General features: G+C 35.7%; 1 protein-coding gene and 1 long non-coding RNA gene across 2 annotated transcripts; both read right to left on the bottom strand.

Moving 5' to 3' along the window:
• Positions 1-17,909: 17,909 nt before the first annotated feature.
• Positions 17,910-21,589, bottom strand: LOC120162859 (probable serine/threonine-protein kinase PIX7). Its single transcript, XM_039172924.1, has 6 exons — positions 21,354-21,589; positions 19,900-20,267; positions 19,654-19,789; positions 18,951-19,087; positions 18,742-18,865; positions 17,910-18,546 (listed from the first exon to the last, which is right to left on the bottom strand). Exons 1-6 carry the CDS (start codon positions 21,535-21,537, stop codon positions 18,023-18,025), a joined length of 1,473 nt encoding a protein of 490 aa, XP_039028855.1. The 5' UTR covers positions 21,538-21,589; the 3' UTR covers positions 17,910-18,022.
• Positions 21,590-41,822: 20,233 nt separating this feature from the next.
• LOC120162889 lies at positions 41,823-43,544 on the bottom strand. Its single transcript, XR_005519584.1, has 3 exons — positions 43,427-43,544; positions 43,124-43,215; positions 41,823-41,990 (listed from the first exon to the last, which is right to left on the bottom strand). It is a non-coding gene; the product is annotated as an uncharacterized LOC120162889 (long non-coding RNA).
• Positions 43,545-72,089: the final 28,545 nt, after the last annotated feature.

Raw genomic sequence — 72,089 nt, 5'->3', positions numbered from 1 at the left:
TGTAACCAAAGGAAGGATTTGAGTTGAAAACCTGAAAAGGCGGCTCAAATACAGGTTGATATTAGGCATCTGGCAATTGAACTCTCTTAAGATTTTGACAGTTTGGGAGAAACTTCACATCTACAAGCATTTTGACAACGTTTGAGATCTTACAGACAAAAGCTTACATCATTACTCTAAATTGTGACAACTTGATTAATTTAGAAATATTTATGCTAATAATTTGTTGAGACATTTGAATTTTTATCATTCTTATGCTTGTCATAACTTTGAATACAATTCTATATATTTCAAGTTCAATTTATTTGAGATTCAATTTATTTTCAAAAATTCAATTTATTCTTCTATGAATTAACATAATTTTGAAATGAGTTAAAGATTTCTGAATATCACTTTATGATAATACTTTTAAATACATGGAATACAAAGTAAGCAAATCATCACCATCTTAAAGCCATGAACAATAAGGTTGTTATGCTGAATACAACCAGCAACAAGGTCGAATTCGACAAATCTACTCATCAATTGCTCCAATCGATCATCATTCAGTTCTTGCATATCTGCTTTCAAAAGTATGCCAAGACAGTAAAAGGCAACTTCTGCATCATTGATCCCAGAGAAAAGAGACAGGACATTGATACCACCATGGAACATGTCTCTATACAGATTATTGTGCATGGTTTTTAGAGAAACCTATAAGCATTTCCACCTCATTAGGTTCAAGTGGAGCAACTTTATTCTTTCCAACCCATACTAGATTCCATTTTCAGCACTCATCAAGAACATATTTCTGGACACTCGAAAGTGGCTCTTTGTCATAAGCTTCAAGAGCCTTACAGATCCTTTCTGTCAATTTGGCACTTCTTGTACATGTTTATAAACAGTTCAATTTTGTTCTTGGATTCCAAGAAGGCCATCATTTCTTTGTCAATGGAAAAGCATCAGCACATGGAGGAAACAGAATAAGAGAAAATCTGTTCTTAATTGGCAGAATTATGAATATAGCCCTTTTCAGTGTAGTAGCATGAAAATGCTTCGAATCTACAAATTCTAGCTTTACATCGAATAAATACTGTGATATCCCAGTCCAAACATTAAATGGAACAAATGCCATGTGCTCATAGCATCTCCTGGAAGTGTTCTTTGAGTTATCTGATCTGGTTTGGTAAAATCAATCATTGAATTTGGAAGAATAATGTGCTCATAGCATCTCCTGGAAGTGTTCTTTGAGTTATCTGATCTGGTTTGGTAAAATCAATCATTGAATTTGGAAGAATAATGTGCTCATAGCATCTTCTGGAAGTGTTCTTTGAGTTATCTGATCTGATTTGGAAAAATCAATCATTGAATTTGGAAGAGGAATGTGCTCATAGCATCTTCTGGAAGTGTTCTTTGAGTTATCTGATCTGGTTTGGTAAAATCAATCATTGAATTTGGAAGAATAATGTGCTCATAGCATCTTCTGGAAGTGTTCTTTGAGTTATCTGATCTGATTTGGTAAAATCAATCATTGAATTTGGAAGAGGAATGTGCTCATAGCATCTTCTGGAAGTGTTCTTTGAGTTATCTGATCTGATTTGGTAAAATCAATCATTGAATTTGGAAGAATAATGTGCTCATAGCATCTTCTGAAAGTGTTCTTTGAGTTATCTGATCTGGTTTGGTAAAACCAATCATTGAATTTGGAAGAATAATGTCCTCATAGCATCTTCTGGAAGTGTTCTTTGAGTTATCTGATTTGGTTTAGTATGAACCACAGAATCAATCATTGGAATTAAAAGATGAACTGCATGATCGTCTTCATTAAGAAGTTTCTTTTAAAGCTTCTTTTGCTTATTTCCTTTCCAAAAAAAAAACATAGCCCAAGTTTCGCCTTTTCTTGTAATTGGGATCATTGCATAATGGCTTCCTACCTTTTACCGGAAGAAATGCGTCAGCAGCCTTAACCATTTGAGCAGCACATATAAAATTTTTCAATTTTGCAATTGATGAATCTGAACCACATCTCTCCATGGTTATTGAAGTTTCAGCCTCTGAGAATCCCATTTTTGTCAAGTATAACAGTTTATTCTCATCATAAGAATCAGAATTCAAGATTTCTCGGTATTAAAAGAACTATCGATATCTGTGAAATCATCTTGAAAGATCACTTCATAATCAGATGAGTTGTTATCATAATGTGAAATCATCTTGAAAGATCACTTCATAATCAGATGAGTTGTTATCAGAATTAACATGTTGCATGAATGCAAGCTTTTCAAGAGCCTATACTATTGAGTTTTATTCTCAAGAGGTTTTGTGACATTATATCTACATCTACATTTGTCAAAGATGATAGATTATCTGATTTGAAGAAGAAAGATTTATTGGGTTTCTACAACTGAAGAAATATTCAGTTCACCAATCTGAAATCAAATAACTTAACATTCATGCATCATATTTAGGTGTTTGTAAAAATAGGTGCATTTTCATTCATTTTCATCCATGCTGAATTTTTAACAGGAATTTCAAAGATTTTAGCAAAGACTCAAATCCATCACTTGATGGATCAACTTTTCCAGTTCGAGTTCATAACGAGAAAAACTCATCTGAAGAAGGAAGAAGAAGTTCATAATGAGAAGAATTTGTTCAACCTTTTGCTCAAATCCATCACTTGATGGATCAACTTTTCCAGTTCGAGTTCATAATGAGAAGAACTCATCTGAAGAAGGAAGAAGAAGTTCATAATGAGAAGAATTTGTTCAACCTTTTGCTCAAATCCATCACTTGATGGATCAACTTTTCCAGTTCGAGTTCATAACGAGAAAAACTCATCTGAAGAAGGAAGAAGAAGTTCATAATGAGAAGAATTTGTTCAACCTTTTGCTCAAATCCATCACTTGATGGATCAACTTTTCCAGTTCGAGTTCATAACGAGAAAAACTCATCTGAAAAAGGAAGAAGAAGTTCATAATGAGAAGAATTTGTTCAACCTTTTGCTCAAATCCATCACTTGATGGATCAACTTTTCCAGTTCGAGTTCATAACGAGAAAAACTCATCTGAAGAAGGAAGAAGAAGTTCATAATGAGAAGAATTTGTTCAACCTTTTGCTCAAACCCATCACTTGATGGATCAGCTTTTCCAGTTCGAGTTCATAATGAGAAGAATTCATTTGAAGAAAGAAGAAGAAGTTCATAATGAGAAGAATTTGTTCAACCTTTTGCTCAAATTCATCACTTGATGGATTAGCTTTTCCAGTTAGAGTTCATAATAAGAAGAACTCATCTGAAGAAGGAAGAAGAAGTTCATAATAAGAAGAACTTGTTCAACTTTTGCTTAAATTCAACATTTGATGGATTAGCTCTTCCAGAAAGAGTTCATAATGAGAAGAATTCATCTGAAGAAGAGAAAGTTCATAATAAGAAGAGCTTATTCAACCTTTTGAATGACTCTATCACAGAAGGAAAGAGGTCAACATCATCCCCAGCGGAAAGTTCATAATGGGAAGAACTCATCTGAAGAAAGAGAAGAATTTATTCAACATCTCCATACTAATCAAGTGAAGTCAAATGAAAAAAAACTCATTATCTTTTCGTCTTTGCTCTATTCTTATTAAGAATAAGCAAAGAGGGGCAGCTGAAGATATTCATTTTTTTCATTTTAATGTTATTTATATAATAATTATTATTATTATAATAATTATTATTATTATTATTATTATTATATTATTTAATATTATAAAACCCAAAATTGAGGCCCAATTACAAATGGTGGCCCAAATTCAGAAGCCCAATAAAAACCCTAAACTAGATTAGGGTTTCCCTCTTCCCCAGCCGCCTCAGCCTGCTACCGTTGGATCTGGCAAGATCCAACGGTCCAGATGGTTCCAGCAGGAAACCCTAGGGTTATGATACCCTAGGGCCACGACGCCGGCCGCCTCTCTGACCCGTCCATCCACTGCTGCCACGCTTCAACAGAAACATCCAGAGGAAGCAAGGAACGCCGTCCACGTTCCAACCATGGGGTGAGTCACCACCTACGGTCCGGTGACTCACTGAACTTTACCCTTCGGACCGGTCCGAAACGAACACCGGTGATGGCTATAAAGCCATTACCCAACCTGCAAAAAAAAAAAGGAGGAAGAACGGAGAGACAGCAACCAATAACCAGCAAAAACAAAGAAAACCCGAGAGCAAAGATACAAAAATAGCAACCAACAACCAGCAAACACAAAACCCAAAAATAAGCAAGGAGAAGACGGAGAAATACTTACCGAAGCCCTCATACATCATCGGAAACCTTCGAAAACCGAAGGTATTTTTGTAGATTTGCTCTGATAGGGATTGTTTTAAAGGAAACGGTCATCGGAACCATCAATAGGATGGTCCGATCTACGTTTAGGTGTAAAAAAAAAATTTCTGGCCACCGGATGCGGTGGCCGGCGGCGTAAAATGCGGCGGTAGACGACTGCCGGCCGACGACCGGCTTCCCTCAGCTAGAGAGAAGCCAGAGAGAAATTTGTCTCTCTCTGTTAGAGAGAGAACAGAAAGGAAGAAATGAGAGGCTGGCCCTACGGGCCAGCCGGTTTCGGGTATTAATACCCTCTCCCAAACGACGTCGTTTTGGGGAGGGTATTTCTATAATTTCATAAAGGGTAAACCCCGTCCGAAGCCATTCCAACTTGTAACTCTTATAATTTAGTCACTAAATCGAATTTATAAACCTTTTAATTTGATCTCTAAATTTTAGTTTTATTTATTTTAGTCCTTTTTATTAAAATAATATATTTAGGATAAATAATAGATTTAGTCCTATAATTTTAATAATTAATATTTTAATCTGAATAGTATGTTTTAATTTATTTTATTCTAATATCCGAATTTTATACAGTTTTATTTTAGTCATTAAATTAATAAAATAAGAAAATAGCATGTTTAATCCCTATAATTTTGATTAATTATGAATTAGGTTTTTAATTTTAATTTTACTATAATTTAGTCACTAATTTTAAATGTTTTCATTTATTTTACTGCTTTTAAATATATCGTTCTAATTGTATTTTTATTATTTTATCTGTTTATATATTTAAATACTTTTATTATTATTATATAGTCATAAATATATATAATAAATAATAATTTATATATTTTTTTAATAAATTGTTTTAATATTTATTTTTCAATATCGAAGAAAATGGCAGTCTTAATACAACTGGATGTCCTATTCTGGTATTTTAAAATTAAATATTATAAAAAATATTATTTAATATTTATTAATATCAAAGAAAAGAACTGTCTTAAGGCACCTAGAAGTTCTTTTCCGATATTTTTAAATAAATATTTTTATAATTTTGAAATAATAGGATTATAAATTAAATATATTTTAAAATTTTAAATTCTTAATAATAGAGACAATTTATAATTAAAAAGTACCAATTTTGGGCGTTGTAGGTGTGTTAATCCTTCCCTAAACGTAACTGACCACGAATCCCTTTTTATTATTAAAAAGAACAAATTTTTTGTTATAAACGCAGATCAGTTCATTTTTTAATTGATGTTTTCTTTAAACTCTTTTAAAAAATAATTTTTAGGTATTGACCTACCTGACCCAAAAGGCCGATGGCGACTCCCAAATTATTTTCAAAACCATTTACTCACATCAATTTTCCCGCCAAGTATAATATTTTGTGCCCGGACGAAAACCGGTTACGACAGGTTCTGAAGAACCTACTCTTCAAACGGTGTAAGATGTATGGGTGCATTACATTTGCATATTTATTCATACCATGAATATTATGGCTCGGATTGTGATTATGTTTGTTATTTTTTCTGAATATTTTGTTTATTTACACTTTTTGACCGCACTGACCTCTATAGCTCACCCCCTTTATTTATCCCTTTGAGATATTTAAGGATATTAGGATCATATCGACATCTCGAAGATCAGAGTCTTGGATTTAAATTATATTTTGATAAATTATTTTTCGATAAAGTGATAATAACTATATAAATTATTTGTAATGATATTTAATATCTGATAAATTGTTTTGAATTAAATTCTAGATCACTTTGGCATTGACCTCTACACCCTCAAATCCATAATCATAACTTCAAAACCACAACCATAGCCCCAAAACACCCATTGTAAACCTTAAAGTCAATACCCGTGGTCGAGAAACCTTTGGCATTCAATGTTTATGATATCGAAAGTGAGTTGGAACGACGATATCATAGAAAAATTGAGAAAAGGGGACAATCAACGGAAGAAACAAACTGCAATATGGAGAAAAATAATGAACTTTACCTTCTAGTTCCCGATGGTAGTGACTCCGGTGGTCGGACGACGAATTCCAACGGTGAGGAGACACGCACGTGTGAGGAGACAAACATATCTCCATTTGGGTTTCATTCGACGGTGGATGACGGAGATCGGGAGAAGAGAAGTCAAAAGGTCTATGACTAGATGTGGGGACATTTAGGCTCTTCCCGTCGATGCTATCAACACTTCTGACTATTTTTGAAAGGTTGATGAGGTGTGGCTACTGGCATGGCTAGCCCTCATTGGAAGGTTGCTGGATATGGCTGGTGGACCTTTGGTCATGGGGTTGGGTAGTTTTCTAACCAGGGGGATTGGATTTTTAATTGTTTTCTTTTTTTACCAGCCTTTTAACAACTAAAAAATATTTATTTAATCTATGACATAAAACCGTTAAAAAATTATTACTAAAATAGTACTAAAATAATATTTATTTAGTAAAGTTGATTTTACATGACGCACCTTATATCGACGTGACAAGTTTTTTTAGATGATTTTAATATTATTCAGGATTAAAATGAAAGAAATGAGAATAGTATATCAGAAACTTAAAAATTATACGAATATTATTAAAAAAAAGAAATAGCACGCATAATATATGTCAGATACATATTTACATGAGCACAAACTAGCCGAGCAACAACACACGTGTATAGATATTAACTTGAATCACTCAATGAGTAACATATATGTTTGGAAGACTATTTAAACAATTTTAAAAAATCATAAATAAACAATGTGAGATTTAGAAATATCATGACAAAAACTTGTTGATTTTGAAATGTACTTGAATAAACTCGTATCAATACGATGGTTAAAGAATGTTTTGAATATTAAGACTCGTATCAATGTGTTACTTGATCAGAATCGTATCAGACTTATATTGATACAAATTTGATCGAGTTTAAAAAATTATCTTTAACAATTCAAAATCAACAATTTTTTATCATGATATTCTCAAATAACATATTGTTTATATATGTATTTTTTTAAATTGTTCACATATAGTCTTCTATATATGGACTCATTAAATTATCTTACAAGGGTGTATCGAGGACTGGGCCTACCTACGCTACGACCCACACCATGTCTCAAAAATAAAAAAATTGAATATAATTTGAATAAAAAAATTTATAAGTTATGTTAAAAAAATTATATTGGTCTAATTGATATATTTTTCTAGATTTAGTTTAAATAAATATAGTTGTTATTGTATTTTTTAAATTAAAAAATAAATATAAATTGCGTAAGATAATTTTTTTATTATATATTAATCCACTCAATAAATTTATTTTCTATTCATCACGGTTATTGAAGACAAAATATATACACGTGTGTTGTCTTTTGGTTGGTTTATGCTTGTGCAACACGTATTATATGTATTATTTCTTTTCGAATAAAATTAATATAATCTTTTTTGAAAATTTAACTCATTATTTTTATTTTTTATTTTTGTCTTAGATGACATCAACTAAGAAGAGATCACCTAAAAAATTTGTCGCATGTGGTATATCTTTTTGAAAGGTGTTTTCCATGTGGTATATCTTTACAAAAAAAAATATCACTTTAATCAAAAATATTATTTAGGTTCCACAAGTAAAAAGAAAAAAATTAAAATTTCATAAATTAACCTTCTTCCAGTTTTTGCACCGAAGAAAAAAAATTATTTGGTAGCGCTCGAGTTTAATCATATTTAAAAAATGAGAAAATAACTTCAGTGGCCGAAAATTCCTTAAATATACGATTTTGACCAACTTTTTTTCTATTTACCAAAATGACCAACAAAATTGCAATACGATCTCTAAATCGCAACGCGATCTCCAGTATCGCAAATCAGTTTCCAGATCCGCATCGCGATTTTGACTATCGCAATGCGAATATGTAAATCGCAACGCGGTTCTGACTGTCGCAACGCTGATTTCAAATTCGCAACAGGTTTTAGTTTCGCAACACAAATGTTTTGGGTATATAACTACGCAGAAGCAGCAACTCATAACCTAAATCCCTAAATAGCAACTCATTCCATCTCCATCTATCACTCTCTCCGACGACATCCGTTCTTATATCTAACGACATCCTTCCCCATCCGGCAACAGGTTTTAGTTTTGCAGCTCGTTTGTTTAGTAAATTAATTTACAATAATGAAATCATCTAATGTTGATCATGTTTGGATAGATTTGTGTTTTGGAGGGTCATGGGAGAATGTTCATGGTGTTTTACAATATATGCCTTTACCCAAGAATCTTCAACTAAAATTGTCATTAAAATAGTTAACATATGAAACTCTAATGTTACGTGTTGCAAATAAATTAAATTTAGAGCTCGTAAGTGAATTTAGGCTATCTTATCAGAGAAAAGGTAAAGTTTATTTGTTAACCGACAATGAAGATGTTGAACGATTCATTGCTTACATTAGTGTTTCGCAAGATGATGTTACATTGTATGTTGTTGAACCTAGAAGTAGTGAAGTTGGGTCAGTAGCGGGTAGTAATCAACTAAGTTTTTCAACCCCAGTTTATGGTGCTCAAAATTTAATGGTTCCACCACAATTTCATCACCAAGTAAATTTTGTTTCACCACATTTCCAATACCAAACACAATCTCAAAACCCACAACCTTTCCCTAATCCAAATCCCAATCAACTTTCAGCACCAAATTCCGGTTTTCGTATTGACCAGTTAGACAATGATGAGCCAACAGAAAAAATTGTGAGTACTAGTCAGTATTCGAAATTTGATCTTGGTCAATACCCGGACTTTGATCTTGGTCAATACTCAGATTTTGATGATGTTTCAGAAGAAGAAACAGACCCTGCGTGTAATGATTTTGATATTGGTCAATACCCAAATTTTGATGATGAAACAGCCACTGCCGTGGAAGATGTTGTTGATGATAATGAGGAGGAAGTTACGACTGTGAATGAACATGTTGAACATCCATTCTGTAATTCATATAACCCTGCAGAAGAAGAAAAAAAAGAAGATATCCCCGAAGAAAAGTCCCCGAAGAAAATGCCACGGGAGTATAACTGGAATATGCCAGAATTACTTCAGATACCGGAAGAAGAGTTGGTAAAGATAGCAGTTGATTGTTACACAAAAATTATTCGTATCAAGAAAAATGATTGTTTTGATACAAAGGAAGACTTGAAGATAGCTTTGTATACGAAATGTGTGGAAGATGGCTTCAACTAAAAGTTAACAAATCAAGCAAAGATCGTTTCGAAACAAGGTGTATGATTGACAAAAACTATACGTGGCGTATGATTGCAAAGAGGATAAAAGATTGTGAAATGTTTCAAGTTAGGACTTTTATTGATAAACATACATGTTCAATAACCTAAGTTTTTCCTCACCATAGACAGGCAAACAAAAAGGTGTTGGGTGGTTTTCTGGCTGAGTTAATGTTTTTGAATGGCAGGGTATATCGGGGACATGAAATTATGATTGACATGAATGCTCGGTTCAAGATTAGTATCTCATATTCTCAAGCTTGGAAAGCCAAATGTTATGCCTTGGAATTGTTGAGGGGGTCGCCAGAAGCATCGTTTTCCCAACTATCGGCTTATTGTCACAATTTAAAGCTAAAAAATCCTAGGTCGGTAACTCATATCAAAACAGATAGAGATGGACGCTTTGAGTTGCTGTTTATTGCCATTGGTGCTGCGGTTAGTAAATCAATATAATTTTGTTGACTCACTTTTGTTAGTTACATGCATTTCACAGTTAAATGATTATATTTCTTGTGTATATGATTTTGTAGATTTGTTCGTTTATTACTTGCATGCGCCCAGTTATTATAGTTGACGGAGCACATTTAAAAGGTCGATACCTTGGAGTAAACTTATTAGTAGTAGCCATGAATGCTAACAATGGGATACTGCCAATAGCTTACAGGGTTGGCAAATCTAAAACCTCTGATTCATGGACATGGTTTATGGGGCATCTTAGGGATTGCATAGGTCCTATTAGCAATCTGACAATCATATCCGATAGAGCAAACTCAATTGACAACGCTGTTAGAAGGTGTTTCCCAGATGCTTTTCATGGACTTTGTGGTGTTCATTTGTATAGAAATCTAAAATCAAGGTCTGTTGGTATAAAAAATCACAAATGGACATATTGGAAGGCTGTAAAAGCTTATCGGGAAGTGGATTTTAATAAGCATATAAATTGTTTAAGACATGTTTTGCCTTAGTGTGCTCAAACACTAGAAGATGTCGGGTTTGAAAGATGGTCAAGAGTACATCAACTTGGAGCAAGATATGGTTTCATGACGTCTAATAGTGCAGAATCAATCAACGCTCTAAGTCGTCATTCCTGGAAATTACCCATTACTATGTTAATGGAGTTTTTTCGAGCCTCTATTCAACAGTGGTACTACAAGAAAAGAAACCATGCAGGTATTATTTCTTTAAATGCGTAACTTATCATATATTTTACTAAGTATTATTTATTTAAATTTACATGAACATTGGAACATCGTGTTACACCATGGACTGAAAAAAAGATAACGAAACGTGTTGTGAAGTCAACGTCATGGAGAGTTGAACCATGTTCAAACACTTTGTTTGAAGTACTGGATAATAAATTAAATGGGCTTGTCGATCTAAATGCAAAGACGTGTAGTTATATGAAATGGCAAACATCTGGTTATCCGCGTGGCCATGTTATAAAAGTTGTTCTTCATTTAAACCAAGATGATTCAAGCGCATACGCTATGGATTGCTACACTACAGAAGTATATCGACAGACTTATGCCGAGATTATCTACCATATTCCACATCCTTCTGAGTGGGACATATCAGATGACTTACAAACAGTTTTGCCACCAGCCATGGATAGAAGGCTACCTGGCCGACCAAAAAGTCAAGATCGTATATCGTCTAAGGGTGAAGAGAATAAGAGATCGACATGTAGTCGGTGCAAGGAAAGTGGTCATACAAGGTTGACATGTGGATCACCAGTGCCATCACAATCATCTTTTCCTCTACCAAAATATGGATCCTCATCAAAATCCAAAGCTCATATGGTGTCAAGAAAAAGGCAATCAAAATCAAAATCCCAATCACAACCGGCTTCACCTTTTGGGACTATTAACTTAGGTGATTTTTAAATGCAAACGTTGTATTATGTGTATTTTATGTGTAAACTTTTAACATTTTCAGTTAGGCATGTATTAGTAACTTGAGTTTGAACATTGCTATGATATGTTCAGTTGTTATCACTTATTACACATTCATTTGAATATCGCAACGCAAATTTGACTATCGCAATGCAAAAATCGCAACGCGAATATGACTATCGCAACGCGAATTTGACTATCGCAACGCGAATTTGACTATCGCAACGCGAATTTGACTATCGCAACATGAATTTGATTATCGCAACGGAAATTTGACTATCACAATGAGAAAATCGCAAAGCGTATTAGACTATCGCAACGCGAATTGACTTTTGCGTTGCCATTTTGGCTTTCGCATTGCGATTTTGACTTTCGCATTGCGATTTTGAGTTTAGCATTGCGAAAGTGTACCTTCAACAGGTTTTTTGCCTTCAATATGATGCAGATTGAAATCAACAAATCAACTTTTACATTTCAATCAATTAAACAAGCACAAATAAGAATTATTTACACATCAATTAAACAAATCAACTTTTACAAATCAACTTTTACAAATCAATTAAACAAGCAAAAAATGCTAATAATTCTTATTTTCCTCAGCAATTAAACAAATCAGACTTTTAAGAATCAATTAAACAATCAAAAAAAGTATACCCCAGACAGTTGTTTATGCACCCATACTTCAATTTCACGCAGCTCACTTCAGTATTAACCAGCATAAACCAAACATTTGCTCAAACATCACTTTCTACACATCTAAAACCAACAAACAACAAATTATTATTGAATTCTAGGTACTTAACAACACTTGCATTTGACTTACAAATTGTTTATGGACACTTTGATAATGCGGATGCAGGTAGGCAGCGTCTCGCATATATCGCTCTAGCCATAAAATGCCGAAACCACAAGCCTACTGCACCTCTATCTCTATCGGTGAGAGGTAGAAACTGTGTACTTCTTGTCGTCAAACGCTCCAAGCACATGCATACGAGAGGACCACAATCCCCTCTGGCTTCCTGTGTTTGTTGTGGCGCTGTCTCGTCTCTGATAACTGTAACATTGAACTTCTTTGGCTTCTTGTTTCCAGAATAAGTCCAATAATTAATCGCATCCAATAATTTAGCCAAATGAGAGCTCATCCCTTAATAATATCTCTCAAATCAAACAATGATATGTAATTTATCATGTTGTCATATACTATTGTCTTCAGGGATGGGAGCTGAAGCTCGACGAGAAGCCAATGAGTACGTTCCAAAACAAGGATAAACACATGCAATCATAAGTAATAATTCAAATTGCGCACTTATTTATGAACACCTTTAAAATATTTAAAAAATAAACACTAACCTTATCGACCTCCCACCATGCAGGATAAAGTTTAGCTTGTCCATTAGCTAACACATATGATTCATGTCGTTGATTCTTCAAGTGAACTACGTGAAAAGACGTCGACATAATTGTATATCGCGTATTTTTTTTATTTTTCCTCAATTTCCTTACTATTAGAAGACGTGACACCCATGCATCAATATGCTGTTTTACAAAAAAAAAGACATATATTAGTGAATTACATAAATTTAAAAAAAATTAATCAAAATGAAATATAAGAAGAAATATAAAACTTACCCCCCATCGAAATAGCCTTTGTCTTCAACCCCTAATAACACACCCCCACCAAGACCGATCAATCAATAAATGCATATCATCGTTGAGTTTGTATATGTCAGCGTAACACCCCTGGCTCCGCTCATGTAGATAAAAATCAACTGCGGTCTTAGCCCAAAGAGTATTATCCAGAATTGTTTCCGGTAGTTGCTCCTCTCCACTTCATCTGTCGGAATGGTACTGGCCGGTAACTCATACGAAATCCAACATTCATCCATCATGTCCGGCACGTGAGGGGGTTTCTCAATAATTCGACATATTACGCCGTATGAATCGGGCTCTTGAATGGTGAGAGGGACCTCTTCAACGATGACAGGGGCCTCTTGAACGGTGGGAGGGGACTCTTGAGGGATGATAGAGGCCTCTTGAACGATAGGAGAGGCCTCTTGAACGATGACAGGTGAGTCAGGCTTCTTCTTACGGAGTCTTCGCATTATTGGGGTGAACGGAGACGTAATGGCACGTGCACGCCGTTTGATGCGTGAACCCCGTCGTGCAAGAAAAACCCGACGTAAAGTATCCACCTTATTGGGCCGCTAAAAATAAATTAATATATAAATCAGTAAATAAACAGACATGATATTAAACAGTGAAAACAAATACAAATATGTTTCAAACTTGCACGGTATTCACCCAAGTCATTATTCTATCATAGTTCACAAAATGCATCAGATAACATTCCGGAAGTAAGCACTTATATAAACATTTAAATTTAAAAGGATAGCATATAGGTTTAGTGCATGTTCAAGGACAACATAAAGAGTAGTAGTTTATTCTTGAAACTTAAATTTGCAACACTGTGAAGTTAGTATTTGTCTGTCTTTTGGTTGAAGTAATGTAATCCAATGAAGTTTCAATTTGCAGAAGAAGAATAGTTTCTGAAACTTAAAATCGCAACACGAAACTTAAAAAACGCAACGCGAAAATGACTATCGCAATGCGAATTTGACTATCGCAACGGGATAATCGCAATGCGAAATAAAAATCGCAACGCAAAACCAAAATCGCAACGCGAAACTAAATTCGCGTTGCGATTTTCATTTTCGCATTGCGATTTTCACGTTGCGATTTTTATTTCGCATTGCGATTATCTCGTTGCGATAGTCAAATTCGCGTTGCGATAGTCATTTCCGCGTTGTGATAGTCATTTTCGCGTTGCGATTTTTAAGTTTCGTGTTGCGATTTTAAGTTTCAGAAACTATTCTTCTTCTGCAAATTGAAATTTGAATGGATTGCATTACTTCAACCAAAAGACAAAACAAAGACAAATACTAACTTCACAGGGTTATTTTAGAACTGTTTAGCAGTATTGGCAAAAACCGAATGAATTTACTAAGCAATCTAAGTGAAATGGTTAATCTAAGTGAAATTACGAGTAAATCAAGTTAAATATGAAAAATCTTAAACTTACCTCGTTGCGTAGAGTATGAACCTCATTCTGCAACGATGCTACCATCTCACGTAGAACCGCTACCTCACCACGTAAAGTAGATACCTCGTCACGCCATGCACCATTGTCATCGCGTAAAGTACCGACCTCCTCACGCAAGGCATTGACCTCATCACGTAACTCCCCTAACTCATCTCGTGGAGGTGGAGAACAGGGAGATAAATGTCATGGCATCTTTGTCGGTCGCCTATCATGAGGTGATGGCGGAGAAGAGGCTTGATGATGTGACGGAATAGGTGATGGCTCTCGTTGTAGAGGTATATAGTGTGGTCGATCAGGTGATGGCTCTGGGTGAGGTGATGGCTCTCGAAGTGGATGCTTCTCATCATCCATGCCATCAAAAAAACACTTACTAGCTTTCCACCAATTAGTGGCAAGCTCAGCCTCCGTGGGTGTCAGCCTCCGTAATGGAGTGTTAGCCTCCTAACAATATAAAAGCTCAAACAAAGTTAAACGTGTACTAGTAATAACTTGTTTATATATGGTAGTATTTGTGTTAACTTACATCATTTATTTTCGTATACCGTAGTAACTCTTCCCAAATCAACAGCCGACGTTTCCTCTTCCCGGAAATAGCTCTAGGAATATCATTTGAAGTTTTGAATGCATATGTCTGCATGTCGGGAAAAGCCTCAAATATCCAAATCTACAAAAACAATATAATGCACAAACATTAGTAATTGTTAAATAATTAATTATAATTTTGGAAACATTATATAGAAATTCTTACCTTAAAGGCCCAAATAAAGCCTGACAAAGTGTATTTTGAACCATCGCCATGCAAACTTTTGCGGTCATCAAAGGCAGACGACAACTTATTCCAGGTAGTTTTCCATAGATACGAACCCCACGGAAACAGGTTCCATGCATTTAGGTCCTCTACCAATAATATTAGGTCCTTAGGAATAGGTTGTTTGGCCTCTCTACCTAAAAAGCCGGCATGCAAAAGTACTAAAAGGCATACTCGGACAACATCGACGTCATCCATCAGAGTAAAACCATATTTCTTATTCAATAATCTCGTCAAGTCGTCGACGTGTAAATTCGGCTTCTCCATTGACAGCTCAGGAAAAACCCAGGATAACCATGATGGGCGGGTAATATGACTAGTGTATCGACCTACATCATCGTGTCCGAAGCGTAGACCAGTGATTAAGCAAAACTCCTCCCGCCCAAAACACGTATACGCCGGTGGAAAATGAAACCATATCTCTTCATTACCACGTTTTATACTCTCGGGTAGATCGCTAGTCATGGTCTGAAGCCACAAATTGGTCAACATAGCATCTCCATCCGGATGTTGTACTTTCAGCCATGGCCCGAAGCAAGTATCCTCAAACAATTTTCTTTGTACAAGTGAAAGCTTCGACGCAATTGTAGTGACTAGGCTTATTTTATTCCTTAAGGTCAATTGAGCCGAAAAAAAGTTCTACAAAAACAATAAACATACCAAGTTAGATTAAAAACTACACTGTGAAGATATACCAAAAACAATAGAGAATAATAATAAACATAAAGAGTAGTAGTAGTTTATTCTTCAAACTTAAATTTGCAAAACTATGAATTTCGTATTTGTCTTTGTTTTTTGGTTGAAGTAATGCAATTCATTCAAGTTTCAATTTGCAGAAGAATAATAGTTTCTGAAACTTAAAATCGCAACACGAAAATGACTATCGCAACGAGATAATCGTAACGCGAAATGAAAATCGCAACACGAAAATGACTATCGCAACGCGAATTTGACTATCGTTGCGATTTTCATTTCGCGTTGCGATCCTCGGTTTAAAATAGTCATTGTCTGAAATTGAAACTTGAATGAATAGCATTACTTCAACCAAAAGACAAAACAAAGACAAATACTAACTTTACAGGGTTAAAGACTAAACAGTTTATCAGTATTGGCAGCAATCGAATGAATTTAATAAGCAATCTAAGTGAAATGGTTAATCTATTATTGAAATTACCAGTAAACTTATCATTAATTTCAATATGAAAAACCTAATAATAATGCAAAAATTTCAAAATAAAAATAATTAAAAAAACTAACCCTCGGTGATTAATTTGGTTGATTTTCCATTTCTGATCGTGAATGATTGTGAGGGTGGCTCTGAGAGATGGAGACGGATTTCGCCGGAGATGGGGACGGATTTCGTCGGAGATGGGGACGGATGTTACCGTAGAGAGTGAGAATGGAGATGGGATTGAGTTGTGATTTAGGTTTTAGGTTAAGAGTTGCGATTACGGGATGTATTAATATTCATGTTTGGAATTTGAAAATAAAATACACGTTGCGATACTAATGGCGCTTTGAAAATCGCATTGCGATTTTGTATTATCGCAACGCGATAGTCAGAATCGTGTTACAGAATTACGTTGCGATTATGTATTATCGCGTTGCGATAGTCAAAATCGCGTTGCGAATCTGGAAACTGATTTGCGATACTGGAGATCGCGTTGCGATTTAGAGATCGCATTGCGATTTTGTTGGTCATTTTGGCAAATCGAAAAAAAAGTTGGTCAAAATCGTATATTATAAGGAATTTTCGGTCACTGAACTTATTTTCTCTTAAAAAATTTATTTGATATTATTTATTTATTTATTTTGGCCTATAACTTTTTGATTATATTAAAGGATAAAATACGCAAATATTTATTGACTATAAAAAGTTATTTTGTTAAATTATTGACTATTAAATGTTATAAAATAATCCCTCAACCACATGATATTATTTTGTTGAGTCTTCTGATTATCAAAAGTTACAAAATGGTCATATGACTATTCATATGTTATAAATTCATTATTTTCTATTAAAAATTTGACAGTCTTCTGAATTGGACTTTAATATGTTAAGTGTGATATGATAAAATATGATCCCATAACTATTTGAGTTGTATTTTATGTATCGACTCTCCATTTACATTGTGTCGTCGAACCAGTACTTGAAACATTAAGCTATTGAACTAGTACTTAAAAGCAACGACCATACTAATTGGAATCATTAAAATATAATTTTATCATATCACAATCATCAGGTTAACATTAACTTAAATTATAGTCAATTTTTAACATAAAAAGATCATTTTAGAACATATAAATAGTCAAGTGATCATTCTGTAACTTTTTAATAATCAGATGACTAAATAAAACATCTTATAATTAAATGATCATTTTATAAGTTTTAACAGTTGAAAAATTCAATAAATCAACTCCCTGTAAAACCGAAACTTAGGATAAAGGGATAAGTAAAAGAAAAAAACCATTTTTCTTTTATTCCTAAAACATCTCCATTGTTTTTTTCTCAGGAGTAGTTCTATTAGATCACCTTCATATTCGACAATCACGCCCGCAAATTACTCATTGTTAAGAGAGAAAATGGCAGCGGTCATGAAATTCCCAACCCCTGCCAACCATTTACTTGTATCCCCATATTGAAAACATGTAAATGAAATCAAAAAGAGCCAGAGATAAAGCATAAACTCGATGCTAAGGTTGGCTAGCATTAGGCTTCGGCGACCGATAAGGATGGTTATTACGATATGGCGAGATTTGCTGACCATTTGGAGTGAGGGGGCTCCTTGCAGATTGTACACTCCTTGTTGACAAGGCCGCCGGCACTCTATTTCTGCTTCTAGATTTTGACGTCGATGCCATTCGCTCGATTTGTATGGCTTGGAACTGAGAAGAAGAACAAGCCATATCCTTGAGATTTGGCACGGGGTTTAAGGCTTCAACAACTTCACTCATCAAGGGTCTGGCTTTTGGATCACGGCTAAGGCAATGGGCAGCCAATTGGATAGCTCTCTGAGCACCTTTTATCGAGAACTGTCCTTCAAGACGGGGATCAAGAAGGCGGTAAAATCTTCGTCTCTCTGCGAGGTAGGGACGGGTCCATTCCACCAAATTATGCTCTCCATTTGGTCGGTTTTTGTCCATGGATCTTCGGCCCGTCAACATCTCAAGGAGAACCACCCCAAAGCTATAGACGTCACTCTTCGAAGTAAGATGCCCTGGAAAAATATGGCCCTCGTTATGTCAAAATGTTTCTTATTTCATTCTTTCATTCTTTTTACAAGGAAAAACAGACCATAGTTGCATATTCAGCTCATAGAATCTTATAATCTAGTTAATGTTTACAATATAGATAAGTTGACATAATACTATCGATATTTGTCAAATCTTCGAAAAAGTTAAACCGTATGTACCTGTCATAACATACTCAGGTGCTGCATAGCCATAGGTTCCCATAACACGAGTAGATACATGAGTCTTATCTCCCACGGGACCATCTTTCGCAAGTCCAAAGTCCGAAAGTTTGGCATTGTAATCCTGGAGAAGATTTCAAAATAGTTGAGAAGATGGATGACACAAGTTAAAGAGATCAAATCATTTCTATACCATATTAGTCACACACCGCATCTAACAGTATATTTGATGTTTTAAAGTCCCGATATATTACTGGCCGCTCAGCCTCCTCATGGAGAAAAGCAAGACCCTTCGCAGCACCGAGTGCAATTTTCATTCGGATGGACCAAGGAAGAGGCATGGACCCTGATAAAATGAATGCCATTAAACTAAATCAGAACAAACCATCACAATCACTGGACAGTTTGCAATCGTTAATCAAAACAGTACGTTACAAAGAAAATGCTTTTATATCTCCATGTTATCGATGACAGAAACTGTTATTCCTTCCTAGTTGTTTGTAAATGAGATCAAAACTTATTGACCACAGTATCATTTTCGGTTAATTTGAGGGGCAGCAAACTAAAGATACAAAGGAAAAAAAAGTGAGTACCAATCCTTATTCCAACCTTATATATCTTAAAACAGTTATTGAATTATTGTAGCGATCATCTATATAGCATAATCAGCATCCAACGCTGAGGGCAAATTCCAGCACAAAAATATTGAAATATCTTAAAAGATAGGTTGTTAGCCCTATTGCCTTATATAAATAAGCTCGTTTCTTTTGGATGCTCGGGTATTTCCCATGTAAGCTAAGACTAAACAGTAGGCTATCGGCTTAGTTAGGTAGAATCTTTACCAAGTACGGGCAGACAAGCAAGGCAAGTTGATAAATCTCTAATTCTCTATTAATGAGTTTAATAACATACTTCGGAAAAGGTGATTCTCCAAGCTTCCTCGAGGCATAAACTCGTAGACAAGTAGCCTTTGATCATCCTCAATGCAATACCCAATCAACTTGACCAAATTAGAATGGAGGAGATCACCGAGATAATTAACTTCAGCCTGCCACATACAAAGAGACCAAAGCATCATAATAGCCTATGTGTTAATAAAAGATGCTGATATAATTTTAAGTGTTAATAAATACTATAATACAGAAATAGAATTCTTACAAGCCATTCTCTATGGCCCTGAAGTCCGTCATGGTTAAGGGTTTTGACTGCCACAGGCAACCCTGTGCCTGGTTTTACCGGAGCAGTTCCATTATCATTGATCCAACCTTTGAATACACAACCAAACCCACCTTCACCAAGAAGACTCTCAGGTCTAAAACTCCTTGTTGCAAACTTAAGCTCGTTAAAGGAGAATTTTCTAAGCTGAGAAGCAACTTTAAGCTCCTCACTTAAGTTTGGAGTCGATGGAGTAATTTCAGCATTGGTAATAGTTGAAGATGTCATAACCGGAACAACTGGCTGACCTCTGCTGGTGTCATTTGACTTATTTGTAGTGTCATTTGACTCGTTCGTTGATTTACTTTCAGCTGATTTCCTCAAAAACAGTGAAAAAGTTAGATCGTCTGGGCTAAGTGAATTTACAGACACCACACAGATTTTCACACGCAAACAACATGGTTATTCAAAATGTTTATAAACAGATACTACTAATCGTAATAAGAAAGAAACAGAGAAACCCTTGTGTCTTGTCACATTATTCACCTCCAAAACTAGGGGAAACACGAGAGAATGACCACGTGGTTGAACCCAAGGTATAAATCACACTTTCATTTCATTATGTATTAGACGACAAATAATAATCTACAAGGCGACAATCTCAGAGATCAAAAGTAGAAGCGAATTTGACAGTTTGCGAAATTACCATCCATCAAATATTCACAAATGGAAAATAATCACTGCAGTAGTAGTACAGCAAGAGATTCAGATCAATATCAATATCGAAACGGACAAAATTGCCAATTAAAGCATAGAACCAAATCGATCAACAATATACGATTCATTGAACATCAACGTGTAATTAAAAGGCCAAACGACAGATAAAAACAACAACATTATGCATTAGAAGAAAAATAAGAAACTACAAGGTGATAATCCTAAAGTATAAAGTATAAGAGAAATGCACAACAAGAAAGCAATCATTGCAAAGTAGCACAGGAAGAGAAATCGATCGATATCAGTACGGAAATGGACATTATATCATTGCTAAAGCATAAAACCAAATCGATCAACAGCATATTCTCATCTAACATACATGTGATGAAAAAAGCATACAGTTTACAATATCAACTTACACTTAGAAAGCCAAATGATGGACAAAAGATAAACTAATCAGATAAGCCTAAGCAAAGTCAATTACTATCTAACAAAGAATATAATCAATTGACAAAAACAAAGAAGCTCCAGAAACAGTGAAACCAAACCATTAAATCAATATATGGAGTGCTGACATTATATAATCACTCAACAGATTTCACTTTAGCATTAAGATACCTATTACCAAATAATCAATCAATATCTAACAAGGAATATAATGAATCGACATAAACAAAGAAACTACAAAAAAACAGTGAGGAGAAAAAAAAAACCCCAAGAAATTGATTAAATTTATATACCATAAGGAGTGCTGGTTCCACTTATGGAAGCCTCCATTTTGTTCCTTGGAGACAAGCAGTTTCCCATAAACCTAAACTTAAACCAACACCCGGGCTCACCATCTTCACTATCTTTCTTCTTTTTTCCTTCTGATTTCTCAACACTCAAAGGCCCCACCTGGATGTCACCTTGAACTAATCCCATTTTGCAAGTAATATGTACACTAGATTCCCATGTCTAGATTTCACCCAAAAAAAAAACCGAAAAACATCAGTTCCCCCCGCCCCCTCTTTCGACAAAACATTAATGAGTAAAATCTACTAAATGAAGAGAAAAATCATAGAATTCACATGAAAACAGATACTCTTTTGTTTCAAACCGAAAAAGACTTGATTCCAAGAAAAAGAACAGAAAATGACATAAACCCAAATTGGAAATAGGTCTAAAATAAATGACATTCAAAGAGGAGGACATGCAACGCAAGAAATCAACTCAAAACAGTAATCTATAGCTAATATATAGAAGAATGTGAAACTTTTAAAAAAAGATAAAACCCAATAGAAGAAACCCAGAGTGTAAACAGTAAAGAACTAGAATTAAATAACCCCAGATTCTTCAGTTTAACACCAAACGCAAAACATTCAACTTTTCTTCCAACAGTTACAAACAGCACAAAAAGACATAAACACACAAAACAATAAGCGGAGCAAAGAGTTTAATTTTTCCATTGTTTTCAAAGAAGGGAAAGTAATGCAGCATTTGAGAAATAGAAAATCTTTGAAAGCTAAAACCGAAAGACAAGAACACCCAAAAAAAAGTGGGGAAAAGAGAAAAGAGCGGTATTTTCGCATGAAAAGGAGTGAGAGTTTGTGTGTGTGTTTTTGTAATTTTTGAGAGAAGTTTAAATTAACACGAGAAAATAAAAACAATAGCTTTGGTTGGATTTGAGTTATCTTGTTCCAATGCCTACAAGATAACGTTTGCTTTTTTGTTTTGTTTTGTCTTGTACTTGTAAATACGGGAAGAGAAATAAATATTTAATGAGTAAATTACAAATTTGGTAACTAAACTTTACTCTTTATCCTATTTCACTCACATTAATTTAAATCATTTTTATTTTCATCACTGAGATTAATACATTGAGTTTTTTGTTCACTCAACCGTTTTCTCACTAACAACATTATAAATGGATTGTTGTTATATAGATGCAAAACGACTTCATTTTAACGAAAATTTTATTTTTTTTAAAAAAAACATATTTTTAACGTCGTTAACTATTTAATGGCGAAGTGACAAAAAAATTCAATGCGTTAAGTTTAATAAAAAAATTTAAAACTTTTAAAGTTCAGTGAATAAAATAAGAGAGAGAGTAAAAATCAGTGATGAAATTTCCAATTTACCCATATTTTATTTATGACGGTTTGTTTCTATATATTATTATTATTTAGATAAATAAATTTAATTTAAAATTTATCTTTGAAGGCGCAAATTAATCGTAGCCCCAAAAAAACTATAGTCGACTGTTTTAATTAGTATTCATAATGGTTCTATGCTATTTTTGTAAAAAAATAATAATTAAATTACAGTATTTTAGTCTTCTAAAAAATTAAAACTAAGTATTATTTTGGCTAAAGTACACATTTGGTCCATCGACTATAGGACAATGCTTTCTTGAGTCCCCTCCATTAAAAGTTACAAAATGATAATCTAGCACTGCTTTGGTGAGTCCCCTGGCTATTAAAAAGTTACAAAATGATCATCTAATTATTCACATGTATCAAACTCATCTTTTTTGGTTTAAAAAATTGACAACGATGTGAGCTGGATGTTAAACTATTGAATGAAATATGATAAAATCTGATCTTATAACCGTTTGAGCTATATCTTGTGTATCTACTATTCATTTACATTATGTCATCGAGCTACTGCTCGAAACATTATGTCGTCGAGTTAGTGCTTAAAAGCAACGGTGGTGCTAGTAGACATCATTAAAATATGATTTTATCATATTCTAATCAACATGTTAACATCTGTAGACACAATATTTTCGTCCCATATGTCATGCCTTTATAATATATTATATTAAACATATATTATATATTATATTAATTATTTTTTTTGTTTTGTTACACATTTCAGGTCCAAAACATTGGCCCACGAGTGCAGCCCACCATGCGAAACCCACAAACCGGTCCAACTAGGGTTTTGAAACCCTAGCTTTCTTCACAATGTTTCAGCGCTGTTTTTGTGGTCAACCGAACATCTCCAGCCAACGCCTCACGCCAGCCGCTCGCCGTTCTTCACGCATCAACGCCGGATTTCTCGGCGACCAACAGAAACAACCAAGGAGCATTAGAGTTCTAAACCGAATAGGACTCTAAAAACAACTTATTTTTGTAATTATAAATTACATGCACACACACACAAGTGAGGGGAGGAGGAGAAAACAGAGGGTTGTACACAAAAAAAATGCATTTGTAAATCGCAAAGGAGCATCAATAAAAGGTATTTTTACCTCGTTTCATTTCGGCTGCTGGGTGTAATCGGCTTCGGCCTTCGTTGTTTCTCACTGCGCTTTTCCGTTCGTTTCAAAAAACCTCATAAGAGGAGATTTGGCCGAGGATCTAAGGGGGGAAAACCGGGATCTTTCTTTTAGATCTACCCCCGAGGCCTAATTTTTTGAAAAAACAGTTTTGATATTTGAAAAGGGGAGAAGAAAGACTTTCGGAAAAATCAAATTTTTTTAAGGTTTGCCGTCGATGAACGGCGGCCGGCGAGGTGGCTACGGTGGGTGTTTTCTAGAAAACGGGGTCTGTGTTCTTCACTTGGAAGAATAGCCCAGAGAATTTAGAAAGGGGGAGGGTCTCGGCTATTGAAGAAGAGAGAATAAAATTTTTTAAAAACAAATTTAACTTAAATACATGGCCCGTTTAGACCGTGGCCCGATCCGCTCCATGCAATGGATCCGCGTGTTTCTTTTCAAAAGAGGGTTAATACCCGCTTTGGTCCATCTTTCTTCCTAAGCTTTTATTTCACTCCTAATTTCTTCTAAAATCAATCCCCAATTCAATTTTCCGTTCAATTTAGTCCCTTCACGTTTTCCCCCCTCTTATTTTTATTTAAATAATGCACTTATTATTATCTATAGTCAACCATATATTTTTATTATTTATTATTCTTATTTTTTATTATTTGTTATTATTGTTACTTCTTTCAATATTTTAATTTAAATATATATATATATATCACTATTATATTTTATTAGTATGTACGTATATTCTTTTATTATATTATACTTTTTTTCCTTACTTTTATTTATTTAGTTAGTATGTATATATTTATTTTATTATTATTTTTTCTATCTAATATTTTATATGTATATTTTTATTATTTTACTTTATTACATATTATATATATATATATATATATATATATATATATTCTACACACATTTATTATATACGTTTTTTCCCTTACCCTTTTTTTTATACATTTCTTTTCTTTATTTTATATTACTTCCTTTATTCCATTCATTTTTGTACTTTCTTCATTATTTATTTCCATTTTATCTAACATGTTACATGACCTTTTTAAGGATGATTTCACATAAATCTAAGGTAAGCAGTTTGGATTGTAATTTTACCTTTGAATTTAAACTTTTGACTTTCGTACTTAAAGATAACTGGAAATTACGTAGTACCGAAAGGGCGGTTCAAGGGTGCTAATCCTTCCTTGACCGTAACCGACTCCCGAATCCGACACATCTTTGGTAAGATGCAGATCAGGTAATAAATAAGGTACCCGATTAACCTATTTATTTTTTAAATAAATGATCGGTGGCGACTCCAACCCAATTCATTTAATCTAAGTCGAAGCCCGATTCCGGGCCCAACCGAAAGGCGGTTGCGACAGCTTGGCGACTCCACTGGGGACACAGGTAAGTGAGTCAGGCTAAGGTTATTTCCAGTTGTCTTTTTAACGAAAAGGGTAAGTTTAAATTTTAAGGTAATATTTCGATCCTTTTTACTTACTTTTGATTATATTTTCGAGTAAATAGTTGGACTAATCGTTTTCTCATGATTTAAGTCTTCAAAGTTCTTTTCATCTAAGGCTCTATACCCGAGCTCCAAACCCTATTTTAAGTGGGGGTGAAAGCGACACCTTCGTGTGAATTTATTCACCGTGCGGGCCTAGCAAGTAGCCTTCGGGATTCATATACCTTATGTCTTCGTGTGAATTTATTCACCGTGCGGGCATAAGGTAATGTGTCCTCTCGAGTTTAACTTAATCCACACAAGCCTGTGATGGGTTTAGGACTAAGGGTCTGGCAAGCCCAAGGGGGCACCGGCAAGGAGAACTCGGGTACTGTTTTTAAAACCTAAACCGGGAGACCATGAGGAATTAGAGCCTACCCCGAAACCACATTCCTAAACCTAGGATATTTTTACCCTAACCATGTTTTTTTGTGTTTTTTTTCCTTCCGTCATTTTTTTATTATTTGTATTTTTATTTTACTAATGTTTTTGCCTTTGTGTTTGTTTTCTAGCATTTGCATCATTACAAGAGGCTATTGATCCCTAAAAAGTGTTTGTTATACACAAAATAATTCGAATTAATGGACAAAGATGTTGTAATACAAGATATTGAAAACGCTGAGGCACGACTATGGTCCGAGAAGACTCAGAAAGAGAAGTGAGACAGTCTTCAAGGGAACTATGTGTCAGAGCTGGTTAGTTACGCCGCTGTCAGCCTGAAACAAAATGATGTCCAAGAACTGCAAAACATTTGGGACAGTTGGAAGAATGACAGAAAGCAGAAGTTCAGCCAACGATATGGTGATATCGCCCTCTTGCTCCATGTCAAGACTGATGAGCCCCTGCTTCGAGCATTAATTCAATTCTGGAACCCGAGATATAGTTACTTCACCTTTAACCGGGAAGACTTGGTGCCTACTATCGAAGAGTATACTACCCTACTGCACTGCGAAGGCATCAAACTAGAGAGAGCATATATCAAGCACATCAAGAGTCAGCCCTTCAAGAACGAACTGGCCAAGATTACAGGGGTTGATGAAAAGTGGGTAACTGATCGACTCCGGCACAAAGGTAGCGGGGAAGGAATCGAGTGGATCCACATAAAGCAACTAATGAAAAACCACCCTGATGTGTGGAAGACTATAGACCTTTTTGCACTGGGTCTGTATGGTGTGATTATCTTTCCGAAGGCTGTGGGGTGCATTGACGCTGCCGTGGTGGAACTGTTTGAGCAACTCTCGAAACGAGTTAACCCAGCACCAGCCATCTTGGCCGAGACCTTTCAATCTCTCAACCATTGCCGAAGAACTGGCGGAGGAAGATTCACCGGGTGTATGCAGCTCCTTCAGGTCTGGATTCACAGCCACTTCTGGAAGACTAACGGGGTTGCCTACCACCGTTTCAGCACCACCTATTCACCTCTAGGTGAGTTTATCACCTTGAAATGGCATGAAGGTGCTTCGAAGAAAAAATGGATGAAGGTCTTTACGAATCTTCAGGACCGGGATATTGTCTAGAGAGCCCCCTGGTTATTCCTCAGCGACCTTCTTTTCCGATGTGGTGATTCTGACACTGTGACCTTACTTGGACTTTGGGGAGCAGTCGGGTATGCTCCGTTATTAGCACTTAGACAATATGGGGCACGTCAGTTTGTCCCAGCAACATGCGGATTAGCTAGGTCAGAGTTTGAGTATCACGGTGACAGCTATAAGAAGATGATCAAAGAAGCAGCCGATTCATGGAGGAAAGTATTCCGGATGGATGTTGTAGCTGCCAGAAGCATGCTCACCCCGGATTATGAGGAGTGGCGAAGGTTGAGGAAAAATGACAATATTCCAGTGCCAGACTGTGAGGACACCCGTACCATGGAGGAACATCTCAGGCATGTCCCTTCTGAACTCGAGATAGCCAAGACCGAGTTTGAAGCTGTGAATAATGAGCTAAAGCAGAGGATAAGGGAACTTGAAGCTGAACGTTATCATTGGAAGCTTGATACCGACTCTCAGAAAGATCGGGCAGATAAACTGGAAAGAGAGCAGAAAAGAGCCCGTTTTGAGCTCGAAGACTTGAGAAAGGGGTATCAAGATATGGTCAAGGATAACTCCAAGTTGAAAGTGGCTTCTGAATAATGGAAAGACGAAGCTCATAGCCTGAAAAGGAAGTTCGATGGGCCTGATGAGAGAGCTTGGAAGGAACAGATGAAGACTGCCCAAAGATGCTTGGCAGATAGTCAATATCAGAACCAACGCTTGAGAGTTCGGGTAGCTGACTTAGAAAAACAGCATGAGAAGGATGACAAGACAATAGCTGAGTTGGAAGCTATTGTAGATGGGTTCAAGAGGCAAGCAAACGAGCTTCAGATAGTGCCCTTCGACGGAGGATTACAATGGCGTTTCCGTTGGGAGCAAGCACAGCGAAGGGTGAGGGCCCGAGATGCAACCATCCGAGATTTCCTGGATCAAGTGCAAAAAGAAGCCCGTCATCTTCACGGCCTAGCAAGGGAAGCTGGAGTGGTTCGACAAGGCATTCAACCAGTGACAGATGAAGGCAGAAGACTTGTTAACCTACTGGAAGCTGTTTGGGGTCTAGAGGATTTAGTCCGAATGTACCTTTAATTTGTTTTTATGTCTCTAAAAAGATAAAACATTTTTGTCTGAATAAGGATTATTTATAATAATGAACACTTTTCTGGATCAATGCCTCCAAATTGCATACATCATACATTGCATATTTTGCATTTTTATATTTCATGTTTTTTTTATTCTCCATGTTTTTACATTCGTATTAACTAACAGAACATGTCTCAGACACCAAGCTTACCACCGCAAGCTTTAGATACGCATCACCCTCACAACACTCGTGCAAAAAAGAAACAAATAGATGTCAGAATGGAAAAACTCGAGGAGAACATGGCAAGACTTCAAAAGGAATTGGAGGACAAGATGGCTCAGAACAGTCAACGTACCATGGAGTCCATAAAGAAAAGCACGGAGTCCCTAGTCGACCAAATCATGGCTAAGTTATCTGGTTTACAACAACAGACAAGTGCATCCGAAGAAGGTGCATCTGAGGGGATAACCATACCACCGACCCCACAAGTGGTTGCCTCATCCGGGACCTTACCTGGACCGCAAGGTGACTCATCTGCCGCTAGAGGGAAAGCTGTATCAGCGGCAAATTTACAGACTTCTGCGGTAAAGCCTGACAGTCATCTGGACGACTGCCCTATCCCAGATTTTGACGAGGAGGATAAGGCGAAGAAGATGGAAGAAAAGATCAGGATGTTAGAAGACCAAATGAAGATGGTTCAGGGAGACCATGATTATTATGGTGTTGATGCAATGGAACTAAGCTTGGTTCTCGATTTGGTGCTTCCACCAAAATTTAAGGTTCCTGAGTTTGAGAAGTTCGACGGGAACAGCTGCCCTTCGGCCCATAACACTATGTTCTGTCGGAAGATGACAGGGTACAGAGGAAATGACCAACTCCTGATCCATTGCTTTCAGGAGAGCCTGTCCGGTTCAGCTATTCGGTGGTACAACCAGCTTAGCCGAACTCATATCAAGACGTGGAAAGACTTAGCCAAGTCTTTCTTGGAGCAGTATAAGCATATCAACGATATGAGACCCGACTGGGTCATGTTACAAAGCCTAGAGAAGAAACACAATGAGAATTTCTGATAGTACGCACATAGATAAAGGGATTTATCTGTGCAAGTTCATCCACCCTTGGTTGAAAAGGAAACAAGAAAGCTGTTTGTATAGACCTTGAAGGCACCTTACTTCGGGCACTTGGTAGCAATCACGTCGGGAAATTTCTCAGATTTAGTCATGGCCGGTGAAATGATCGAGTTGGCCATTAAACAAGGAAAGATTGAGGGAGGAGACTCCAGTAAAAAACCTCCCATGAAAAACAAAGAGCGAGAGATCAATAATGTAAACACCTACAGCGTCAGCAAGGGGGTTACGATCTCAAGCTCAAATTCCACAGCAGCTGTACCATCCGGTACTTCTAGACAGAACCAGAGAGAACCAAGAAGGGAAAGGGAAAGAGAGCAGTTCGAACCCATTCCCATGACATATAAAGAATTATACCAACAGCTCTTTGACACTCATGCAGTGTCGCCTTATCCTATGAATCCAATAAATCCCCCTTACCCGAAATGGTATGACGAGAGCGCTCACTGCGAATACCATGGCGGTGTGCAGGGGCATTTGATTGAAAGTTGTCTCGCATTCAAGAGACTTGTCCAACGAATGCGTAACAAGAATTGGATCACTTTCAACTCCGGAGCACCAAACGTCGCCCAGAATCCCTTGCCCAATCATCAGGAGACAGGAATCAATGCCATTACTACTGAAGGGGGCAGGAGAATTAAATCGAGTGTTTTGGAAATTAAATCTCCTTTGGCTTGGGTATGGAGCCAAATGGTAAAGGCAGAATTTCTTGCACCATATCCAGATACGACAGAAAATGAAGATGGTAACCATTGTTGTTACCACAACAAAGAAGGGCATAAAGTGCAAGATTGCCCAAAGTTCAGATTGTTAGTCCAGCTCATGATGGACCAGAAAGAGCTGGAGTTTTACGAAGAAATTCAATATTCTTTGGAAGCAGATGTTTGTGCCACCGGAGAATCATCAGACAGAAGATTTGGTAGGGGTAGTCCTTTGATAATTACCCCTAAGGCAGGTATAACAGTAATAACACCAGCCAAGGTGGTAATCACAGCACCTCGGCCTTTTCAATACAAGGACAATCGGCAAATGCCATGGAAGTACGAATGCCAGGTGAGTACTTCCAAAGGATGCGATAGCAAAGTGGGGCAAAGACCACTTGAGCCATTCAAAGAAGATGTGCTAGTTGTCAATGAACCTATAAAGGAGGAAGAAGCTAAAGAGTTCCTCAAGATCTTGAAGTACAGTGAGTACAACATTGTAGAGCAGCTCTACAACTTACCTACACGTACTTCAATGCTAGCACTATTTTTAAGCTCGGAAGCACACCGAGAAGCGCTGTTGAATGTCCTTAATCAAACGTTCGTGCCACAAGACATACCAGTCAGCAAGATGGATCGACTGGTGAGCAATATTCAAGCTGATAATCTCATCTCATTTTCAGATGATGAGATTCCATCCGGAGGAAGAGGCCGAACAAAGGCGTTACACATTACTACCTACTGTAAGGGACACGCTTTACCAAGCGTCTTAATCGATAATGGTTCAGCCTTGAACGTGATGTCTTTGGTTATATTGAAGAGGCTACCAATAGATACCTCTCATATGAGAACTTGTCAGAATGTGGTCTGAGCATTTGATGGGACCAAAAGAGAGGTAATCGGAAAGATCGAGGTACCATTGACCATCGGACCAGCCACCTATGATGTTGAGTTCCTTGTGATGGATATCATGCCGTCCTATAGCTGTCTTTTGGGAAGGCCATGGATTCACCAAGCCGATGCAGTACCCTCCACGTTGCACCAAAAAGTTAAATTTGTTATTGACGGGGCCTTAGTAATTATCAATACTGAGGAAGATATCGTGGTAAGCGTGACCATGGAGGCCCCATACATCGAAGTAGACGAGGAAGCGGTAGAATGTTCATTCCGTTCCTTGGAATTTGTGAATGCCACATTCGTGGCGGAAGGAAAAAAGATTTCAAGACCCCGACTCTCCAAATGCATAAAGATGGAGATCAAGCAAACCCTAGGCCGAGGTGCCAGGACCGGGAGAGGTTTTGGGAAATATTTGCAAGGAAGGATTAATCCTATCCTTCTTGTTTCAAAATTAGACCAATTTGGGCTAGGTTTGCAGCCCAGTTATCATGAAAAGAGAAAGGAGATCCAAAAGAATCGGGAGAGAAGATTAGCCAGATTGACTGGAAACGAACTCCAATGGAAGCCTATGATATTCCCGCCTCTTTGTAGAACATTCAAGTCAGGTGGTTATGTGTTTGAAACCACTATATCCGAGTTAGAAGCGGCTCTGAAAGATCTGAACATCAATGCCATGACCACAGAAGATGTTGACAACGGAGATAGATCCGGGATATGCCCTCTGTCACCTGGGTTCGTGCCTAGCAGTTGGTCGGTGGAAGAACTACCTGAGGTTTACAAGAATCTTTCAGAGTAATATTCGAACTATCCCTATTTTCCTATACCCGGGGCAATAAGTGATCTTTTGTAAGGGTGAATAAACATTTTGTTTCAGTTTAATAAAAGATGTATTTTTCTTTTTCCATGGCAAACAAATTTTTCTTTTATTTTTGATTTCATTGTCTATCTCCTTCATTCCAGTACTTCATTTCCAGTTACTCTCAAAGTTAGTTCTTGACCATTCCGTGTGGGATATTATCCTCTCACACATGCACATTTTTCTCCTTACAGGTTCCCAGATAACGATAATGTAGGCACTGATGATCCGGATCCGGAGGTGGATTTTGAATCAACCATTTGTCTTGGGGAATTTGATGAATGCGATAATGAAGAGGAGTGCCACTTGCCTACCGAATTATTGAGAATGATAGAAAGAGAAGAAAAGCAAATACTGCCGCATGAGGAGCCGATCGAAATCTTAAATTTGGGCACTGAGGAGGATCGAAAGGAGGTTAAAATCGGCACAACTCTTTCGACTGAGGCAAGACAAAACCTGATAGTCTTACTTCAGGAGTACAGAGATGTGTTCGCGTGGTCGTATCAAGACATGCCAGGACTAGACACAGATATGGTAGTTCACAAACTGCCAATCAAACCAGAATTCAAACCTGTGCAGCAAAAACTGAGAAGAATGCGACCAGAAATGCTCCTTAAGATCAAGGAAGAAGTCAAGAAACAATTTGATGCCGGTTTTCTTCAAGTGGCCAAATATCCGGAGTGGGTGGCCAACATAGTGCCTGTGCCGAAGAATGACGGGAAAGTACGCATGTGTGTTGATTACCGGGACCTTAACAAGGCAAGTCCCAATGATAACTTTCCTCTGCCACACATAGACACTCTGGTGGACAATACAGTCGGGAACGCCTACTTTTCATTCATGGACGGATTTTCGGGGTACAATCAGATCAAGATGCATCCTGAAGACATGGAGAAGACCACTTTCGTCACAATTTGGGGAACTTTCTGTTACAAAGTGATGCCTTTCAGATTAAAGAATACTGGGGCAACATATCAGAGAGCTATGGTGACCCTGTTCCACGACATGATGCATAAAGAAATTGAGGTTTATGTCGACGACATGATTGTCAAGGCACAGACTGAGAATGAACATATCGAGAATTTGAGAAAGCTCTTCCAAAGATTGAGGAAATTCCAGTTATGGCTGAACCCTAGCAAGTGTACCTTCGGGGTGACATCCGGGAAGCTATTAGGCTTTGTAGTCAGCAGAAAAGGCATTGAGGTTGATCCTGATAAAGTTAAGGCTATCCAGAGTCTACCTCCACCACGAACACAAAAGAAGGTCCGAGGTTTTTTAGGAAGATTGAATTACATAGCTCAGTTTATATCTCAGTTAACCGACAAGTGTGATCCAATCTTTCGCCTTCTTCGAAAAAATAGCCCTGGAGCATGGGATGAAAACTGTCAGATTGCATTCAAGAAGGTAAAAGAGTACTTATCTCACACTCCTATCCTGATGTCCCCTATCCCAGGCAAACCTCTGTTCTTGAATCTCTCCATATTCGAGAACTCTATGGGGTGTGTCCTGGGTCAACATGATGAGTCTGGGAAGAAGGAAAGAGCCATCTATTATATAAGCAAGAAAATCACCAATGGCGAGGTCCGATATCCTCCTATTGAGAAGGTTTGTTGTGCTCTGGTCTGGGCTACAAAAAGACTCCGGCAATACATGTTGTATCACACTACTTGGCTGATTTCCAAGTTAGATCCATTAAAATACATGATGGGTATACCCGCTCTATCCGGAAGGTTAGCCCGATGGCAGATGCTTTTGTCTGAATTCGACATCGAATATGTGAGCCAAAAAGAGGTAAAAGGAAGTGCCATATCTTATTTTTTGGCAAGCAGAACTGGTGAGAGCTATGAGCCGTTGGACTTTGATTTCCCAGAAGAAGACTCGATGGCCATATCTTTAGAAGAAGCAGAGACTTCAACAGACAGTTCCTGGAGAATGCATTTCGATGGAGCATCAAATGCATTAGGACACGGCATCGGGGCAATCCTGATCTCTCCGGAAGAGAGTCATTACCCATTTACCAGCAGACTAAACTTTGATTGCACCAATAACATGGCAGAATATGAAGCATGTGTCTTGGGAATTCGGGCTGCACTGGGGCAAAATATAAAGACTTTGCGGGTGTATGGTGACTCAGCCTTAGTAATTTATCAGCTCTGAGGAGAATAGGAAACTAAGGATATAAAACTGTTAGAATACGGGAGACTAGTGCTGGATCTGCTCGAAGAGTTCGACGAAGTCACCTTCCACTACGTGCCTAGAGAAGAAAATCAGATGGTTGACGCTTTAGCTACCTTGGCAGCCGCATTCAAGGCTGGTGGGGAGTCTGAAATGATACCAATTAACATGCAGTCATATGAGTACCCAGCTCATTGTTACCAAATTGAAGAAGTGAAAGACACTAAGCCTTGGTACTACGACATTCTGCAGTATATCAAGCATCGGAGTTATAAAAAAAAAACACTGAAACCGAGAAGAGAACCCTTAGAAGGTTGGCAGCTGGATACGTCCTTGACGGAGAGGTTTTATACAAGAAGAGCCATAATCAAGTCCTGTTGAGGTGCGTCGATGCTGAAGAGGCAAAAATGATAGTGGAAGAAGTACATGATGGAGTTTGTGGAGCACATGCAAATGGACATATGATGTCAAGACAAATAATGAGATGTGGATATTTTTGGTCCACAATGGAAAGCGATTGCATCAACTATGCTAGAAGACGTCATAAATGTCAGATTTATGGAGACAAGATAAATGTTCCACCCCATCCGCTTCACGTAATGACGTCACCATGGCCTTTCTCTGCGTGGGGCATGGAAGTTATCAGGCAAATCCATCCGAAGGCTTCGAATGGTCACCGTTTCATTCTCGTGGCAATTGACTATTTCACGAAATGGGTAGAGGCTGCATCGTATGCCAGTGTCACTCAATCCACTATTTGCAAGTTTCTGAAGAAAGAAATTATATGTCGGTATGGTCTACCTGAAAGGATTATCACCGATAACGCAACAAACTTGAACAGCAAGATGATGAGTGCTGCTTGTGAACAATTTAACATAAAACATCACAATTCCACTGCTTATAGACCAAAGATGAACGGAGCAGTAGAAGCGGCAAACAAAAACATTAAAAAGATAGTGGAGAAAACGACTGAAACTTACAAAGACTGGCATGAGAAGTTGCCTTTTGCTTTGTTCGCCTATCGAACCTCGGTACGAACCTCGACTGGGGCAACTCCATTTTCACTAACTTATGGAATGGAAGTGGTGCTACCCATTGAAGTTGAGATTCCGTCTCTCCAGGTCTTGACAGAAGTCAAACTGGACGATGCAGAGTGGGTACAATCCAGATATGATCAGCTTAATCTGATAGATGAAAAAAGACTGAAAGCCATTCATCATGGTCAAATCTATCAGAAACGAATGATCCGGGCACATGACAAAAATGTGCGCCCGAGGATATTCCACGAAGGAGATCTAGTGTTAAAAAGAATTTGGCCAGTCCAGAAGGATTTCCGAGGAAAATGGACGCCAAATTGGGAAGGACCTTATGTCGTGAAAAAGGCTTTCTCCGGAGGAGCCCTCGTCCTGGCTGAAATGGACGGACCTAAACTGCCACATCCCATCAACTCGGACACAGTCAAGAAATACTTCGCTTAGGATGAAAACCTGAGAGGGTGTCCTAAGTCGGAAAAAAAAAGCGTTTAGGGTGAAAACCCGAAAGGGCGCCCTAAATTGGAAAAAAGAGAAAAAAGAGAAAAAGGAGAAAAGAGAGAAAAAAGAAAAGAAAATAAGGCGGGTTCAAGGTGAAAACCCGCAAAGGGCGTCTTGCAACCAAGGATGGGTACAAGTTGAAAACCCAGAAAGGGCGATTTGGATACTAACAGTGGAAACATCCCGGTACAAACTCAACAAATCGGAGAAATGCTATGCTTTCCTGAATGTTGTCGTATTTTCAAAGATCCTTTGGCAAAGGTTGCATGCAAGGTCACCAAACTGCTTTTCAGCTCAAAAGTGCTCACATTATCGAGATCTAAGAGATTCATTTACACATCATCGTGTATTCGTTTTGTAGAATGTTTGTCATATTTGTTCTTCTTCTCCCTTATGAATAAAGACAATCTTCCCTCTAATTCCTTTTTGAGCATCTTGAATTGGACTTAAATCTAATGATTTATTTATTTTTGTGAAAGATAATCGCATATTACTGTACAAAGATTCATTGAAAAGTACAGGTACCCGAAAGCCGATCAAGGCTTATGCACATACTTGAGATGGTCGAGAAGCATCTCCCAAATCAAAAATAGAATGTGCACACTAGATTTAAACATTTGAAGAATTCAAGATCAGGAATCAGAACTTCAAGATTTCAAAATCAAGAGTCAACAACGACAGGCCACCGGAGATCGAGATTTCTCTCCATAGCCCACAATAACATATGGTGCATATGCATTTTAGGCATACCTAAGAGCATGACATCCATAACATCGAATATATGCATATCTTTGCAGGTTTTACCTAGAGCCAATTTCAACTTCACAACGAAGGATATTGGACTCCAGATAACACAAGTTCAACTTCACGACGAAGGGACCGCTGGTTGTCAACAAACAATTTCCCAATTTCGGAGCCAATTTCAACTTCACAACGAAGGATATTGGACTCCAGACAACGCAAGTTCAACTTCACGACGAAGGGACCGCTGGTTGTCAACAAACAACTTCTCAATTTCAGAGCCAATTTCAACTTCACAACGAAGGATATTGGACTCCAGACAAAGCAAGTTCAACTTCACGACGAAGGGACCGCTGGTTGTCAACAAACAATTTCCCAATTTCGGACCCAATTTCAACTTCACAGCGAAGGATATTGGACTCCAGACAACCCAAGTTCAACTTCACGACGAAGGGACCGCTGGTTGTCAACAAACAACTTCTCAATTTCAGAGCCAATTTCAACTTCACAACGAAGGATATTGGACTCCAGACAACGCAAGTTCAACTTCACGATGAAGGGACCGCTGGTTGTCAACAAACAACTTCCCAATTTCAGAGCCAAATTTAACTTCACAGCGAAGGATATTGGACTCGAGACAACGTAAGTTCAACTTCACGACGAAGGGACCGCTGGTTGTCAACAAACAACTTCTCAATTTCAGAGCCAATTTCAACTTCACAACGAAGGATATTGGACTCCAGACAACGCAAGTTCAACTTCACGACGAAGGGACTGCTGGTTGTCAACAAACAACTTCCCAATTTCAGAGCCAATTTTAACTTCACAGCGAAGGATATTGGACTCGAGACAACGTAAGTTCAACTTCACGACGAAGGGACCGCTGGTTGTCAACAAACAACTTCTCAATTTCAGAGCCAATTTCAACTTCACAACGAAGGATATTGGACTCCAGACAACGCAAGTTCAACTTCACGACGAAGGGACCGCTGGTTGTCAACAAACAACTTCCCAATTTCAGAGCCAATTTTAACTTCACAGCGGAGGATATTGGACTCGGAATAGTACTTGGATTTCAACTTCACGACGAAGGATATCCAATTCTCAGGTTCAACTTCACGACGAAGGGGCCATATACAATTCCAACTTCACAAACAGATTGACCCAACTTCACGATGAAGGAGTCATCTGTAACACCACAACACCAAAGTCTTCCGGTCAAGTTTCACCTTCACGATGAAGTATCTTGAGCCAAAAGACGATCCAGAGACCACTCATCAAGTGCTTTGAGTCCGATTTGAACTTCACAACGAAGGATATCATGCTCAGAAGCTACCAGTTCAACTCAACCTCACGACGAGGGAGTCATTTTGTGATTCAATTCGAATTAACAGATCAGCGATTACACTAGACGAAATTTGTGTCTTTAATCTTTGCTCTATTTTCGTTACACGATAATGAGCAAAGAGGGGCAGCTGTAGACACAATATTTTCGTCCCATATGTCATGCCTTTATAATATATTATATTAAACATATATTATATATTATATTAATTATTTTTTTTGTTTTGTTACACATTTCAGGTCCAAAACATTGGCCCACCATGCGAAACCCACAAACCGGTCCAACTAGGGTTTTGAAACCCTAGCTTTCTTCATAATGTTTCAGCGCCATTTTTGTGGTCAACCGAACATCTCCAGCTAACGCCTCACGCCAGCCGCTCGCCGTTCTTCACGCATCAACGCCGGATTTCTCGGAAACCAACAGAAACAATCAAGGAGCATTAGAGTTCTAAACCGAATAGGACTCTAAAAACAACTTATTTTTGTAACTATAAATTACATGCACACACACACAAGTGAGGGGAGGAGGAGAAAACAGAGGGTTGTACACAAAAAAAAGGCATTTGTAAATCGCAAAGGAGCATCAATAAAAGGTATTTTTACCTCGTTTCATTTCGGCTGCTGGGTGTAATCGGCTTCGGCCTTCGTTGTTTCTCACTGCGCTTTTCCGTTCGTTTCAAAAAACCTCATAAGCGGAGATTTGGCCGAGGATCCAAGGGGGAAAAACCGGGATCTTTCTTTTAGATCTACCCCCGAGGCCTAATTTTTTGAAAAAATGGTTTTGATATTCGAAAAGGGGAGAAGAAAGACTTTCGGAAAAATCAAATTTTTTTAAGGTTTGGCGCCGATGAACGGCAGCCAGCGAGGTGGCTACGGTGGGTGTTTTCTGGAAAACGGGGCCTGTGTTCTTCACTTGGAAGAATAGCCCAAAGAATTTAGAAAGGGGGAGGGTCTCGGCTATTGAAGAAGAGAGAATAAAATTTTTTAAAAACAAATTTAACTTAAATACATGGCCCGTTTAGACCGTGGCCCGATCCGCTCCATGCAATGGATCCGCGTGTTTCTTTTCAAAAGAGGGTTACGATTCATTTTTCCGTTCAATTTGGTCCCTTCACGTTTTTCCCCCCTCTTATTTTTATTTAAATAATGCACTTATTATTATCTATAGTCAACCATATATTTTTATTATTTATTATTCTTATTTTTTATTATTTGTTATTATTGTTACTTCTTTCAATATTTTAATTTAAATATATATATATATCACTATTATATTTTATCAGTATGTACGTATATTCTTTTATTATATTATACTTTTTTTCCTTACTTTTATTTATTTAGTTAGTATGTATATATTTATTTTATTATTATTTTTTCTATCTAATATTTTATATGTATATATTTTTATTATTTTTACTTTATTACATATTATATATATATATATATATTCTACACACATTTATTATATACGTTTTTTCCCTTACCCTTTTTTTTATACATTTCTTTTCTTTATTTTATATTACTTCCTTTATTCCATTCATTTTTGTACTTTCTTCATTATTTATTTCCATTTTATCTAACATGTTACATGACCTTTTTAAGGATGATTTCACATAAATCTAAGGTAAGCAGTTTGGATTGTAATTTTACCTTTGAATTTAAACTTTTGACTTTCGTACTTAAAGATAACTGGAAATTACGTAGTACCGAAAGGGCGGTTCAAGGGTGCTAATCCTTCCTTGACCGTAACCGACTCCCGAATCCGACACATCTTTGGTAAGATGCAGATCAGGTAATAAATAAGGTACCCGATTAACCTATTTATTTTTTAAATAAATGATCGGTGGCGACTCCAACCCAATTCATTTAATCTAAGTCGAAGCCCGATTCCGTCAAAAGACCATCAATTTTTTAACGGAAAAAGACGAGTTTGGAACATAAAAATAGTTAGGTGACTATTTTGTAACTTTTAATAGTCGATGGACTATTTTGTAACTTTTAATAGTTAGGGAACTAAACAAAATAGTGTCCTATAATTGGAGGATCATGTATGTATTTTACTTTTTTTTTGTTTTGAATGATTAATGTATAAGTTTCGAACTTTAATATGTATTAAATATCATAAGTAGGTTTGTAATTAATATTTTAATATATATTTTTTATGATGATTAATTTTTCTTATAATAATTATTCGGACACATATTATTTATATTTACAATTACTTATAACTTAAAAGATTTAAATCACATGTCATATAATTAATGAAATTAATCTAAATTGAATTTAGTTTAATAAATTTGATTTATCCATTATTTAACTTTTAATATATATAACTTTTTCATTAATTTAAGAATAAATTTAAAAAAAATGTAATTTGATTTTATTTGATAACTTAATAAAAATTTCAATTGAATCACTTGAATATATTTGATTATTCTTCTAACCAAATTTAATAAGATATTTAATAATACAATTTAAGTTATTTTATTTTCTGTTTTCTCGAAGGCCTTTATGTTGCATGGAATCACGGCTTTGAACGTGTCAAATGTAAAATTGATTGTGCTGAAACTCATAAGTTTATCTCCTCCATTTACTCCCACACTAGCCCCATGGCCCTTGTTCGTGCGATCTCAAACATGTCTTCTAACATATGGATGGTTGACTTTGTTCTAATTCGTCGTGAAGCAGATTTTGTCGCTGACTCTATTGCTAAAGTGGCCCCTAGCCTTGATGGTTTCTTACGCATCCTTCCGACTCCTCCCCACATCACTAATTGTTTACATAGTGACATTCATGGTCCTTATCTAAGGCACTAACCTCCTTGTAATGGCCTTCAGCCTCCTCTTTGTTCAGATTTTTTTTCTTACTCCAAACATTTGTTACAATATATAAAATAAAAAATTACGCCTTTTGTTGAAACTATTTTGTGATAATTTAAGTATGTTATACATTTATAAAATCTATCATATAGATGGAGTCGTCATCAATCATTTTAAGCTAGATACGATTGAGTACTCGTAAATTGTGGATTGTGTCTAAAATCAAAACCAAAATCAAAGTCAAGACTTATTAGAAGTGAAGAAAATTGGAGCACCCGATGTCGCTCAAACTTGATATATTTTCAAAAGTCATATATTGTTTCATTTTAAGAAGTTGGAATAAAAAAGACTCTTTTGTTAGCAATGCAAATTATAATAAATAAAAATAATGTATAAAATAAATAAGACAAACAAAAATAATAATGAGATAAACAAACAAACAATAAAAAATATACAAAAACATGTTATGACTAAATTGACAAAAATGAAAATCAATTGGGCTAAAATAACATTGGTTAATGCAAAATTAGGGCTACATTACAACTTAATACTAAGGATGGGTTGAAAGAGTAACTTAGCCAAAAGATCAGAAGGGTTGGGTCGCAGGTTGAAAAATGGGTTAAATGTTCAAAATGGTGACATTTTGGGGGTCTGATTAGTCATCCTAAATTGGATCATTTTGGAAGGGTTCAAATATCATATTTTATCCTTTTTCTCCCCATTTTCTCTCTCTTTCTTTTTCTGCTCTATGTCTTCTCTATAAGGCCGACAGAAATTAACGTCTATGTCGTCACTACTCATTCAGTTATTACTGTGCATCGCCAGTCATCGTTGATGGTGAAATTATCATAAAATTACATGGGCAACCTATGTAATCCTCTGTATCCAACCAAGATGATCCGAATCAAATATTAGATGCCAAATTAATCACAAGAGTGACTTATATACAAATTTAAAATTTAGGGGTTCATTAAAAATCCTAATATGTATTTTTTTTTTGTAAAGGAACGAAGAAACCAAGATTACATTTTATTTAGCTACTGTTATCAGCATGCTGCAGCTCACAAACCTCCAATGGTAGGTTGTTAAATTGGAGAACATCGAAGCCATCTGAGGTGGCTTGTTTAGCCAATTTATCGGCTACCTTATTTCCGTCACATCGCACTTGCCGAAGTTTGATAACCCATTGTTATCGACACAATTCACGAATATCCAAAAGGATGGTGGGGAACCCTTGTCGAATTGCCACCTCTTGTATGAACGAATCGCCTCCTTACTATCGGACTCTACCAACCGTCTAAAATCTAGATCTCATGCCATTAGCATGCCAACATAAATTCCCCATAATTTCTACCTCCAAGACCGAGCGTACTCCAATAAAATTTGAAAAATCAACTAGCCAACTAGTTATTTGGTCACATATCACACCACCACACGAAGGTCGACTATCCATTTCAGTCTGGGCACCATCAGTGTTTAACTTGACCCATGTAACACCCAATCCGATCGGACCTGAAATTCGGAAGATTTGGATTCTACACGGGACCACCGAAGCAATTAACCATTTTTTTTGAAACACATAACTCATATTAGCATAAACCATTCATAAATTAAAACGTAACATTTAAGTTTTACAAACGAGGAGCTCCCAAAATAATATCTCCAAATAAAATATTAGAGTTTACCAAAAGAGTTACGACTCAATTACACATAAGGTCTAGAAATACATGCCCACTAAAATAACCAAGACATAATTTGAAGCTCGATGAAATCTAGAATCTACAATCTGGTGATAAGCTCCTTGAACTGGAACCTAAGAAACTGCGAACGGAAACAATTTGGAACGTTGAGCTATGCGCTTAGTGCCACACAAATAACTCCACTATACTACATGCATCCATTAAATGAGTATGCTAGAAAGTATAATTATAAATAAACAGAATGCATCAAGCACGGGTCACTACACAACATCATGTACTTTTAGAACTACGAAGCATAAACATTGCCATCGAATAACTAAAGTACCTTAGAACAAATACGGAAGTGCATTTGCACTAATACTAAAGTGCCTTGGCACTGTAAAAAATGTATCCAAATGTCTCACAAACATATATATTAGACGGTCGCTATACATTCAAGTATATTGGGTGTCTTCGTCGTTTCTCGAGTGTCAAACAAAGACATCAATCTTATGCATTATCTTTTCATAGTGTTTTCATGCTTATCATAGAACATTAAGGGGTTATCACTTTCAAGCTTATTAGGGCTATTATGTGGGTTCTAAACTCCTTCCCCAGCAATTAACCGAAAATCATGCTTTTTGCCTAACTTAAAACGTTGGTATCGAGATCATATCAGTATCGATACCGTCACATGAGTATTTGTACCCATCCTTGGTACCAGTACCAAAATTGGTCTCTGGAATCTGAGAAGGTTTTAAAGTATCAGTACCTCTAGTGATGGTCTTGATACTACTTTATCGATTGGTATCGATACTACCCAAGTATCGATACCAAAATGGGTCTTTGGAATTTGGCAACCTAATCGATGGTATTGATACACTAACCTCGGTATCAGTACCTCAAGAACATTATCAATACCCTTTGATAGAGTACTGATACTACTGACCAAAATCTCTTGACTTCGATTTTCTTATACGAACAATATCGATACTGTTATTACAATATTGACACCTTAAACCCAGATAACTCTATTTTCTCATGAGTAAAACTCTTACCTACAACCAAAAATCCTTCCTAAAGTCCTCGAATGCTATTTAAAGCTTATGGGAATTTAAGGAGATCATAATATATCATTTTAGTGCATACTAAACATCAAAATACTCCATTTCCCTCATGAATCATAAACAACCCATTTTCACCCATACAGAGAACAAGCAAGCAATTCACTTCTAATGACTCTACAAGTGGTATAAGAGAGTTAAAGTGTGTTACCTTACTACAGCTGATGGAAAACGTCCACAAGGGTTACCCAAGCACCAACATCTTCTTTCTCTTGCCCTTGAAGCTTTCTCCAACTTCTCTCACTTCACCAAAAGCAATAAAGAGGATTACTAACTTACTTAAAGACATTAAGTGAGTAGAAATATGATTATAAACTCTTAGGGATGGATTTGGAACATCCTAAAGATCTAAAACCTAAAAACTCTCTAAAACCCCCCATCTTGACCACCATGGTCAAACCTTAAGATGGTGATCTTGAATTGAAGCTCTACGGGAGGAGATTAAGGATCTTACCTTCACAATTTGGACTACGGCATGTAGACATTAAAGGTGCTTCCTTTGCTCTAGCCACTAAGAAGATAATGATGAAGCTTTGAGAGGAAGAAGAAGACAAGGTAAAGGGGAAAATCAGCTTTCCCAGCAATTGACATTACCCAAATTTTAATGTTTTCAGCCTTTCAAAACTTTGAGGGTTAATTACTACCCTAGTTCTTCCTCCTTTGGTCATAATTTAAAAATGCCACTTTTCTAATCTTTTGGGCTCAACCCAAGCCCAAAACCAAGTCATTCATAACCCAAATGTCCCACAAGGCCTTACTATGGCACCGAAGCCCAAAATATTTACCTGAGATTTCTTACCTAGTTTTTGGGATGTTACAAACTATCCCAACAGAGGAAGCAACCCGAAATTGAGACTGACCCCTATCAAAGATCCCATGCAACTAAAAGTACCTGCTCCATCGATAGCATGATGAATGACCTTCAAAAGATTCCGACTTCGCTCAAAACTTGATATACCAAAATCCACCAGATTTTTGAAGGCCATAGCATTTCTGAAGAGCCAAAGGATCCAAATAATTGCACACAAAAAATCTTACTCCCTTGAATCAATCGTGAAATACTATAGGTTCGTAATATTCAAACCAATCCAACCACAAATATCTATGCTAAGAAAATCTTCCAATTTTTCCCTTTTAATCAATATCAACCAAATAGAATATGCAGTAGGACCTAATCGAAACATGTGATTAATGTCTTCCACATATGCAGAACATATCAAATAGTTACTATCTGTGGTGAAGTGCCACTACACTCTCTCATCATTGGTCATCAACTTACCACAACATACCAACCACATAAATATCTTAATGTGTTGTACCCTCCGGAAACGATGAATCTGTTTCCAAAGGTAGTCTACGACTATCTCAGACATATTACTTTGAATTTCATATGTCACTTTCATTAAGAAGTTGCAATCCTCTCGACCCAAATACTCCATTGTATTCTCATAAGTGAACACTTTGCCCCCTTCATAGCATTAATGTGTAATAAAATCGATCATGGAAGCAAATGTTGGAAGAGTTACGAATGCCAATTATCTTCATAATCCACCATGTCTGCCACTCAAACACTTCCAATAATAGGAGCAGCATGCAGTAGCACATAATTAATTAGAGGAATATCATTCGAGACCAAATCATCAAGCCAAAAATGCATCCCTCTCATTACCAATATTCCAACATATATTATTACATACATCACTCCAAACAATGCCCAGCTCTTTCCATAGCGTCGAAAAACTACCACGGTATAATGTTGTCGGTGTACCATCATCGCATTTATATTTGGCGCAAAACGAACCCACAAGGCTCATTTATTAGCTACTAAATTGAAAGCCAACTTCATGAGAAACACCTCATTTTTAGTACTCATCGTTCAAAATTTGAGACCTCATTGCGAAATTGACTGACAAACATCTTCCCAACGAACTAGATGGACAACCCTATTATCTGGTGAAATCCCTTATATGAAGCATCGAGTTAGTCATTCCAACTCTACACATATTCACTTAGGAAGGACTGTCGTTTGCATCGTATATGATGGAATTGCTGATAAGACTACTTTAGCGAGCGTAATTCTCCCCGCAAGTGAAAGCTTTTCGCCTTCCACCCACTCAATCTCTTCTGAACTATTTGCACTAAGTATTCATATGATGCAACATTTACCCTTAAATGAAGAATGAGAACACCCAAATGTTTTTCGAGATCCAAAACCTTTACAAAGTCAAAGGTCGAGCTTATCTGTAAGCATAAATCCAAAGGCATATTCTTTGAGAAGAACATAGTAGTCTTTGCAATGCTCACTTTAAATCCAGAATCCGTGCAAAGTTATAAAAAATGTCTTTTATTACTGTTAACTGATCAAATGAAGCTTCCGCAAACAATATCATATCGTTTGTAAAAAAAAGATGAGAAATTTTCAGACACCGTTTAGAAGATCTAAAGGTCTGCCATTGTGACTAATAACTTTTATCAGAATCCTCTGAATAAGTCGTTCCATACACAAAAGAAAAAGATACGAGGAGATTGGGTCTTCTTGACGGATGTCCCTTGATGGTTTGAAGGAATCTGACATCGAACCATTCTAGAGAATTTGCGTTGAAAGTGAAGATACACAATGAATGATAAGATGTCATAGTGAATCTAGAATCCTGATATCCTAAAGCGTATCACCAATAAGTCCCCATTCTAACTGATCATACGCCTTCTTCAAGTTAATCTTAATAACCATCTAACCATGCTTCCTAGTTTTCCTCCGCACTGTATGAACAATATCCTGAGTAATGATAATATTGTCAGTAATTGAGCGTCCAAAGACAAAACTAGTCTGGTTCTCTATGACCCATCTCGGAAGTAACAGTTTCAGCCTATTAATAGTAATCCTAGTGAAAACTTTATAGATTATCGTACATAGAATAACTGGATGGAATTGACTCATCCATTATGAAGTGGAAACTTTAAGGAGAGGAACAAGCAAAGTTTTATTCAAATGATTTGGTAAAATGCCATCGACAAAGATTCTCTCGACACAATCGCACACCGAGTAACCCATTATGTTCCAATTCTTTTGAAAGAAACCAACGTGTAACCAATCAACTCTAGGTTTTTAATAGGCCTCTTATAAAAAACAGCATCCTCAATTTCCAATTCTGAAACCGGGGCTGCCAAGTTATTGAGTTCGACCTGATTAGCTTTCGGAAACAAACCAAAAGTCCCATAATGATGGCTAGTAATATCATCACTCGAGAAGAGGGAATGATCCATACCCATCATCTCATTCGGATTAGTGCACTAGGTACCATAGACTCATTTTAAATCTGTGATTTTATTCGCACTATGCCTAGAAAGAGTGGGGACATGATAAAATATAGTATTTAGGTCTCCCTCTATGACCTAATGCACGCAAGCCTTTCACCTCCATAATTTATCCTCTCGTTCGATTACATTTTCAAGTTCAACTCACAAGTTGTGTCCCAAATCGAAAAGGAAATTGGAGTGACCTGAATGAAGTTCCCTCTCTATACCTCTCAACCGTGATAATAAAACATTATTCTTCCTGATATTTCCAAAGACCACCTTGTTCCAATTTGTCGTTTCTTCTAGGAAGAAGTCAATATTAGTTTCAATAGCTGCATCTCTCTTCTAAACAGACCCTAGAAAATCTCGGAACTTGGGATGATATTTCCATATTTTCATAAGTCGAAAAGGCCTCATTTGATCCCCGACTATAGGGCGCTGCTTTGTTGAGTCCTCCGATTATTAAAAGTTACAAAATGGTCATCCGACTATTAATATGTCCAAACTCATCATTTTTCGTTAAAATAATTAGTTACGATCTCAGCTGAGCGTTAAATTATTAACTGAGATATGATATTTAAGCTATATTTTGTGTATCGACACTCCATTTACATGATGTCATCGAGCTACTGCTTGAAACATTATGTCGTCGAGCTAGTGTTTAAAACAACGATAGTGCTAGTAGACATCATTAAAATATAATTTTATCATATTCTAATCAGTAGGTTAACATCGAGCTCAGACGACCGTCAAAGTTTTAAGGGAAAAAGACGATTTTGGAACATATGAATAGTTAGGTGACTATTTTATAATTTTTAATAGTTGAGGGACTCAAAAAAATAACACCCTATAATCGAGGGACTATTTTATAACTTTTAATAGTCAAAAGACTCAACAAAGTTTTACCCTATAGTTGGAGGACCATTTATGTACTTTTACCCTATTATTTTTTAGGTTTTGAATGATCAATGTATAAGGGAAAATTTTTGCAATAATGTTACTGAAACAAATATTTTTTAAGATAATGCAGTCAACGGATTATTTGTTGGAATATGGCGAATGCTATAGCTGTAGGGGAGAGTCGCATGGTAGTTCGACAACCTATCTTGGACGCCATGATAGCAGTGCATCTTCAAGGTTGAAAGACGGAGTTGCATTGTGTTCAACGCGTTGTTGAAAGTCACATGACTTTCCATGCGTCTCCCATACAATGAGTCAGTGTACGTGAAGCTCGCATTTGAAGCCTTCTAATGGAAGTCTGCTCCCTGCATGGGAGTAGTAATGCAACAATAATTCACAGCTTGTTGTTTAAGAAAGAAGGGTGTAACCGGGTATGAATTGAGAAACGAGAGGAGAAGACATAAGAAATAAGAGAAGAAAGAAAGGAAAAGAAGAAAGAAATACGAAGGTAGTTTTTAATTTTTTGTTGTTGTTTAAATTAGTTATTTAGTTAGTTTAGATTAAATTAAATTATTTTTCTTTAAATTATTGTTGTTTAAAAATTATTTTTTTAGATTCGTTCAAATGACAGAACAAAATCAACTATTGAGACTTGACAATCAACATATTTCTAGTCATTTGGGAATAATGGCGTTATTATTATTTAATAGAATAATATATTTTTATTTTTAACAAATTATTATTAATAAATGCTAGAAGTTTATTTTACGATTAATTGATTAATTTCATGAATTAATTAATCGTAGGAAGACAAGCAGCAAGTCCTCTGTCATCAACTCAATATTTGTGATAAGCAACACCCTTCAATTGAAGATAACTTGCAAAAGGATGATTTTACTATGTAACATTTGTTCAAGAGTACAAGTTGATCCTGAGTTTGAGGTTGGAGACCAGAAACACATTCATTTCATTTTCCGTGTGGAGAATACACGATAACTCTGAAGGATGTGACCATGCAACTCTAGGTCCCAACAAATGGGATGCCAGTGGTGCTGAAAAATGACTACTGTTGACAGTAGTTTTCGTCCGAGTGACATTTATATTATATATTATTATTAAATAATATTATAAAGCCCGAAGGCCCGGTTACAAAGTAGGCTCATAGGCCTATGTTACAACCAAGCCCAGAACCGTCCAGGCCCAACAATCCTAGTAGGTCCAAGGAGCCTGAACCCAGCAGCTAGGGTTTCCATCAGCATCTCCAACCGTCAGAAGCTCTCCACCGCATGATCAGAAAGAGATCCAAGGGTCAACAAGGCACCAGCAAAACCCTAGGGTACTCATTGTAACCCTAGGGCCTATTTTGGCCACTGCCTCCAGTAGCTCCAACTGAAGAGTGCCACGCCTCCACCGCCTCTCCAGATCCCTCCCGAAGATTCCAGAAGATCAACGAGAACCGCACAACACACTGGTCTACGGTGAGTCACCACCATAGGTCCGGTGACTCACCGGATTTCCTCATCATTACAAAGGATCTCTGAAGGCTATAAATAGCCTGATCCTGCAAGGAAACAAAAAAAATAAAACAACGACAAAAACAGCAAAAAAGAAGAAGAGAGGCACAACAAGCAACAGTAACAGCGACGAAAACAACGAAAATAAGAGTCTAAGAAGCTTACCCAACCGCCGAAGTTTCAACGTCGTCAGAATCACCGTGAAATCGAAGGTAAAGCCTTCGGTATTTTTTAGATCTAGGATAATCTAAAGGCTTTTAGGCAGATTAGAGGTCGGATTTGGAGCAAGGGGAAATAAATCTTCATTTTGATAGGGTTTGGTGTTTTCCGATCACCGTGGATGGTGGGCGGTGGTTGCGGGTTGCGGTGGCACTCGACGGTCGGCCAATGGCCATTTTTACTTCCGGTGAGGTTTTTAGAGAGAACTGAGAGAGTTCTCTCGTTTAGAGAGAGAGAGAGGAAAAGAGAGAAATGGGAGAGTTTGCCCTTAAAGGGCCGCAATAGTGGGCATTTATACCCTCTCCCATACGACGTCGTTTTGGAAGAGGGGCTTCTGTGTAATTTAGTCGTGGGCAAACTACATCCGTAGCCACTCCAGATATGTAAACCTTTCATTTTGGTCCCGAAGACAGGTTCTTACATTTTTAATTTGTTTTTTTTTACTTTATTTAATTTTATTATAGTCCTATTTGTATATTTATATATAATTTAGGGTAAAATAATGTTTAGTCCATAAATATTAATAAGTTTATATTTTGACCTATATAGTAATTTAGGAAAAATTGCATAATTAGCATGCAACTTTAATATCATTTTAAATTAGGTTATTTAATTTTATTACTTTATGTTTTAATCATTAATTATTATTATATGATTAATTATTATTAGTATTTATACTTTAGGATTATTATCTTACATAACTTATAATTTGATCTATGTAATATAATTTTATAATAGGATTAATAATATTATTTAGTATTTATATTAAGTTTAAATCCAAAGAGCAAAATTATAATTTATTGCAAAAAGACATTAATTAATAAATATCGGTACCAATTTTGGGTGTTATGGGGGTGCTAATCCTTCCCCATACGTAACCGACTCCCGAACTCATTTTTCTGGTAAGCAGACCCGAGTTGTATTATTTTAATATTATTATTATTAGGAATTTTATTAAAATAATATGACATTTTGGTGACCAATCTCACCAAATTAAAAGATTGGTGGCGACTCTACAACTTGGTGTTTCACCTGATTCAAGGAAGATAAACACTTACTTTTTCGAGACTAGTTATAGTCTTTGAGGTATACTATTTGCACTCTCCGTCGTCGGGCAGAGAAACGTCTCGACAGCTTGGCGACTCTGTTGGAGATTTTAAAAGAGAGTACAGTCACCAATTTATTAATATTTGTCTTTGCAGTAAATAATAAATTTGTTTTAATTTTGTTATAATTATTTTTATTATTTTACTAACTTTTGTTTTTTTATGTGTGTACAGATTTAATTAAAGTTATTAGAATAGAGTAATAGGGTGTATATTACTTTATTTCTTTTAATGCTCTTTCTCACCCATTGTGCACTGCATTCCTGGCATGAGCTAAAACCCCGCTCTTATCCTATTTAGTTTGAATGAGAAACTACTCCCTCGTGTGGTTTTCACCTTCGTATGGGATAGGGGACAATTTTTTGAGCTCACACCTTATGTTCCTCGTGTGGTCTTCACCTCCGTATAGACATAAGAAAGTGTATTCCTTCGAATTGAACTTAATCCGAAAGTCTGTAATGGACCAGGATTGAGGGCTTGATAGTCTAAGGGGACACCAACAAAGGACAATTCGTTGACCCTTTGACCCTAGAGCCAAAACCCAGAATATAATAAACCTAGGACAAGTCTAGGCAGAACCTAACCCGAATAAGTCTTATAAGATTAAGCACACAAGGGAAATCATGTTGAGTCTTTTCTTTTATTTAGTATTATTTTATTTTTTGAATAAATGCATGTGAACTAGAAATCACGCGGTTATGTTTATTTTTCCAAACAAAGCATGGAACTAGAAAGCATGAGGTTGAGATATTCTTTTTAACTGGTTTTTGTACTTTTGTCTGTTCTGAAGGTATATTAATTTTTATGTTTGCATTTGAATAATCATGACATACTTAAGAGTGTGAATTCAAGAGTGATTATCAGAATCAAAGGTTTTCATTATGAACAAAGGGTTTCATGATCAAGTAAACTGTAAAGCAGCCAAAAATGATATCTTGAGGAAGCTTTTAAAATCATGGAGGGGTATGCACATAAAAATCCTGATAGATTGGTACTGAAAGCATTTTATGGTAAGAGCATCAATAGAAGCAGTCACAAGGGAGAGAGTTTTTATGAAGCTCAAGCCCATTTTTGGAAAGAAGAAAACAAGAAATTGAGCACAAAGGTCGAAGCCATGCTTAATGATTTTCAAAAAGTCAAACCTTCAAAGATGTTGGACTTGGAAATACTTTAGAAGAATGGATAATAGGATTCATTAAACTGAAGAGTGATGTTGATCATTGGAAAAGATACATGAAGACCAAACAAAGAAATTCTCATATGACTTTCAAATTGCTGAAGAAATATAAAATGCAACCATCACCAATTTGGAAAAGTGTCAAGCTGAAAACCAGATATTGAAAAAGGACATAGATAACATGGAAACTCCATATCTGATTCATCAAAGCGAGATTGATGTTGAATTAAAATCTACTAGAGCTAAAAATCACACATTGATAAAGATGGTGGATGATTATGAAGATATAGCACAAGAAATTCTTGAACACCGGGGCTCTCTTATAAGAGAAAATGAGTAATTTTGCCTAAAAATTCAGAAGATGGCAGGTGAGATTCAAGGAAAAGAAGATGACATAAAGAAAGCCGCTGCCTAAGCAAGCAAGGTAGCTCACAAGCTGGTAAACTTAGCCGGTTTTACAAGGGAACTGAAGCAGGATGACAATTTGATTTTGGAGCATAAATGGAAATTAACTTGCCTTTTTAAGGAAATAGAGAAATTACGGGGAAAAGCTATCCTTATATGTAATGATCTTTTGATGTACTAAAAATTCTCTTTTGTGTTTAATGGAAGCTGTTTTAAGATGATCACTCTTGAATTACACCCTTTACATACATACATACATACATACATACATACATACATACATACATACATACATATTTATATTTACATTCATGTTCCACATAGTATGATAACGTGTGTCAATCACAAAGACTTGGGAGTAATTAGTAAAGGATTTTGAAATCAGGAATTTTGAAAGCACATCCAAGAATCAAGATAGGTCTTTAAAGGATTAAAAACAATGAATGAAATATTTTCTCGAGTTGGAAAGATTGAAAGAATCCAAGAACAACTTGTAGAAATCCAACGAGAAATGCTTAAAGAAACAAGAATGTTCAAAGCTGAGTCCAGGGAACAGATGAACAATATGAGGAGTATGATGCTTACTCTACTATATGGGGAGAAAATGTTAGAAGATCCTATTGAGCGTGAGAAAATGAAAGCCTTGGGAAAAAGTCTGGATTTTAATGATGCTATGATAATCGATGACCAAGAACCTATCAAGGAACTCAAAAATCCAATTCATCTTCACGGATCAGGAAATATGACAGAAGACATGGAAATTGAAGTTGGTTCAAAGAAGAGAAATATGGAACATGTCCCATTTAAAAATGATAAAAAAGGTAAGAAGGAAAAGAGGATGACACATCTCATTCCAATTACAATCTCATATTCAGAGTTGTTACCCTTTCTCTTTAAAACTGGTCTTGTGACACCTATTCCTCATAGTACTTATTTGCATCCAAATTGGAAAAATGTCAATAATCCATGCAAGTATCATTCTGGAGATTTCGGTCATCCTACAGAAAATTGCATAATGTTGAAATTAAAAGTTCAAGACCTTATGATAGAAGGGTTGTTATGTTTCGAAAATGGGAAACCTAAGCTCCTCAGGAACTTAAAGCTGATTGAAAAAGAGAAATCTTTAAATCACCATTTCTCTCAGGAAAACAAACATTTTCAAGAAAACAATAATAAGGAGACAATGATATCAAGAGAATTTCTATCCTGTTTTCCTTCGGTCTCATGCAACAAGTTATATGCCAAATTACATGAAGACCAACTTATTGCCCCATGTTTAGCTAAACCTTTAATACCTCCTTACCCAAGATGGTATAATAAAAAGGTCTTTTGTGAGTATCATGCTGGAATTCGAGGACACTCCATTAGAAATTGTGGCAACTTCAAACGACAAGTTCAATACTTGTTAAATCATGGATTTATAGAAATGGATGTTAACAGTCAATCCATTTTGATCAAACATCTGGGAGTCAACCCCCATAATAAAGTTAATAGTGTTAGAACAAATGGAGGAAAAGGAAAAGCCAAGGAAGATGAAGTATGTATGGCTAATTTAACTCTAGATACTTCTCTAAATCTAAAAGATGATGAAAAAATGAGAAAGGAAAAAGAAAAAGGAAATGTAATTCGAGACTAGCCTACATGTTTAAAAAGAAATGAGGCGGATACAACCTTGGAGACACCTATGTCAAGTTTTCTGAAATAAAGAGAAACAAGGGGCAATTTAAAGAATTTAGTTAATGCTACACCAATCACAACTTTAAGGAGCATCCAGAACTAGGATACAATGACCAAAGAGATTGATTATGAAATTCAAACTAAGCCCAATTACCAGTAAGGAAAGATGATGATAAGATTTGATCAAGAGATATATGAGGAAAAAGAAGAAGTGTGTATATCTAAAATATTATCCAAAGAAGCTACCCAAAAAATGATCAAGAAATGGGGGAAAATATCGACAAAGATCCTGGTCTGATTATACACCCCACATCCAAGGAATAATAGGGCAGTGGAAGTTGTTATCTACCACTATTGTACCTTTCATTTTGTAGCATCTTGTTTGGATATGTTTTTGTTCCTTTCTCCGCATTTTGAAATAAAATGTTTTGCTTTTAAGGTTATGAGCATTGAATCAATTTTGCAAACTTTTATTTCTTTGAATATTACTTGATAAAAAAAACTCTTTACAATTAGAGTTATACATCTTTGACAAAAGTATCAAGATTGAATACTACGCTGACCTTACCTCAAAAGAAATGCATCCCAAACACTACCCTTTTACAAAAATGAGAGAGCCTTCTCTAATGCTGGTATTGATATTTAGAAGCATACAACGTGGGGTATCTTTTGTGAGGTATCTTTTGTGACATTACAAAACTGATTAGATTACTTTTTATTGATGAGGTTCGATGATGAAACTTTGACAAATCTAGTCTAAAGTTAGCTGCTTGTGAATTGAAATTTAGTGATGAAATTTTCTGACTTCCACCAAACATAAACTATAACAGGTTCTCTTAAAAAAGGGTAAGAGCTATGTATTCAATAAAAGCTGAGCTGTTCCACTAAGGAAATTAGTTTTAGAGGAAACTCAAAAGCCCCGACTTTATGAATAGATTATGTTCAAAACATTACATTATTCGGATACTTGGCAGTTTGGTGTTTGGTCCACTGTGATTGTCAAGTCAAAGACTTTGTGATAAAATGAACCCTTCAGCTAGCCCAATGAAGGCTAATTTCAATAAAGCTGAATTAAGCTAGACAAAATGATAAAAGGTTACAAAAGAAGAAGTTGTTGTAAAGAGAGTGAAATAATACCTGCTATAGTCTACTTCACACATGTACACACAGAAATTTCATTATTAGATCAATATTTTCACACTGCTTTGGTTAGAATCCAAGATTTTAGAGAATTGAAATGGAGGTATTCTAGAAGGTCTAGTAACTGTTATGCTAGTTGTGTCATTTTGTACGTATTCGGTTAAAGATACCAAGTCAAGAAAGTGAGGCATGAGACAATGTTCACAAAAGAGTGAGAGAGGAGTGACATCTTCACTAAGATGTAACCATAAAAAATAGGAAAGCCAACCTGAAACTAGCCTCTCAATTTTGATACTTGTCAAAGAACTATAACTCTGAAATAGTAAAAGTTGTTGATTCTTTTGATATTCTTTGAATTCATGCTTATGATATGATTCTATTATGAACCTTTAAAGTGCAATATTTTTCAAAATTCTTTCATTCTTTGATAGAAAAGAGAGGAAGAACATTTTTAAACAGGATTGTCTCAAACGAAGAAGGATCTTGAATTAAGTTGAGGCATATTCTACCCCTATTAGAAAAAAATAAATAACTAAGGCTAGAATGATGAAACATTTCACATTATTGAAAGCAAGTGGCCCGAGAAACCAAAGTCTGTGGGAATTGGACTTACAATATTCCTTTGTGACAACCCGTCAAGCAAAAGATGATCGCCTCATTCGAAAGAAATGCACATTCTCATAGTACTACTAAAAAAAGGCAAAAATGCAACCAGTCAAGAATGATCGCCCCATTCTAAAAAAAGGAACATATCTTGGAAATTTATATCAGAAGAATTGGCCACTTCTTAAGTTATGACAATATGAAGAGAATTCCTCAAGTTGCTGGAATTAGAGCATTCAAGATCAAGAGATTTGGCACGAATAGAGCCACGAATACCCACAAAAGGAGCATTATCAATGTTGGACCTTGTAAGGATCATGAGATTCAAATCAAATGGACATTGAAAGTTAGCCTTACAACTTAGCATGTTCAGATATCTTGAAGGCTCGCATTCACATAAAAAGGCTGGGGCATGCTGAAGGCCCATTTTAGATAAAAATGATCTAACAGGGTATTTTAAAAGATCATACTAGTATGAAAATGTTAGGTCGTCTTGAAGGCTCACATCAGCATGAAATAATGTTGGGGCATTTTAATGATGGGGCATGCTGAAAGCTCATATCAGACAGAAATGATCCATATGGGATATTTTGAAGGCTCACATTAACAAAAAACAAATGACTGGGGCATGCTGAGGGCCCATATCATCTAGGAATATAAGGTCTTTGATTTGAACAAAGGTTTCTAACAAGATAGAAAGGTATGAAGAGAATGAAAATGGTGAAACAAAGACAATTGAGTTGATCATACATCACTGTTTTATCCATTATACGATTACATTATCCCCACAGGAGTCACATGAAAGCATGAATGTATTGTCAAATGTTCCTTGATATAATGCTAAAAAGTTAAAGAATCTCACTTGTATTCTTTCTGAAGTATCATTATGACATCATACAAAACCTCTTAACATCATACAAAGAGTTATCTGGTTGAAAATTTAGGTAGAAAACACAGGAAATGATGAATGTGTTGTCAAATGTTTTTCAAAACAATAATTATGGTGTTGAACCAATATTGCAATCATGTGGTTGATTTAAGATGAAGTTTATCTTCAACTCCAAAATGAGAAATGATGAAGATTTCTTTACACAAAGATAATTTTAACAACAAGAAACTAGTGGAGCCAACTAAGATTGAACGATGGGTTAAACATCTTGACATGATATGATTTGAATAACCTTGTTCGAGATCTGATTAGATGTGGAGACATAAAAGGAATTAGGATAAATCCTTCTTGAGATGTGTTTCAAGAGTCAAATCAGAACAGACATGACTGATATCCTGATTAATCTCTGCTGAGTTTAGCACATTTACATCTACATTATACAAGGATGATAGATTCTATTTTCAAAGATGAAAACTTTATCGGATGTTTAAACAAGTTCAGGAAAAGACAACTGGTTTTATCAAGGACAAAATGTGGCAACAAGGTTATAATTATGAATATGGCAAGAGTTCTAGAAATGAAACAGTTCTTCTGAAGGTAAAAGAAGACAAAAAGATACAAGTTAACCAGATGGTTATTCAGAAATGCAAAGGAATGATCAAAAAGAAGATTAAAATTTGGAGTCAAAAGAATATTGAATCAACATTTTGCATTCATAAGAACATCATTTGCATTCATCATATATTTGATTGCATTTGCATAGATACATTTTCACATAAAATACTAGAGCCATACAAACATCTGAAGAATAGATGGACGCAATCCATATAGAAGAAGCATTATTTTTGGGGTATGCCCAACCAACAAGTTGTTTTGGAAAAAACGAGAACGATTTTTTAACGTTTATCATTTAATCTTTTCCAAAAATGAAATTTTTGAAAAGTAAGAAGTTTCTTACCCCGTAAGTTATTTCCCACGAATTTGTAAATCTTTTGGGTCATTTGTAAGTCTTTTAAGCATGATGTTAAAACCTTCAGGTCATCTATCAGTCTTTCGAGCCAGATGATAAGTCCTTAGGGCCATCTGTCAAATCTTTGGGTAGGATGTTCACATATGATTTTCGCATAAAAATGAGAAAGTGATTTTCAAAGTTTCTCATTTAATGTTCTAGAAAATGAAATTTTTGAAAAGTAAGAAGTTTCTTACCAGTAAATTATTTCCCACGAATTTGTAAATCCTTCAGGTCATTCTTTAAGTCTTTTGAACATGATGTTAAAACCTTCGGGTCATCTATCAGTCTTTCGAGCCAGTTGATAAGTCCTTAGGGCCGTCCGTCAAACCTTTGGGTAGGATGTTCACATATGATTTTCTCATAAAAATGAGAAAGCGATTTTTAAAGTTTCTCATTTAATGATCTAGAAAATGAAATTTTTGAAAAGTAAGAAGTTTCTTACCCATTAAATTAATTCCCACGAATTTGTAAAGCCTTCGGGTCATTTGTAAAGCCTTTGGGTCGTTTGTAAAACCTTCGGGTCATTTGTAAAGCCTTTGGGTTATTTGTAAAGCCTCCGGGTCATTTGTAAAGCCTTCGGGTCATTTATAAATCCTTTGGGTAATCTATCAGTCTTTCAAGCAAGATGATGGATCTTTAAAGTCATTTGTAAAACCTCCACGGAAGAGTAGTGGAATCAAATAAACTTTGAATCTGATCTTCACGGAAGAATAGTGGAATTAGATTCTTCTCAAGTCAATTCAACCTTCACGAAAGAGTAGTGAAGTAATTCAATTTTGAGTATGATCTTCACGGAAGAGTAGTGGAATTAGATTATTTTCAAGTCAATTCAACATTCACAGAAGAGTAGTGAAGTAAATCATTTTCAAGTCATCCTCAGCCTTCACAAAAGAGTAGTGAAGCAGGAGCACGATCATATCAAAATTCGATCTCCACGAAAGAGTAGTGGAACAAATTCCTAGCAAATCAAGAAGTTCACTCGATGAATTTTTTTGTCTTTTTATCTTTGCCTCATTCTTGTTTACATAAAAATAAGCAAAGAGGGGAAGCTGTTGACAGTAGTTTTCATCCGAGTGACATTTATATTATATATTATTATATTATATAGTAATATTATATATTATTATTAAATAATATTACAAAGCCCGAAGGCCCTGTTACAAAGCAGGCTCATAGGCCCATGTTACAACCAAGCCCAGAACTGACCAGGCCAAATAATCCTAGTAGGCCCAAATAGCCCAAACCCAGCAGCTAGGGTTTTCATCAACATCTCCAGCTGCCAGCAGCTCTCCACTGCACGATCAGAAGGAGATCCAAGGGACCACAAGGCACCAACAAAACCCTAGGGTACTCATTATAAACCTAGGGCTTATTTCGGTCACCGCCTCCAGTAGCTAAAATGAAGAGTGCCACGCCTCCACCGTCTCTCCAGATCCCTACCGAAGATTCCAGAAGATCAACGAGAACCGCACAACACACTGGTCTACAGTGAGTCACCACCATAGGTCCGGTGACTCACCGGATTTCCTCATCATTATAGAGGAGCTCTGAAGGCTATAAATAGCCCGATCCTGCAAGAAAACAAAACCAAGAAAACAATGACAAAAAAAAAACAATAAGAAGAGAGACACAACAAGCAACAACAACAACGATAAAAACATCGAAAGTTTCAACGTCGTTAGAATCACCGTGAAATCGAAGGTAAAACTTCGATATTTTTTAGATCTAGGATAATCTAAAGGCTTTTAGGCAGATTAGAGGTCAGATTTGGAACGAAGGGAAACAGATCTACATTTTGATAGGGTTTGGTGTTTTTTGCCACCGTGGGTGGTGGCCGATGGTGGCAGGTTGCAGTGTCAATTGACGGCCCAGTTTTACCTCCGGCGAGGTTTTTAGAGAGAATTGAGAGAGTTCTCTCGTTTAGAGAGAGAGGGGGGAAAAGAGAGAAATGGGAGAGTTTTCCCTTAAAGGGTCGAATATTGGGCATTTATACTCTCCCCCATACGGCGTCGTTTTGGGAGAGGGGCTTTTGTGTAATTTAGTCGAGGGAAAACTACATCCGTTGCCACTCCAGATTTGTAAACCTTTCATTTTGGTCCCGAAGAGATGTTTTTACTTTTTTAATTTATTTTTTTAACTTTATTTAATTTTATTATAGTCCTATTTGTATATTTATATATAATTTAGGGTAAAATCATGTTTAGTCCTTAAATATTAGTAAGTTTATATTTCGACCTATATAGTAATTTAGGGAAAATTGCATAATTAACATATAACTTTAATATCATTTTAACTTAGGTTATTTAATTTTATTACTTTATGTTTTAATCATTAATTATTATTATATGATTAATTATTATTAGTATTTATACTTTAGGATTATTATCTTACATAACTTATAATTTGATATATGTAATATAATTTTATAATAGGATTAATAATATTATTTAGTATTTATATTAAGTTTAAATCCAAAGAGCAAATTTATAGTTTATTGCAAAAGACATTAATTAATAAATACCGGTACCAATTTTGGGCGTTATGGAGGTGCTAATCCTTCCCCATACGTAACCGACTCCCGAACTCATTTTTTAGGTAAGCAGACCCGAGTTGTATTATTTTAATATTATTCTTAGGAATTTTATTAAAATAATATGACATTTTTTTGACCAATCTCACCAAATTAAAAGATTGGTGGCGACTCTACAACTTGGTGTTTCATCTGATTCAAGGAAGATAAACACTTACTTTTTCGAGACTAGTTACAGTCTTTGAGGTATACTATTTGCAGTCTTCATCACCGGGCAGAGAAACATCTCGACAACTACAATGATGTGGAAGTACTTTTCCATGAGTTCCTAGGGCAGACAACAATAAAACCAGATTTAAAAGGGTGACGTTTAAGGCTATTATGGTTGGAGAATCAATTTAAGCTCTAACAAAATAGTACCAGTAAGAAATTTTATTTTCAACTTGAGCATATATATTGTAGTTGTTTGGGGGAGTTTTTATGCTAGATAAATCTGGTAATCTGGTTTACACGTATTATCTTCTATTTTTGAGAAATTTTGAGAATACTCGTTAATATAGTTAAGGATCAGTGATATTGGCGTTCTCGTACCGTGAGATGTGCAAGGCGTCATTAGTTGTTACAATCATAGACTTGGCACATGCTTCCATTTTTAAAATTGATTAGTCGAACTGCAATTAACTTTTCTCTTGTTGGAATGTAATATGAATTCTCTATTTTAATCTAAAATCTTAATTAGAACTTATTTATTTTGATTAAAAATAATTAACGAATATTTTTTTATTGATATACAAATTGAGGTATAAATATAAACAACGGGGTTGGTGCATAATAATATTAAAGAGTTTAGGTTAAATATCGACATTCATAGCAAAAAGGATGTATATATAATATATTATTAATTTATTTTTATTTATTTAAATATATATATATATATATATATATATTTATTTATAATTTTATAATATTTTCTAATTAATTTTTATAAATTTTAATTTTAAAGTTTAATTGGAGGTTGTACGTAGATGAAGAAATTATTGCGTGCATCCTGCAAGATGTTTGGGATGGTTGTGAATATTAGTGTGCCATTACACCATTGATTCATTTTGCTTTTGTTGAGATTCAGTTTTTAGATAGAGTGCTAAGGCAGTTCGGCTTCCACAGCCTATTCCACATATTCCATGGGATCATGACCACCTCCACAGATTAGATGGGCGGGATGAGCACAACGTGAATTAGGTTGAGAAATATGAGGACTACATTCATTCCTGGTGCAACAGAGCTTCATACTTGACAACTCTTAATCTCATTCAAGATAATGAATTTGATTTTTAGACTTTTGCTTACTTTAATTATTATTGGGATAATGGAAAGTCGTACCTGATAAAGTTGGATAGTTTATGAAATTTAAGAAAAAAACAATTTGGTAAAGCAAAAAAATTTGATAAAGACAAAAAATTTATATCAAGAGGGAGTTCATTTCACCACGAAGCTGAAACATCATATGTGGATAATAGCTCAACATAATTCTTGGGTTATGTGGGATCGTTTCATTAAGAGTTTGATGATTCTACTGTTCCGACATACATACCCGAGTTTATGCATCCTTAGGCACCCATATACTCTCCCATGTTTGAATCAACATATGATTTTGAGCACATGACAACATAGATGTCAAATACAACTATTTGTCATTCTACGTTTCCACCAGAGATGGACGAGTAGAGTTGTGGGCATACATTTTCAACACCAGATCATATGCCCTCAGTGAATGAGGAGGATGGTTACCAGACTCCTGAGTAACCGCAATGGCCACAACATTATTAACGATCGCCTCAACAATATTATTCCACAACACCCCGGTACTAGCTAGAATTATAAACAGGTCATTGCAATTTGCATAAAATTAATATTAAATAAAATGTTATTTTTTTAATGATGGTTTAATTTTGTTTAATTTATCATACTCTTTCAAATAAAATGTGAAAATCTATCACACTAATTCAGAAATAACCAAACATTCATTCATTCAAATAAAATATAGAAATTCATCACACTCATTCAAAAATTAAATAAGAAAAACCAAACATTTAAACTAAAATTCATTCATTCATTCAAATTGAAATAAAAAAAGAAATTTAAATTTTCGTTCAGATACAAATACAAATATGATTACTAATGAGGCCTATATCTTGATAGATTTGGACACTTTTTATTAATAACCTTCACCCCACATAATTCACATCTCTTCAGTAGACATTTCTCTACAATATGGAAATTCATAATGGTATGAATACAAGTGGACTTAGGTCGATCCTTTGGACTTTTACGAAGCATTGGATTTGGTAGTCATTCTTCATGAGCCTTTTTTTGCCTTTATGATCCATTTGGGATATATCCAAATTCATAGCATGTATACATGCAACAACTGCATGAGTACATGTATATGTCCATGCCTCAAAGCGACCACAATCACACCATATGTGTTATAAATCAACTCTAAATATTTGACCTTCTTCTTCTTCGTTGCGATGTATAAATGTCAACAAAAGTATGTTCAATTAGGTTAAAGTTATGAACAAGCATTGAGGTTACCAATCGCTCGTTTGCTTCCATTGCTTTCACCACTGTTGGAGCCCAAATTTTACCTCTATTTATGAGACACTCAATCTCATTCCCTTTATTAGACCAAACCTTAACCAACCTAAAGTATGTCTCTTTCACCACACTCGTTATTGGGAGATGACATGTACCTTTTAATACTGAATTAATGGCCTCAACAAGATTTGTTGTCATTTGTCTGTATCGCCGACCACCATCCTATGCTTGCGACTATTTTTCCCGCGGGATTTTTAAAACCCACTTCTAAACACGCTCATCATCATGAAACACCTTCAAATTCTCAAACTTTTTATCAAAATTTGGTTGGCGTAGTTCGTATCCTATTTCATAATATATATATTGTGTTAAACATCAATTAAAAAACACATAAATGGATACACACATGTTTAAAATAAAACTTACCAATGATTACTATCTGGCTACGAATACGAGCGTTATGAAACTGGTCGATATTATTCTTACCAATACGACAGATACAAAATGTGGGATATGCATCCGGAGGTATCCAATGACTTCATGGTCATTCAATTGTCGCCAAAATGCTCGTTTCTCTATCGAATATCAAACAAACTTCATCAATGGCCAAATCAGGCGCACCACCACTACAAAAATTATAATCGTCAACCAAAACAATTTCCCCAGTTTTTTCATTTTCACTGGAATCATCATGTATTTTCCCCCCATCGATTTTCAACATCAACAACAACAGTCAATTCCTAATGATGTATGCTTCTCGTCTCATACTCTGTTGTTGTGGATGTCCCACCGACTTCATTTCTACTTTCCAATAGCGTCATAAAATTGTTTATCGACTTGTATGTCGGATCCTCAAACTCATTTCTGAAAGTAATTTGAGATGAATTTCGAGCCACATTTCTTGATGACCTAAAAACATCATATATCTTACGTACCTCAACAAATAACTTAATAACTACAATATTTGTTTACTCATGTAATCCAATCATGGTTCAAGTGGTATTGCAACATATCTAACTGGATTGGGACATATCATAAACCTATACTTCAAACCATCAACTATAGCTAGAAATTTTCTTTTTATCCTCTGCTTCATTTCTACAAATGTGATGTCTCTTTTGAATATCATATTTATAAGTTTCTCAGACTAGAAAACAATTTCGACCTCACTTTCCATAATATGTCCACTATAATGGATAATCGTGAAAAAATTGTTGCTCATTTTTTTACAAATTAAAAAAAATTGTATTTAGAATAAAATTACTGGTACATATGCTATGATCATAACATGATAACAATAAATCGTAAAATTATTATACAATATAAAAATATAATAATAATAATATTATATAAAACAACAATAAATCATAAAATACAACTAAAAGCAACTACAAATATTATAAAAATTATATTAACATAACAATAATTCATAAAGTACTTCAAATAATTTTTTTGACGCTTACTTGAACGTTTCTTTCAACTTGATTTGAAAAAAAAATCTTTCGATCACTCTTTTACTAGCACGAGGCTTCTATTACTATTTTCTTGAGCATTTCAAAACTTTCTTGACATTTCTCCATCCAGAAAAATTGCATATCCTTTCATAATAACTTAGTTAGCGACAACGCTAACACTGAGAAATTCTTCATAAACTGTCTATAATAACTAGCAAGTCCCAAGAAACTCTGAACTTTAGAAACATTCTTTGGGGGTTGCCAATCCATTATAGCTTGGATCGTTCTAGGATCTACTCTTATGCCTTATGTGGAGACTATGTGACCAAGAAAAGCAACTTTGGCTAACCAAAACTCGCCCTTTGACAATTTGGCATACAACTTCTTCTCACGAAGTGTATGAAGAACTACTCGAAGATGAGCATCAGGTTCCTCTCTTGACTTGGAATATACCAAAATATCATCTATAAATATCACCATGAGTTGATCCTAGTACGGTTGAAATACTCGGGTCATCAAGTCCATGAATGTCGTAGGTGCATTAGTCAAACCAAATGGCATCACTACAAATTCATAGTGCCCATACCGAGTCTGAAAAGCTATCTTTGAAATATCACCCCTTTGATCGTTAGTTTATGGTACCCCAATCTTATATTTATCTTAGAAAACACCAATGCTCCTTTCAATTGATCAAATAGATCATAAATCCTTAGAAGAGGATACTTTTTCTTTATTGTTACTTTATTTAACTGACGGTAATCGATACATAATCGCATATACCTGTCCATCTTTTTCACAAACAGCACAGGTGCTCCCCAAGGTGAAACACTAGGTCTTACAAATCCCTTATCGAGTAACTCTTGCAATTAGGCTTTTAGTTCTCTCAATTCTGTCGGATCCATCCTATATGGAGCCATAGAAACATGTTCAATACCCGAGTAAACCTAAATCCTGAATTCTACCTCACGATCTGGAGGCAATCCTGGTAACTCATCGGGAAAAATGTTTGAAAATTCTCTAACCGTGGGAATATCATTTTCTCTAACTTTCAGTATTTGAGTATCTATCACATTGGCTAGAAAAGCTATACAACCATTTGACATCATTTTCCTTACAGTCATAGCCGATATCACATTTGATGGTGATTTCACTTTTTCACCGATCACTACGATTTATGAACCTTCTGTATCTTTTAGAAATAAATGTTTCTTACGACAATCGACCCATCCATAATGTGAAGACAGGCAATCCATGCCTAAAATGATTTCAAATTCATCGAAGGGCAACTCCATTAAGTTTATCGGGAACACAATCCCTTGGATGTTTATAAGACATTTTCTACATACTCGAGTTACTTTCGCACTGTGACCCATAGGGTTTACCACTATCATCTCACTAAAATTTGGTTCTAAAGGGATTCCTCTAGCTCTAACCAACTTTGTACTGGTGTATAAGTGTGTAGAACCAGAATTGACTAAAACAAATACATGCTTATCAAAAAGATGGAAAATACATGTTATGATTTCAGGGTCATCTCAGTCCTCATTAGTCTTAATATTGTAAATTCTAACGAATCCCCGAGTCTCTTGTCTTTGCATTGAATTTGATTATCCCCTGGATCTACCCCTTTATCTGCTTCTATTTGAGGCTACCACTAATCTTTTAGATTACGCCAAATTGTCCCTAGGTTTCTTAGGACAGTTCGAAGAAAAATGACTAGTCTCGCCACATTGGAAACAAGCTCCACTAAGAAGTCTGCATGCTTCACTGTGCAATTTACCACATGTTTAACATAGAATTCTTTCCCCATATACCCTACCTGAGTTAGTAGCAAAAGACTAAGATTATATATTTTTCTGCGAAACTACTGCAGAACTATCTCGATTAGTACATATGGAACTCGAGAACTTGCCTCTTTTAACATGAAAGGGAGTGGAAGGTATTCCCAATCTTTTCCCCGTCTGTAAACTCTACTCTGTAGCTAATGTCTCCTCTTAAGCTCTTTCAATAGCTTTGGCTCGGTTAATGACTTCTTGTAAACTTGGCAAGTTCAAATCCAACATTATCTCTTTCAACTTTGGCCTCAAACCCTCTATAAACCAATCACACCTTGCTTTATCATTTGGAACTGCTTTAGTAGCAAAACGGCTTAACTTGTTGTACTCAGCCTTAAACTCATGTACAACTCGATCACCTTGCTTCAGATTAAGGAACTTTAACAACATTACCCATCTGAACTGTTCACCCACATACTTGTTCTTGAATTCTTCCAAGAAGAATTGCCATGTCACTTGCTCCGGTGGCGCATACATTGTAGTACTTGACCACTATACCCGAGCTGATCCTCTAAGTAAAGATACAACTCCACCCAACTTGTTAGGATTCGAACATTGAAGACTCTCAAGCATTATTATAACATCATTTAGAAATAAATCTGCCTCTATAGGACCCTCACCCTTTTCTTCTCAGAACTCTAGAGCTCCCAAACTCTTTAGCTCTTTTGGGATCAACATTCTTGGTGCTGGAGGAACAGTGGGAGATCAAGTCAGTATAGTGTCAAGGGCTTGCATGAAAGTTCCAAACTCAGGCACATGAATCCCCTGATGTGCAGGTGCAGTAGCATTTTCAGTGGGGAGAGGTTGTTCACTATTAGCCTCATAACTTTCACTACCAGTTCCTTTTTGCATCTCTTGTTCCCCAGCTCTTCGTGAATTCGAAGATTCTGACATCTATTATGACATACATAATAATAACATTACAATTACTAAGGAGTGTCATCACTTTCACTCTAATGACACCATACCAGTAACATTGACAATCTTTATGGCATGTAATCCCTTTTCTATTTTAAAATAAAATCAGTTTCTACCATGAATCAGCTAAACCTGTAGTTATGATACCAATAAATGTAACACCCATCTCCCGTATACCTTTTTGTACACGAGATACAGATGCCACATCACTTTTAAAGGAATTCCTTATTTTAAAACACATAAAATTTTGTTTTTCGATTTTTTAGCACATAACATTTTTAAGATAAAGAAAAACATTGATTGTAATTTGTTAAAAAATTCTACTTAATTAATAATTTACAGCATTTTTAGTACTTTAATTACATGCCAAAATAAGATTTTTCCAAAATAAACTGGATTTTCCTATTATTAGTGAGGAGTCCACCTTAATTGATGATCATTGTTGCTATAGATGCACTCCTTACTCAACTAATATATGTCTTTCCCTACGTGTGAAATCAACACACGTTAAATATGTACTTAGTGAGACATAATATTGTAAAGAAACATTAATATATACTTAAGAATATCATGGTTATTTGATTTCAAATAATTCGTATCATCCATAAGGATTAGATAAATTCCTATTTTTGAAACCAAACTTCTTTTATAATATTATCATAAACATCCTTAGTATGTCCAACATACTTTTCTTTCTGTACATTTTCCCATTTTTTCTTTGGTAATTATTCATTAATTTAATTTATGGCATCCTTTCATGCCTTAATGCATTCTTTCATGCATTTAATTTATGACATCCTTTCATGCATTTTAGTTAGGGCATCCTTTCATGCCTTAATGCATCCTTTCATGCATTTTAGTTATGGCATCCTTTCATGCCTTAATGCATCCTTTCATGCATTTCATTTATGGCATCCTTTCATGCCTTAATGCATCCTTTCATGCATTTTAGTTATGGAATCCTTTCATGCCTTAATGCATCATTTCATGCATTTTAGTTATGACATCCTTTCATGCCATAATGCATTCTTTCATGCATTTTAGTTATGACATCCTTTCATGCCTTAATGCATCCTTTCATGCATTTTAGTTATGAATTTGTTTTAGAGTAGTTCATACTCAAAAACACATTCATAATATCCTTTCCATACATATAATGATAACTTATTAATTACTATAAAGCATACATTAACTTAAATGTTCAAATTTGAATAATTGTGAATCTTATTCATCTCAAATAATTACAATAAATGTACTCACCTGGTACTCCCCTCTAATAAGATGTAGAGATGTCTGGCTAATCAACAACTTTATCTTTCTCCCTTTTCTTACTAGATTCAGGAGCTTGGTTACAATCTACAAAAGCATCCATTAAGTATACATAACATACCAATGTTAGTATACTCCTTAACATTATACTTTAAAAATATTCAAAAGTAACATTATTTCAATTTCTATAACAATTTCAACCTATATTGTAGTTCCAAGCTCAATAGTATCGGAACTACTAACCTGGTATCGATACTTCTATACTATGGTACCGATACCCCTTTCAATATCGATAACATTTTTATATTCTGTGTTACATGGTATCGATACCTTTCTATCAGTATCGATACTACTATACTATGGTACCGATACTCCCTTTCAGTATCGATACCATTTTGATATTCTGGATCCATGGTACCGATACTTCCCCTTGTTAGTATCGATACCCCATCAGTATCGATACTACTTGCATCGGTACCGGTACTGTTCGTCACATTTATACCTATGTACACTTATAGTATCAGTATTGTTCTATCAGTATGGATACCCTTACCCAAATTTGCCATTTTCTGCTCGATTTTTACTAAATTTCCCCCTCTAATCTCTTACCTTTACCTCAAACAATACTATTAAACTTTTCTTTACTTAACCCCACTTTCATTCCTTCATTTAACCTCTTATAACATTTAGAATCTTCATAGAACACTTCAACTCAAGAATCATATCATTTTTCTAAACATGTTTTTAATCGTATCTCATGCTTATAATCTCTCATTCAATCCTTTGACAAGTTAATTCTACTAATAAACCTCTATAAAAACTCATATATCAACATATCATTCAAAAAATGATTTCCTTAAATCTCATATAAAGTATTAATTACTTAGTTTTAATCTTCTTTAATCCTTCCTTAAGCTTACAAAACACTTAATGTTACAAGAGCAACCCAAAATTTAAAGGAAGAACTAACTAATTGAAGTTTACCTTATGCCAGAGAGGAGAGCACTACCCACGTGAGTGAAGAAGAATAGAAATGGCCTAACTTTCCTCTCTTCCTCCTATAAAATCCCTAATAAAGGATATATTTTAAATTCATTTTCCCTTTTAAAAGACCAAAGTACCCTCTTAAATTATCTATTGGTACAAATTATTCTAAACACTATTTAAAATCATTTTCTCATCTTTTAACACTTATTTAAATAAATCTTAAATTTTCAAATCTTTTCAATAAAGTCCATGACATGATATTTGGGGTATTAAACTCCTGATCACCGGCCACAGACCGACCCTCACATGCCGGCTATCGGGTAGGTGACCAACCTACACCAACCGATGACCATGACCCCGACCAAAGGAGGCCAACAAAAAAAAAATTCACCGTCTCTCTCATTCTATCTCTCCCCTATGCCAAGAGGCTTAAAACAAAACTCAACATCGTCCACCAACCACTCACGTTCCCCTCACTCCCTTACGATTGACATCAAACAATCGATGAAGACCTAAACGACGTAAAAAGGGCCACGCAACATTCGCTCATCACTCACCAACCAAGCTGCAAAAACAAACTCCGAACATCAACCTCTCGACTGAAACTCCCAAAGACTTTTGATATCATCGCTAGCCACTAACCACCAACATTGCTTGACCAGAACCGTTCAAAAATGACCACCTTTATTCCACGAACAAATGAAAAGAAAAAAAGAAAAACAAAAAGCAAAATAGTGAGAAAAAGTCAAAAGAAAATCTACTTTCATTCCTAATTTTTCGGGAAAGGGGGTCTGTACATGGTAGTTGGTTGGGGTATTAATAACCTCAATTGCTACATTTTTAATTTTTTATAAAATAATAATAAAAATTATAAATAAATAAATGGTGGTTATAGCTGCCCCTCTTTGCTCATTACTATGGAAGAGGAATAGAGCAAAGATAGTAAGCACTATTTTTATCTAGCCTGAACTGCTAAAATCTTGAGCTCCAATTTCTTTTGATCGGGCGAGTTTTTCTCATTATGAGCTCTTCGATGGGGATATCAATCCACTTCCTTTTGTGATGGAATCACCAAGGTTGAACAAGTTCTTTTCATTATGAACTTCTTCTCCTTCGTCGGATGAGTTCTTCTTATTATGAATTCTCCTATTGGAAATGTTGATCCACCTCCTTCTATGATTAAATCGAACAAAGTGATGATGCTGATCAAACTCCATATACGATGGATGAGCCAAGTATTGGCGCTGTTCCAACTCTGTATGTTTTGGAAATGAGCTAAGGTTGAGCAAGTTCTTCTCCCTCATCGGATAAGTTCTTCTCATTATGAACTCTCCACTGGAAATGTGGATCCCTTGAGTGAGGTGTTGTTGATTTAACTCCATATGTGATGAATCGAACTAAGATTGAACAAGTTCTTCTCATTATGAACTTCTTATCCCTCATCGGATGAGTTCTTCTCATTATGAACTCTCCACTAGAAATGTTGATTCCTCGAGTGAGGTGTTGTTGATTTAACTCCATATGTGATGAATCGAGCTAAGATTGAACAAGTTCTTCTCATTATGAACTTCTTCTCCCTCATCGGATGAGTTCTTCTCATTATAAACCCTCAATTAGAAATATTGATCCCTCGAGTGAGTTGTTACTAATTTAACTCCATATGTAATGAATTGAGCTAAGACTGAAGAAGTTCTTCTCATTATGAACTGCTTCTCCCTTATCAGATGAGTTTTCCTCATTATGAACCCTCAACTGGAAATGTTGATCCCTAGAGTGAGGTGTTGCTGATTTAACTCCATATGCGATAAATCGAGCTAAGGTTTAATAAGTTCTTCTCATTATGAATTTCTTCTCCCTCATCAGATGTGTTCTTCTCAATATGAACTCTCTAATGGAAAAATTGAATTGTTATCCATTCTTTGAAGAGTTTTAAACCTACAAAAGATTATCATATGTCAGTAATAATTGTGTTTAAATTACTCGAAGATATTGACCCAAAGGTCATCGAATTTTGCTGAGATCCATTTATTTCAATGGTGAAAAATATTGATTGATTCTTTGCTTATGTCATGAAATTAAATATTTTTTGGCTCTTTGAATTCTTGTCATATATTGAATACTTGATATGAAGAATGTGTGTTCTCATATTCTGCAAATGCCTGAATATATATATGCACGATGGCATTTTAGTGCTGCAAATTCTGTTGTCCATTTTAAGTGCATCCTGCTTGAAAGTATTATGGATGGCCTAAAGGACTTATCATCTTGCTCGAAAGACTTATAGATGACCCGAAAGATTTAAGCATCATGCTCGAAAGACTTACTCATGGCCCGAAGGACTTACTCATCAAGAATCCCTTGAAAATCAAGCTTAGTTTCTTAAAAACTTTCATTTATAGTTTTGATTAAGAAACCCCTAAAAATTAGGCTTAGTTTCTTTAAAAATTCATTTGAAAACATTAAGTAACCCTAAAAATTAGGCTTATATTCTTTCAAATTCATTTAAAAAAATCAAGAAACCCCTAAAAATTAGGCTTAACTTCTTTTAAATTCATTTGAAAACATCAATAAACCCTTGAAAATCAAGATTAGCTTCTTTAAAAATTCATTGTAAATAATCATCTAGAAACCCCTGAAAATAAGGCTCAGCTTCTTTAAAAATTCATCATGTAAAGAAACCCCCGAAAATCAGGCTTAGTTTCTTTGAAAGCTCATTTAAAAATAATTAAGAAACTTTTGAAAATCAGACTTAGTTTTTTGAAAGCTCATTTAAAAATCATCAAGTAACTTCTAAAAATCAGACTTAGTTTCTTTAAAAAGTCATTTGAAAATCATCAAGAAGCTTTTAAAAATCAGACTTAGGTTCTTTAGAAAATACATTTACTGGGTAATATGCCTCACGTTAAAAATGATGATTGTTTTGTGTATTGAGTTTCTCAATTTTTGAAATTCTGCCACTCTAAATGTAATTCCCTTCATTTGAGGCTTGAATTCTGACTTTTCTTCTCTTTCTCTTATTTCCTTGGAAAATTTGTAAGAATTATGTAGGTATGTATGACGATATGAATGCACTTACATGTCTCTAAATGTAATGCGTGACTTTCTTGTATGTATAAATGTTTATCATTAATCCTCTTTTGGCTTCAAAGTGAAGATCTCAGTCCTTCTTCAATTTATCCCTCTTGTATGGAGTCTTCCTTAATGGCAACTTGTCAGCTTAAGCTTGCATCTTCCGAAGAGTAATATGATTATCTTATGCAATCATGTCTTTTTTATCTTTTGTCTTTGGTTTCTTTGTTACAGTCTTAGAAGAAGTGCTATCCTACAGTCAGACATATGGTATTGACGCCTCTTCTATTTCTAATTCAATGGTTCTATAAAAAGTAGTGAGGTAAACTCCTCTTGTCCTTATTATACCCTTGGCACTCCCAAACGTGAGGCTCCTTCACCATGTCTGTTTGATTTGAATCTTGTTATCTCATCGAGATCTAGTTTTGGTAATGCCCAAATATGGGTACTCATGGCTCTCTTCTTCCAAATATCTTAATATCGAAAGGTATCACTCTGGTGTCACCAAACAAAAATGT

This window comes from Hibiscus syriacus, unplaced genomic scaffold (assembly GCF_006381635.1).
Source record: "Hibiscus syriacus cultivar Baekdansim isolate YM2019G1 unplaced genomic scaffold, ASM638163v2 tig00111409_pilon, whole genome shotgun sequence".
NCBI classification, from domain to species: Eukaryota; Viridiplantae; Streptophyta; class Magnoliopsida; order Malvales; family Malvaceae; genus Hibiscus; species Hibiscus syriacus.
Note: the sequence above shows the minus strand (reverse complement) of the source record. Positions and strands in the feature narration are given on the sequence as shown.

Bases quoted from the DNA above. Each gene is read 5' to 3' on its own strand.
- LOC120162859 (XM_039172924.1), bottom strand. From the start codon at position 21,537: ATGGGATTAGTTCAAGGTGACATCCAGGTGGGGCCTTTGAGTGTTGAG. The intron at 19,088-19,653 runs GTATGTTATTAA...TCATTTTATCAG, and splicing joins GGAGAATCACCTTTTCCGAA to GGTCCATGCCTCTTCCTTGG. The intron at 18,866-18,950 runs GTGTGTGACTAA...AATCTTCTCCAG, and splicing joins CAAATATACTGTTAGATGCG to GATTACAATGCCAAACTTTC.